This window comes from Leopardus geoffroyi, chromosome D1, assembly GCF_018350155.1.
Source record: "Leopardus geoffroyi isolate Oge1 chromosome D1, O.geoffroyi_Oge1_pat1.0, whole genome shotgun sequence".
Lineage (NCBI taxonomy): Eukaryota > Metazoa > Chordata > Mammalia > Carnivora > Felidae > Leopardus > Leopardus geoffroyi.
Window position 1 is genome coordinate 102,223,556 of NC_059329.1, and position 72,089 is coordinate 102,295,644.

Here is a 72,089-nt window from a genome sequence, read left to right on the forward strand (position 1 = left end):
AACAGGCAAAAGCCCTTCCCCATCCCCCGGACCTTAGGATTTAATCCCCAGCTCTCTCCCCTGGTTTCCCCGTTCTCTTCCTTGGCCGGTAGAACATGGATTCTTGGGTGTTCATGTTTTCTTTCTCAAGAACCCGTCTCCTTTCTCCTTTCTCCCTGTGAGAGCAAGCAGCAGTTGAGACCACTCGAGAGTCTGTGAGAAGAGGAGGCCACGCTGCCCCTGTAGAATTGGGTCCCTGGCAGGAGCAGGGCCAGCCAAACACCAGCTGACAGGGACCAGCTGGGTGCTGGGAGTGTCTGTGACTGAGGCAGTCCTTCCTGAATGTTGGCTTTCAGACAATGAGACTCGTCAAAGCCAAAGCACCAGTAGCTAATTGGGATGACTTTCAAACAAACTGTTGAAATGATAAAGAACTTGAGAACAGCTGTCCTGGGAAAATGGGTGTGTGTTTCATGCAGTCGCTCCATTCACACACAGCCAGGGTGTGCCCCAAGCCAAATGAACCCTTCTGGAAAGCAGATCGCAGGTGATAAGAGCAGCTACACTCACATGCACTTATATAATGTCAGTCCTCCAGGAGCTCAAAGCACTTTATAAACAGATAGGTAGGTAGATAGCAACTAATCACAGCAAGTCCACAGAAGAAGCGACTCCCCTGTACTCAGTCCTACATGCTGTGTGATTCTGCAGTTAATAAGAATGGTTTCACACTAGGGACACCCAGTTGGCTCAGTCAGTTAAGCATCCAACTCTAGATTTTGGCTCAGGTCATGATCTCACAGTTCCTAACTTCGAGCCCTGCTTCAGGCTGTGCTGCTGACAGTGCAGAGCCTGCTTGGGATTTTCTCTCTCTCTGCCTCCCTCTCTGTACCCCCCCCCCCATGTGCGCTCCCTCTCTCTCTCTCTCTCTCTCTCTCCCTCTCTCTCTGTCTTTCAAAATAAGTAAAATAAACTTTAAAAATAGATGATTTTCACCTTTTTCCTAAAAAGACAATGCTTTAGTTTTGAGGACATTACTATAGGATTGTGCATAAGATAGCCCTTTTGTGTTAATTTATGACATTGCAGAGCTGGAGAATGTTCTCTGATTGACTTAAACAGAGGCCAGTAGCCTGGAGAAGAGATTCCACGTGCTAAAAGGTGGTTCAGACAACCAAGCTGGTGAGAGTTTGAGGAAGAACATTCAACCTGCTTCTTCAGTCTGTAATTTATACTTTGGTATTTCCTTTCACTACTTCAGTTGCTGAACTGATACATCCTTGTCTCTTGTTCTTGCCTATTTACCTATCTTCCCACTTACTCTAAGAAAAGAACATTTCTGTAAAGGAGCCCTATCTGTCACTCACAAGTGTTCATCAAATACTTGCTATGGCTGAATAATGTGCTGACTCAGACAAAGAGAATAACACCAGTGGCTAACATTTATAGAGAATTTCATACATGCCAAGCATTGTCTTAAGCACTTTATATGAATTAGCACAAGTAATCTTCACAAAAGAAAATCTATGAGGTTTTCAGTGTTATTACCATAAGACCTATTTTACAAATGGGGAAACAGAGTCTTGGGAAAATTAAGGCATTGGTCCATGTTCACAGCACTAGAAACAATAGTCCTGGATTTTGAATCCTGGGGGAAGTCTAACACTACAAAGAAACTAAATGCTCAAGGGTTGAGGGTAGGGGAGGTGCATTCCCTTCCCTTGTTTTGATTTTAGCACCTCTCCGGGCAGAGAAAAGGAAGCATCATCTCCTTATCTCCAGGTTGTCTACCATGGCAACCAGAAAGTAATTAAATTCACTGCAAATCTTCAATGAATTGCGTAAAGGCAAGAAAGACCTCAAAAGAACTTGTACCAGCTTCTGACAAGTTCCAGGCTGAGAGGTGGGGGCCCTGGATTCTGAAGGGCCTACATTGGTCTAACCTGCCTGACCCAGGATGCCACCTTGAGTCTCCCAAGTAACTGAATGCTGACATTCAAGTCACAGTAACCCCTATTCTGACCTCCTATGGAGTAATGATATCAAAAAAGACTCATATTGTCTTGGGGTGCCCGGGTGGCTCAGTTGGTTAAGCATCTGACTTCACTCAGGTCATGATCTCACAGTTCATAGGTTCAAGACCCGTGTCCAGTTCTGTGCTGACAGCTGGGAGCCTGAAGCCTGCTTCTGATTCAGTGTCGGCCCCTCTCTGCCCTTTCTCTGCTTGTGCTCTCTCTTCTCTCTCTCTCAAAAATATACATAAACATTAAAAAATAAAATTAAAGAAAGACTCACATTGTTTTTAAAGATGCCAGAAAGGTCGGGAGACACAATGCCAGCCCACAGAAGCTCCACAGGCTGCATGGATAGATCTGTAAATACACGAATGAATGACCCTCCCCTGGTAAAAGATGCTAGTATTCCAAAAAAATTCATTGTGGGATTGACATCTCAAATGTTGAATCATATCCTTAAAGGATTATCTTCTTGTAATCAAAACAATCTTGAACATTCCCACCGATATGAGGTGTTTACCTCTTTTTCCACAAGGAAGACTTAGAATATGATGAGGAAGATAGTTACTGAGGAGCAATCCATCTGCTCTCTATGAGTCTGGGACAAGCCCCTCCAACTTTGGGGAAGATTTGGACACAGGCACATACACCCATATTCTGACAGACTTGCATCCGTTCTGAAAAGGAGTGTGTGCTGAGAACTGAGTGTGCTGAGGGCTTTTGTTTGGAAAAACCTCCATTACCAATACTTTCTGAGCCTTACAAACACCTTGCACATAAAGCGGGAGCAAAGCCATGCCAATTACTTTATTCAAAGAGATTCTGGTCCCAACTAGCAAAGGCTCGTGTGCTCTCCATCTGTGACAAGGCCAGCATAAGAAATCATTCTAAACTGTCCCCTGACCCACAAGATCCCTCTGGCGAGGACATGTGCATGCCAGTTGGCCAGCAATAGTCCTAGAGCTGTTTACGCAGAAACTGCTCAGAAAGCAATTGTTACACCTCCCTGTGAAATGAAGTAAGGACAGTTTCTCTCCCTTTCCATAGACTGAAAAACTTGAAGGGTTGCCAGAGTCCATCAGTTTCAACATCTCATGTTATAGATGAGGAAACAGTCCCAGTGAATGAGCAAGACTTGCAGTAGTTGGGGACCAAGCTGGGACTTGGTCACTGATGTCAGATGTACTTTCTTTCTCAACTCCATACCACTTCCTTCTTTCTTATCTACTCCCTTTATTTTTTGTCTCATTTCCTGCTCTCTCTTTGCTGCTCTCCTTCTCCCCCCGCTTTCTTCCACAGAATTGAGTAAAACAAAAATGGAGTCCACTGGGAACCAGTCCCTCCTGAAAGAAGGTAGAACGGAACTCCTAGCCTAAAAAGTCCCAGATGTCGGACCCTTTGTTTTGGAGGTGAAAAGGGAAGAATCAAGAAAGACTCACTTTCCCCAGTCTCAAACACCCCCAGTCTCTTCTCCTGGGCCTTAGTAATGATGTTCTTTTTAATGAAAACATTTTTTAAAAAACAAATAAAATGAAGTGAGGGCCAGACACAGGTAACTACATTCCAAAGCAAGAATAAAACATGTACAATAAAAATAATAACAGCAGCTTCATCTATTAAACATTTCCAGGTATCAGGCACTAAACTAGCTTCTTCCAATATATAATATAATTTAGTCCTCTTTACAAATTCATAAGTACACATTTGTTCACCCCATTTTGTAGAATAAAAAACCTGATGCACAGAGACAGTAAGAATCTTGTGTAACAATACTCAGCTTAGATATTTCTGAATCCAGTTTCTTGTTTCTAGTATTATAAAGTCTCCCACACTCCAAAACAAACAAGCACAAAAGCTTTAAAGGAATGAGTAGCTATCTTTATAGTCGACTTGATATCCAAGCAAGTACAGACAGGAAATGAATGATTACAGAGGCCCTGCTGGGCACTGTTTTCAATGCCAACACCAACGGGAGGATGTGAAATTCTTTGGTTATCTCCCCCAACACACACACACACACACACACACACACACACACACTTCCCACCAGTGTATTTGCATTGTGTAATATAGCAAAAGGACATTATCTCAAGCTTACATAAAGGGCCAGCCAACCCCCCGGACAAGCCCCATACCTGCCCTAGACAAATTTACAATCAGAATATTGTCTTCAAACTTCAATTTTATTGAAATTCTGCAGGTAACCTGAATGTATGTGTATAACCTACAAATATGAAATTTCTATGTCAGGTATATGAAACTTCCACACAGAAATCATGGAAACTACTGAGGGTTTCTGTAAATATCACAGTGTTTATGTTAACTTAATGAAATCCTGAGAATACTGCTTCTTTCATTTTACAGATGGGAAAAATAAAGCCCAGAGAAGTAAGGTGATTTGCATGACGCTCTATAGCTAATACACGATAGACAGAAATATGACCACAGGTTCATCTAGTTCCAAACTTCATGTTCTTTATTTTTTGATCGGGTCCTTATTTTTTTAAACAAAAACCTGCTTTCTCTGAACTATAAAGTAACATGTATTTATTTGTAGAAAATCTGGGAAAAAGTATTAAAAATAAAAATGAAAAAGTGTTTCAATATCACTATAATCTAAGCTAATGCCAACACTTTGACATTTTTATTTCCAATCACATACTATTCAGTAAACAGAATTTTGCTATTTTTTTACTTTTTATATTGTAAACATGAGTCCATGCAATTAAAAATTCTATAAAAACTAACTTTTAATATATATATAATATCAATATGTACATAGTTTATCAGCCTTCTTCCTTATTGCTGGTCATTTAGGCCATCTCTGATTTTAACCATTATAAAAAGTACAAAACAAAACCCTTAGTATATAAATCTGGGGCTGAATTACTGATGATTTACTTAGGACTGATTTCCAAGTATGAAAATGGACATTTTCTATTATTTCATGCTGCTGCTTTTTTTTAAAAATTAACACCCTCCCCACAACATCCACTACACTACCCCAAAATCTCTCCTCTGACTCATTTATAAACCACTGAGTCAAGTTATTGTTATATATGTCTAGACCCTAGGTTTGGAGAATGCAAGGGGGAAAAGTCAGATATCTGGAATCAGGAAGTCTGGATCCATGCACCAATTCACTTGTTACCAAAGTGATTCTGACATATTACCTGAGGCCTTCAGCCCATGTTTCCTCACCTGGAAAATGAGACTAGTTTTCTACCAGGTACTACTAATAGTACCTCCCTCAAAAGACTGATGTGAGGATTAAATCAGATAAAGCAACGGCTTTATCAGATTAAATCAGATGTGACAACGGCTTCGTAAATCATCATGCAATATGGCAAACATCTGTTGCTATTACCTTTAGACATGTGACAGATTTAGATGGCTTTCAAAGAATAAAGAGAAAAACTAGTTTCCCACTCATTGCTGTTTTTGATACATTTAAACCTTGCTTTCAAAAAATATTACTTAAAAAAATGAAAACCCTAGGGAGAAATAACAGCTGTCATACAGAATATCCCCCAAGTCCCCCAAGCATTCGTGTCATCCTGGAGATTTTGATATCTTTTGTTCACACGTGGAATTAACAAACCTAAATGTCTCTATCCACAGGCACGCCAGAGAGCTGGGGAACCCAACTCCATGGAGTGGCAGTGTAGGACAGCCCTGTGACTTGAGTCTTGCCCCGCGGCCCTGGGGCGGGCCACAACTTTCAGACCAACTGTGATTGGTCCAAGCTCTTTACCAGGGGACATTTAGTGATGAAAGAGGATGCTGCTAAGACATCAGCCTGCAGAGAGAAGGAAGGTGACCAAGCCTCTAGCAGGGCAGAGAAAATCAGGACAGACAGAGAAGTGTGAGGCTGGGGATGAGCTCACTGTCAGGACGGTGAAGAGATAACTAGGTTAAAAAGTTTTCTGTGCAGGCATCAGTAGTATATTACTGCAGTATTCTACTGAAGCAGAATAAGAAGGAAGGAAAAGTGTCATCTTATGGTCTAATCAGAGGCAAATATTAGAAATTTCAGGAGCCAACCCAGAAATCAGAGGGGTACAATGACGACGAAGCTTGAAGACAAGCATGCAGGTAATGGGAACCTTGTAGGAGAGGGCCAGCCATACCTGGGTGAGAAGTATCAAGCGAATGGGAAACCAGTAGCAAATGGGAGAGGTGAGATCTCTGTAAAGCAGGAGGCAAATGGAAAGTGTGGCGTGCCCAGAAAAAGTCTCAACATGTACAGCTGGCAGGAGATCCAGAAACACAATCAGAAGGCTGATCAGTGGCTGGTGATCAATCGCAAGGTCTACGATGTTACTGGCTGGGCCAACAAGCATCCAGGGGGGAGCCGAGTCCTCAACCACTATGCTGGAGAAGATGCCACGGTAAGGAACTCAAAGCTCTGCCTTCTCTCTTCCGACTGGTGGGTGGCTGGGACTTGGCTCTCTTTCCCAAAGCATTTTGAGTACGTGCTCAAACTCCACAATTGCTCATCTCCTCCCAAACCAATTTTTCAGGATTCCTATCCAGCAAGAACCTGAAACCAAATAAGCCTCAAGGACTAACTCCTATTTTGGGATGGGCTCAGATGTTGACAGTGGATACTGTTTGTGTATTTTGGATTTGTTTTCTCTTGGTGTTGTGTTTTGAATTGGAGTCACTGTTTGCTTCCTGGTTTAGTATAGTTGACACACAACATTTCATTAGTTCAAGTGTACAATATAGTGATTCAACAACTCTATACACCAGGATATACTCACCACAAGTGTGGCTACCATCTGTCACTGTCTTTTAAGAAGAAAGTTACAAATGCATCAGTAAAATTTGGGAAAAATCACGTCTGTGCCCATCTAGAAATTTCTCAGACTCTTATAAATGGGGTGTGTAAAAGGAAGACAGCAATTCACATGATAGGCATCAAAATGTTAATAACAATAACACAAACCTACAATTATGGATAGTGCTTTTCTAACCCAAGTCACAGGATCAGCTCAGATGATGTGTTGGCAAAGATGCAGGCCTTCAACCACCTTGGAAATAACTGATAAACTCACTCAGCTTGAGACAGCTGAGCTGATGAATCTTTAATTTTCTGATGATGTTTATCTCTAAGAAGTTAGGGAAAAAACATGATTCCACATCCAATTCTAGCCAACAAGGTGGAATTAATTAATAAAATAAAACCGTCAGGACTTTAGGATAAAATACCCATGCCACCTTGGGATTCATATCTTAAGAATGAAAATCCTGAGCGTGGCCAGCCATGTACCCTAGACTTTATGTAAGTAAATCCAAAAATGTTTGGAGAAAAGATTCTTGCAAAGGAAGATGGTTCAAGAAGAATGGGAGGCTCCAGAGGAGTTCTGACAAATGTAATACCCCATAGCTACTCAGAATTCAGGGAACCTGAGCTTGGCACCTGGATATATGAACGTGGGAAAGTTGTTAAAATGCTCGCAGCCTCTGCTTCATCATTTGTAAAATGGAAATGACCTTACCAATCTAACTGGTTTATGGTAAATGGGACTAATGCTTGTAAAGTGTTTAGCACAATGCCAAACACTTAATAAAGTTTCATTAAATTTTAACTATTATGATTTATCTCATTGGCATCCATAGCCTCAGAGGTGTGATTATTATTTCCTGTTTACCACCAGCTTAGAAATCTTGAGTATATTTGGTGTCATCTGATTGGGAACAGAGGAGCCCATGGTGGAGAAGCATCATTCTCTCTAGTGAAGGAGGGCAGGACATAAAGGACCTACAATCAGAGACTTACTCTACAACCTAAGACGTGTTTGCAGGTTGTGCCCTGAAAGGCAACTGTGGACTAAAGAAAGTATAATCTCTGTGAGCTGACCCTCAACGCATGGCTGCACTGGCCCAGACGAGAGAACCATTCTTTTATTTACATGGAAACTCTCCTCCAAGTTTCCACCCTCCTGATAAAAGGGTAATAATGATAGTCTTTCCCACAAGATCATTAATTTACTCATTCATTTAGTCATCCATTCTAAAACCCTTGTTAAAGGCCAAGCATAATGATTAAGAATACAGGGTTGGGAATGAAAAAGGCCTGGCTTGTATCTGAGCTCAACTACTTACTAAGAATGTCTTGAGGAGGTTGCTGAAGCTCTTGGAGCCCCGGCTCTTTAATCTCGAAAGTGGGAATAACAACACTTTCATCTTAGCCTTGTGAAAGTTAGTAGTACTTATGGTGTTTGGCACAGATTAGATACTGAAAAAATGGCAATGTTTTTGTTTTATTATTGCTTAGTTCTTCTGAGATGGGTTCTAGTTTTCTCCAAAGAAAAGATTCCATAAAACAAAATCAGTATATCTACTCCTGTTATTTCCCATCTGAGTTGTCTGATTTTCTTCAAACTATACGATTTAAAACTAATGGCACAGTGCTAATTATCACAGACTAGGCCCAGTCTTCTAATCTGATGAGAGTTTGCTGGGGAAAAGCCAGAAACAAACTGTAAATCCAAGAAGAATTGATTATATAGTTATCAATATGATAACATGATGGGCTGTTTTGCAATTATTAAATGAGGATGACAACGCATTTGAGGACAAGACATGCAAATGAAACAATATTTGGCCACAAGTTTCATGTAAGGCAACAGTATGTTCCAGGACCATGAAAGGAATAAACGCAATCTTGTGATGCATGTACATGAGCAGCATGTCCAGGACAAAGAAAGCAAGTTAAGTATCTTGTGTGCTGGTCAACCCATTTCTTATCTCCGGTCACCACACTCTAAGTAGGACACTGAGAAACTTGAGTTCTTTCTCGTGAGGATCAAAGGACAATATGAGAGGGAAATGATGAAAAAAACTTAGAGGAAAGGTAGAAAAGTCCATCTAGCTATTTGGAGGACTACCATGTGGAAGACAGGAGAGCTGTGTGCAATTCCAAAAGGATGGCATGGAGCCAATGGAGGTGAGGCTAGGGCAGAAGAAGAGAGGATGTGCACAGAGGTGGAGTGAAAATAGGATTCACGTCAGGAGTAAACACCCAGGCAAAACGGGCATCTCAGCTTAGCCGCTTTCTTTTTAGGACAATATTGGCATGTAGTAAGTGCTCAGTGTCAGTGACTCTCATAGCATGAGGAGGAGAGGACGAAGGGAGAGGAGGGGTAGAGAAAGAGAAAGGGGAAGGAGAGGAAGGGAGTTGAAGTCTGAGCCATGTCTTCCCCTTCTTCCTCTTTTTCCACTACACATAATGACACTTCTCTGGTCAGCATCCCTCCTCACCCCCAATCAGCCCAACAAAACCAACCAGGATTTCTAAGTATTAACGAAGGAAAGTAATAATAAGTAATAATAGTTGTATCTTCTCTAGGTTGTCAACATTTCTTAAATTATCTGGTTCTCACTGGAACAATGATTCAAGTAGAAAATAGGTGGAGAAGTAGAGAGAGAGAGGGGTACTGAGGTGCTAACAGGGGAAGATAGGTCATGAGGACATGCTTTCTTTCAGAAAGGCCAATCTGGCAGCCGAGTGAAAGCTGCACTGAAGAAGAGTCAGCCAAAATTGGAGGAAGCCCAGGGAATATGTTGAAGATCTGAACAAGGCATTGACCACAGGAATGGAAAAGAGGGGGTGGCTGCAAAGGATGTCTAAGAGACATAATTAATAAAATGTGATGAGTGACTGGTTGAGTAATCGTGGAGAAACAGTCTGTCTGACTTGTGCATATGTGACATAGTGAACTAGGTGACTATATCCATGACAGAATAGGGAAGCCAGGAGGATGAGCAGGTTTGGGAGGGAGAGCAGAGAGAGAGAGAACTGGGGCTGGAGCTCAGCAGAAAGTATCACAGAAAAAAATCTCGGTATAGGGAAGAGCTTTCAAATAATGAAAGTTCTCAAACAATGAAACTAGTTGCAGTGGAAAAATAACCCTTTGCTTATTCCTGTGGGTGAAGGGGAATCTGGGTGACTTTAAGTGAACATTCTCCATTCCAAAAAGGCTTTCTCCCAGATAAAGGGCAAAGACGGCATTCTCCTTACAAACTGACCTATTCACAATTCATGTACTACCCAAAATATGAGGGGACTTGTTCTAGCCTTTGCCTTGGAGTGCATGAGACCAGAGACGGGTAAGCATAAGAGAAATTACTCAAAGATGTGGTAATGCATATGTGGTTGGGTGTTGACTACTCTGGTGAGCTTTTGTGAGGTGAGTAAATCAAAATCCATGATCTAATTATCATGTTTTATAACTGTGTGTGTGGGGGGGGAAGGGGGTGGGTGTGGGTGTGTATAAACATTCGCCATTGGTGTTTTATTTCCTGAATTTGGGAAATTTCAACCCACCCCAGACGAACTAAATATAATATAAAAATGCAATCATTTATTGATTTATTTATTTGGTCTGATTTCCAAAGCCTAAGCTCTTAGCCACTAGGCTAGATCCTCAATAAGGTTTAACAGTGACTGAATAAATTAATGGAAGAATTAATAAACCCACTGGGCAGAGTGGGTGTCATTATTATCCATATTTAGAAAAAAACCGAGGTTTGAGAAATAAAGTAATTTGCCCAATATAAACCAGCTTACTCCTACTGCACTGTGCCTTAATGTGAACAGGAAAGGCACACTCCTTGGGTGGTTGTAGCACAAGATTTTCCAAATGGAATGATGGCTGGATTTTAGACCATACACACCCTCCTGGTTGGGTGCCTTTGTGAAGGGCATAACCTCTCAACAGTACTTACGTTGTAAAGGCAGGCTTTTGTAAAGGCAGGGAAAGTCAGAAGGACTTTCCATATTTTTCTCTTCCTGTAGGGATCATGCTTCTACAATAAAGCACATCTCCCCATCTCCCATTCAATAACAGCAGAAAGTTAGCAGGATTTCTAAGCTATTTGTAAAAGCAAAATAGTCACATCTTTCCTGTGTTGATATTTTTGGAAATAATCAGTTTTGGATGAGTGTTGGTACAAACTTATGAATAGATTGAGGAGCAGGATTATGGTTGAGAAGGTAATCAATCAAAAGACTGCCAGATGAAATGGGAGATGCTGGGTAGGGAAGAGAGGCTGGTTGTTAAGACCTATGTCCTCTAAACTCAACACATTTGAATGCTTCCAGCTTTTTCCTTGTTAGAGAAATCCTATACTCATCTCTTCATTCTTCCTTTCCCATATTCATCAGGCATTCACTGATAATATGCCATATTCCAGGCAGAGTGAGAGAGTAGGCATAATTTAATCAATAACACATGGCCTTAGTCTTCAAAAACTCTTAAATACCTAGGAACAAATTTATCCAAGAAGGTTAAAGACCCACATACTAGAAAATATAAGACATAAATGAGAGAAACTGAGGAAGATATAAATAAATGGAAAGATATTCTATGCTTATGGATTGGAAGAATTAATATTGCTAAAATGTCCATACTACCCTAAACAATCTACAGGTTCAATGCAATCCTTGTCAGAATTCCAATGGTATTTTTCATAGAAATAGAATAAACAATCCTAAAATGTGTACAGAACCATAAAAGACCCCAAACAGCCAAAGCAACAATTAGCAATCTTGAGAAAGAACAAACCTGGATTTCAGTACATGCTACAAAGCTACAGATGAATGGATAAAGAAAATGTGATACCTATGCACGCATGCACACACACACACACACACACACACACACACACACACATAAATACACACACACAAACACAGTGGAATACAATTCATCCATAAAAAAGAATGAAGTCTTGCCATTGGCCCCAACATGGATGGAACCATAAAGCATTATGCTAAGTGAAATATGTTAGAGAAAGACAAATGCCATATGATGTTATTTATAGGTGGAACCTAAAAAAGAAAACAAAAAACCAAGCTCATGGATACAGAAAATAGATTGGTGGCTACCAGAGGCAGGAGGTTTCTCCTGTGAAGAAGCTCAAAAGTACAAGCTTCGAGTTATACTAAAAAAAATCACGGGGATATAATGTACAGCATGATGACTATAGTTAGTAATACTGTATTGCATATTTGAAAATTGCTGAGAGATTAAATTTTAAAAGTTATCACAAGTGAAAAAAAATTGGGGATTATGTAAGGTGACAGATGTTAACCAGACTCATTGTGGTGATTATTTTGCAATGCACATGAATATCAAATCATTCTGTTGTACACCTGAAGCCAAGGTAATGTTATATGTCAATTATACTAAATTTTAAAAAGAAACACAAAAAGACCACCTGAGAAGGGGCAAGTACACAGCTTCATTAAAATATAATTTGAAAAGTTATAGAAGCTAGAGGAGCCCAGAGAAATCATAAATAACTTTACTGAGTTAGGGGAGACAATTTGTAATCTGAATCTTGAAGGATGAAAAGGAATTTTTATAGAAAGAAAATGGAGGAAGTCAGTCAAGACAAAGGAAACAGTATGTTCAAAGTTTCAGAACAATAGACAGGCATGGAATATTTATTGAATGGAGAGAGGTCAGGTCTGGTAAACAAGATGGTTCATGAAAGGTAATGGTGAAAGGTGAGCCTGGAGAGGTAGGTTGGAGCCAGAGGCAATGTGAGGGGATTAAAACCTAATGTGGGAAGATATTACTATCCGCCCAGCAGATACATGCTGATTTTAGCATCATCCCAATCTGGCATCACTTCTCTCTTAAGAGGCCTTTCAGAAAAGTAATTATACATGTTATGACTGGAATAAACCTTTACAGCTTCATGGCTGTAAAATCACATAGCCTTTAGTTCAAATCCCAGCTTACTATCTACCTAATTATTGTGGCATTTTGGACAAGATGTTCTCTCCTCTGAGACTTGGTATCTTTATCTTTACAGAAGAAGCAATGGAATCTCATAGATCCAAGGTGATGGTTATGAATTGGCCCATAGAGTCTCTTGTACACAGGATATACACAACAGATGTTAGAACTATACCCTCTTCCTTTCAGTTTACCCACTCTCCTTCCTTCAGCAGGAATATACTTGCCCAAGAGTGCTGATAACATAGCCTGTTTTTACAAGTCTTTCAAAAAAAAAAAAAAAAGGATTTCACAACTTCCACAATATCCAGACTCTATTAGGAAATGCTTTTACATCAAATATCTAAGACTACCCAAACTCCTTTGTTATGCTGCTCATCAGTACAATGAAAAGAGGTCCACATAGCAGGGCAATGCCTACTATGCTGGAAAATTCTGTTGGTCTTTAGTCTACGTGATTACAGCATTGCCTGCAAATCTTGCTGGGAATCAGAAAAAAACGATGAACCCAGAAGAACATTATCGTCAGCATACTGTTCCAGGACTCCGTATGACTGCTCAGAGTAAAACAAAATTTCAATGGCTTACCTTTCTTCTACACTCTTAACTTGATCCATGAGAATGTTTTCCATCCTAATCTGCTTTTAAACAAGTAGAATATGATTTGCCATTATGGATCATTCTGAAATACTTTAATTCCTTTCTTAATCACAGAAAGGCTCTCTTCCTGGTTTGGGAAACTAAGTTTTAGACCCACAGAATGTGATAGTTAAGAAAAACTTTTGAAATTATATAGTGCAGAACTTCCCAGGGTGGGTCAGAGGAAGTATGCAGAAACAGAATGAGCAGTAGAGACTGGACTGGTTCTAGCAAATACAAAATCCTTTTTCCATCATTGAATCTAGAGACCCTTAGGAGAAGTAAGTCTAAAGAGTTGATACTGCACCCTTTTAATTAATGTTATTCATTATATAAACACCTTCTTATAAAGTAGGCTTCTATGTAGTTCTTAGATGTATCCAAGGTTGCTTTATACTTTGAAGATGGAAGGTTCGTTATATTCACTAAAACAATTTATAGAGTTCATACCACATTAGGCTTTGGAGTATAGGAACAAAATCTCTGAGTTGTTATATTGAAGAGAATGTAGGTAGTAAGTTATTAGCACTTGAAGTATATATACAAGAAAGATGGCTAATATGTTGATTTGCTTAATCCCTACAATCACTTTATGAATTGGTTGGCTATTGCCATCACCCTTATGTTAGAGAAAATAGAAGCACAGACAAGTTCAAGAAACTTGTCCACAATTACACAGCTAGTAAGAGGAAACCAGAATTTAGGTACAGAAAGACCACTCCATGGTCCACTGTCTTAGTCAGTACTATGGAACAACAGCACTTTAGAGTCATGTGTGTGGCTTCCACATATTCAAGTTATGATCTTAGTTATATTTCCTCATTTTTGATCACTCCTGTTCTCAAAGCTGCAATAGAAGAAAGTCTAATATCTACCTCTTGGAGAATTCTCCTTCCCCAAAATCTGTTTAATTCTTTGGGAAGGAAGAGAATATCTCTTACTTTCAAATACAAGCAGGATATAGGAACCACCACTGTTTGTCACAGCCTGTTTGAGGTCCTACTTAACATGGACCTGAGATGGGGAAAAAGAGTTGGTCACCTCTATGTGCCTGGCTGTCACAACCCTTGCAGAGATTGGCCTAGCACTTTTTAGAAAGAATGATGAGACCCCTCCAGTGAACAACTTGTGAAGAGTGTGTACTTTAGACAACTCAGACCTCAAGGGCTGTGCTCCCTTTCTCTCCTGTGAATTAATCCTACACTATCAATGTCAACTTTAACCAGTTTTTTTTTAAAGAACTTAATTCAAATGTTTCATTCCTCTTGGCTTTGGCCAGGAACCAAGAGGGATATTTGATGGGAGATGTGCTTTTCACAGCTAGTCATGGTTGTTGCGTGCTTCTATGTGAGCAACTTTTACCACCCTGATGTTGGGCTTTGAAGATTCATCATGGCTCACTAACTCAAGCAAACTAATTCTTCTGGTGCTCAGTAAAGTAAACAGTGATCTCTCCCAATGCTCAGGAATATCCTGGCTGTGTTGGGCTTGCCTAATGAAGCACTGCCTCAGGTAGGTGGATCTCCAGCATGAAGCTTTCATAGAGTATCTCCAAGGGTAATTTTGATTGTTCAACTTGAAGCATCAACCTGGGGTTAGAAGAAATCCCCTGTAATAGAGTCTGCTGATTCCCAAGATGGGCACAGGATGAGGTAAGGAAGGGGACTATTCTGTAGATAAGCATGTGTCTCCTAAGCCTCTATCAATTCTCTGTGATTTACAGGATGTCTTCAGAGCCATGCACCTGGACCTTGACATTGTAAAATTGTACCTTAAGCCACTGCTCATTGGAGAGCTTGCCCCAGAAGAGCCCAGCCAGGAGAGACACAAAAGTGTGAGTGGGGTCTCAGGACCCTTGAACATATGGAGGGATGGGGACAAAGGCCAGTTGAGCGATTCCTGACATATCCAAGAATTGATCCTTTTTTGTGAGAAACTGACCATTATGCCTAGGTGAGCCTGTAATAGCATAAATGAGTAGTTTCTACATATTACAAAACAATGTCATCCTCCTAAGACATTCGGAACTCTTAAACCTCTGTGTAAGAAAGGAATGAATTGTTTGGTCCTACAGTACCCCAGAAGTTCTGTGTCTCTAAGTACCTCCTTTATGTCAGGCAACTACCAGATACAACTTTTGTCCAGTGACTGCTAACAATTGCTTGATGTCTGTGCCTATATTCACTGCTAAAGTAAGTTTGATGAAAGCAGTAGATATGTATGTATATTTTGCTTATCTCTGTGTCCTCAAGAACCTACCTGCACAGGATCAGACATGTAGTAGGGACTCCATAAATAGCTACCAAATGAAAGTTGTGAATATATCCTAACAGCAGCCCTTTTTACATTTGGTGAAATTATAGTCCAGGGAAAATAAGTTACTTTCTGAAAGTCCCATAGTTGGTGTATCAAGGAACCAGGATTCCAAGTCACTTCTTTCTGACCCCAAGGAAGGGTGCCACTCTTTCTTTCTCTACTACTTTGGCCACCTGAAATACCGTCTTCCAAAGGACAGGGTCTTTATAAGATTAGACATTCACTAGGATGATTTTACATAAGGCTTAAAAGGATTTTGACTAGTATTGAGCATTTCTTTTTTTTTTTTTTTTTTTTTTTTTTTTGCAGTCTGTTTTGTTAAAGCTGCTTACATTCTGTGTAATTCTTCTGAAATAATTTGTACCCAATATTGACCCATATATCACTGTGAGGAGAATAGAATTAGCATTATACTTCTGCTTCAGGAAATGAGGAAACAAACTCACTGAGGAACAGGCAGATTCTGAAGACGCATAACTCATTTTGTGTAGACCTCAGACAAACACTTAGGCTCACCCCTCAGGCCCGCATGCATCCCACACAGCTGTGTGTCAGGAAACCCAGCCCTGTATTTGGCAGCGAGGGCTCTGAGGCTGCACAACTTAGATTCACAGCCCAACTCTGCCACAGGTTGTATGGGTTCAGGCCACTTCCCAAACCTCTCCATGGCTCAATTTCTCTCTCTGTAAAAGAGCGACAACAGTTGCACCAACTTCCTAGAAGATATTGGGGAATTATGGAAAGAGTTAAAAGCGCTTCAAGAGCTTAGAACAGTGTCTGGAATGTAGTAAATGCTCAATAAATTTTAGATACTATCATCATGAACTCACTCGTGGCACCAGCAATTGACAAACCTCCATATATGTCCCCATCATTTAGGGCAGGAGACTCTAGGGTAAACAAAAGAAATTGATGCAAAGCTTAATTGTTTCTGCTAAAAATTTCTTGAAGGAAAAGAAAATCCACTAATGGTTGATAACTATAAGACAACCATTCATTATCTAAAAGAGTATTGGTTTCTGGGGGGTAAAGGTCTGCCGAAATTTTTCTTTAGTGCATCTATGTAGATACGATGTATGTGTGCAAAATAATACGTATATACTCAGATATATGTCTATAGACAATTAATATGAGCACAACACTTGTGTCAGAAAGCATAAGTTGAATTCCTGCCTCTATCACCTACTTGCTGATGATTTCAGACCAGTGCTCATCTGGGCTTGCTGACCCCTTACTCTGTACACTAGATGAGTTGGAAAATATGACCAGGTTGGCAAGCACTCTAGAGATGCCTCTTAAAGTTATCCACGGTCACCAAAATTCCAAAGTTGATGGAAGCTTGAGAGATGAACCCAGGAAACAGATCTTTTAAAAGTTGAATCAGTGAATTTTTTTTTTTTGCTTCTAGAATTATGTTCATATAATTTGCTTCTAGAATTATGTTCATAGCTATATATATATATATATATATATATATATATATATATATGTATGTACATGTATGTATATGTATATATATAAATTCTCTCCTTTCATGTATCTGAACAACCCTGCTCTCTTTCTTATGCTCTGGTCATTATGTCACCTGTCCTGGTTTCAAACCCATTCATTAGTCATTAAGCAAAGAGATATTTCTTTCCGGCCCTTGCACTGACTCTACAGTCTGACTGGCAAGCTTATAAACCAATACTAGCCTTGCTCATGCACCCACATGCACATATGCATGTTACATAAACACAGAACCAGGAAACCCCCACCCCCCACAACACATATCAGCAGACACACACTAATGCCACCAGAGATCCTGCCCTGTCTCTAGGGATCCATCAATCAGCTCACAAGAAAGTCATCCTTTGAGCTAATCCAAGTGAACAGCATTTTTTTGGTCCATTTTTATTTTATTTTTTTAAATATAATTTATTGTCAAGTTGGCTTCCATACAACACCCAGTGCTCATCCCAACAAGTGCCCTCCTCAATGCCCCTGCATTTTTCTGTGTTCATCATTTTAATGAAAGGGTCCTTTGCACATACTGAACTGCTGATGATGTAGAAAATTCTGTGTAAATTGTACCACTAACTACAGTAACACAGATCCATATAGACAACACAGTTCTCCAAAGCATTATTGGAGATCAATCAATCAATACCCGAAGCAATACTGATGGTTTGAAAGGCAACAGTTAGACACAATAAGCATCTTCACAGCCCCCCTGCCAAAAAAAACCCCACAAATTCTAAGCTCCAAAATAGTTTGAGGACAGTTTACAAACTACTACTCTTCTTTCTATTCTCCAGGGAAAAAAAAATGTTATCATAACTTTTCAAAAAAGTTTTGTTTGTTCATAGTTTTATGTTTTTAATTTTGCCCAATTAAATTTATTAATATAATTACATTTGTATTCATAAAATTAAGGTACTAATAAGGTAATATAATGGATTATTGTGTTCATCTGTGTTCCCTGAGGGAACTAATTCCTTCCTTGAACATTTATTTCTCAGTCCCAGTTGGTGGAAGATTTCCGAGAATTGCGGAGAACATTAGAGGCCATGAACATGTTCAAGGCCAACCCAGAGTTCTTCTTCCTTCACTTCGTCCAGGTCTTGATTTTAGAAACTCTGGCTTGGCTAATAGTGTGGCATTTTGGCAGTGGCTGGCCTGTGACAATATTCATCTCCTGCCTTCTCACAATTTCCCAGGTAAGCACATACCCTAAAACCAAGCAGTGGCTTTAGGGGATGATTCAGAATTGTTTCCTTCTCCCTTTAGACCTGCACCAGCTGCTGTCTGACACCTCCTAGCAAGCTGCTCATCAGTGTCTGACACCAGCAAGTTCCACACCTTGCCAGACCCCAGTCTCTTGTCTGTAAAATAAGGATAATTTTTATGGAAATATTCTCTACTAACCAAGTTAACGTGAAAACACCTAGCACAGTGACTGACACATAGGAAGTATTTAATTTATGACAGATGCTAGTCTTTGCCCAATTGTACCCATACCAGTTCAGTAACTGAAGTCATTTCCCAGCCATGTAACACTCACCTTTATCTTTTATTCATCTTTCAATCAACAAAGAGAGAGAGAGAGTCAAACCAAGAAACAAACTCTTAACTATAAAGAATGAACTGATGGCTACCAGAGGGGAGGGGGCGGGGGGATGGGTGAAATACGTGAGTGCACAAGGAGTGCACTTGTCATGATGAGCACCAGGGGTTGTATGGAAATGTTGAATCGCTATATTGTACACCTGGAGCTAATATTACATTGCATGTTAGCTAACTAGAAATTAAATAACACTTAAAGAATGTGTGGATTCCACCATAAATGCCAATCAACTACTGGGACATAGCAGAACATCTGATCAATCTTTGTTGAATGATGTGTGAATCTCTAAACATGGCTTTCTGTGAGTGCAACACTGCATTGCGGACATGAAGGAAAATGCACCTGGTTCCTGCTCTTGGGTAAAGAGTCTTTCAGTGGGAGAGATTCACGTTCAAACTTGTAAACATACAACATGACAGAATGACATTAATGCCAAGGACAGGAACAAACGTGCTGTTGAAGCAGAAAGAGGCATTTAATTCTCATTGGAATAAGTGCAGAAGGTTTTATGGAAAATTAAAGTCAATGTTAATTCCAGGATGTATGTTAATTTTTTTTTTGTAAAGTCAACTTGCTTTATTCCTTGAAAAGCAATTCTTTTGGAAACTGGAAAGGAAACATTTGTTTGGTACTTAGCATAAGCCAAGCACTTTGTAGGTATTTAAGTTGCCCAACAGTCCATGAGTAAAATGTTATTATCCCTACTTAGCAGGTGAAGAGCTGAGGTTTGGAGCTACTGAGTAATTTGCCAAGATCTGTGCAACACATACATGGTGAAGAATGATTTAGAATCCAAATCTTCCTGACTCCAAAGGCCATACCCTTTCTACTCTTCACTGGAAGATTTTGACAGTGACAAGGAAAATGTTCTATACTCACAGAACCCCATGCACAAAGGCACACTAGTGGGAAAGAACACAATGTGTAAGAAATAGAAAGTGAACTTGGCTTGGAGCCAGATAAGATCCCCCACCATTCTTCTCCTATGGGCTTTGAATCTATAAGTGAGCTCATTTATTAATTTCCTCTTGACTCCTCAACTTCTTTAACAACAATTTCATCTCTTCTAGTGTCAGAGTTCATATCTGCAACATGACTTGGGACACCTTTCCATATTTACGAAGTCCAAGTGGAACCACCTGATGCAAAAACTTATGATGAGTCATTGCAAGGTACAGGATGTTCATGGAGCATGATGGGATTCTCATGCTCCTAAGACAATGGTTACCACGTTTGTTTGTGCAGTCATATTAGTAAAAAATGTTTGTGCACAAATAGATTCACAAATATGCTAACAATGTAGATATTACATACATACTAATATGTAATATGACATTGTAATATATATGCTAAAATTAAGACTTTAATTTTTTATAAGGAAAGGTTTATTTTTATTTAGGAAGTTCCAACAGTTTTTCATACCTTAAAAAACTCGTTAGCCTGGGGTGCCTGGGTGGCACGGTCGGTTGAGCATCGGACTTCAGCTCAGGTAACGATCTCACGGTCCGTGAGTTCGAGCCCCATGTCGGGCTCTGGGCTGATGGCTCAGAGCCTGGAGCCTGCTTCCGATTTTGTGTCTCCCTCTCTCTCTGCCCCTCCCCCGTTCATGCTCTGTCTCTCTCTGTCTCAAAAATAAATAAAACGTTAAAAAAAAACTCTTTAGCCAATCCTTGGCATCCCATTAAAAAACCACCACACAGGAGGATTGTGCCTTTATAAATGAAGAGGTGCTCTGTAAAATCATGAATGGGAATGTTCTTAGAAGAAGTCTAAACATTTACTGCTGGGAAGCAACAGGAATTCAGCAAGCCTGATTAGTCTTGGAAGGATAAGGCTATGATGAAATAAAGGGAACGATGCAGAAGAGATAAAAGTGAAGAAAAAGAGAAAGAGTGGACAAGAAAGGTCAGATGGCACTGTTCAAGAGTCAAGGACTGTAAATCCCAAACTGGTGGAAAATGCAGTGGTGATGATGGCGGTTGGTCTTGCCTCCCCCTGCCCAAACTCCAGGAGGGCAGGTGCTTTGTTCTATGAGCCACTGCAGTGCAACACCTAGCAGAGTACCTGGCACACAGTAGGTCTTCAATAGCATTTGTTGAGTGGATGGATGGATAGATGGATGGATGAACCAAGGTAACAGTACAGGACTGCCAAGACCGGGTTTTAGCTCTGACTTCACAAGGCTTCCTGTTTGATCTTGACTGAGTCATATTCTATCTCTGACTCTCAGTGTTCTCATCTTTAATATTAGGAGTTAAACAGGATGTCTGTTTTTCTATGACATTCTAGGATTTAGTGACTATGTACTCTGGCCCGGATGGGGGAAAATGCCTCTGAGCCTTCCATTAAGCCAAATCTTGCATTCAAGGCAGCTCATTTTAGGAAAAACTCCTAAGCACTGACTCAGAGCCTACTTGTTTTGCCTTAACACAGTGGTTTTATATTGAACTGAAAGATACTTAAAATAAGTCTTATCAACCCTCTTTCCAGTTGGGCAAACTAAGCTTAAGTAGATTAAGTAACACAGAGTTGGATCTGGATTCATATTAGAATTAAGTCTGTTCCTCAAAATGGTTAGAATGATTAAAATTGTCATTTTATGTGATAAGTTTCATTTAACTCGAAAATTTCTATAGGTACACAGTTCTGCCCTCTTTCTACTCATGCTTGATTGACAAAGTGTTTCTGTATCCAGTCAGAAATGTTTACCACAGAATAAAAGCAAAAACAGTTTCTTATGTCCTGGTGAGAATTAAGGTAATTCCTTTTGAGGAAGTCAGAGGAAAAGAAAGACTCCTGTGTGTCTTGGAGGTAATTGACAGTTGACTTGATGCCAGTATAAGTAATATTTCAAGCTCCACCCTTGCTGGTCCTTTTAAAAAAAAAATCACTGCTTTCCCACTTGTCCAAATTGGTACACAGCTCTCTCTATATAAATTATGTTGCCAGAAACAATTTTGCACTAGTTGAAATGAATATAACCTTGATGAGTCATGAACGGAGTAAATAAATAGGAAATGCTCTAAAAGCAAATTGAGTATACTCTACCTTTTTGCAGATAAAACCAGTGATTTGTGAGCAAAATGAGTGTAGGCTTCAAACTACCTGTAGGAAGGAAAGGTGGACAGGAAGGAGGCAGCGAAGAAAATTGTAATATAAACAGCAACAACGTCACCTTCTACATACGTCACAATTTTAAATTTCAAAACTTGACTTACTATCATTTTACCCTTGCCCTGAGGGGTTTTGGGGCGGAGGTTTTTTTTTTGGAATTTTCACTCACTAGCTGTGCTAGTAATTGTGTATTCCTGATCTTTGCAGTGTTTGTGCAATAAAAGAGTGCTTCTGAAAGTATACCATGAAATTTCTGCGCATATTTTGGACTCTTGTGCAATGTTCAAATCAAAATGGGCTCCCTGTAGCATATTTTTCAATGCATTTTTCATGCACAGTTTGAAAACTATAAGAATCAAGAATCAAGGATTATACTAGGGACAAAGAGACAGAGTATTTGATATTAAGACCTGCCTTAAAAATCTGGCCTATCCTCTTTCCAGGACTACATCCTAAAATAATTTTGGGGGAGGGGTGTGAAGCATGTTATTTCCTTTAATATTTTTCTCATCCATTCCACAGATGAGGAAATTGCCCAAGACCATGCATACCCAGTAGCAGGGCTTTGAATTCAAGCCAAAAAAAAAAAAAAAAAAATGGCTTCAGGCCAAAGTTTGGATTTCTTAGAATGCACCAAGAAAGGACCTAACTTGGGAATGAGGAATGACCTAGGGTGGTTTCTGTATGGAATTGGGTGCAGGGGCAGCCTATCTGCACGTAGCTGATAATCTTCACTTCCAGCTGGATCACTCTATCCCTTGCCTCCAGTAATTGTGGCTTCCAGACCGAGGGGTAAGGGTAGAGCCAGCTGCTTTAGATCACAATTACTCCCATCACTGTTCTAAATTCCAGGACCTTGAGCTGTCAAGATCTTCTCCCTGACCTATCATGAATCAAAACTTGTCTCTCCTATTACCAACTTCCACAGATAGTCATTGCTTGCAAGAGTACAGTTAAAATGTTGGCTCTCAAAGGATTTAATTAACAATTATTGCAGTGTCCTTGTTTGTCTATTGCTCCCATAGGTTGTATGTTTCATAAGTATGGGAACCCCATTTTATCATGTCTAACTCTATATTCCAAATGCTTGTTTCAGTGTCTGACGCATGGGATGTACTTTAAAATAAATAATGAAAAGAGCAAATGCATAACTGTAAAAGTGAGTGGGTGGTATGCAGTCAGATGCAAGAAGAGCAGAGTGCAATGAGGACCCCATGGGGGAATAAAAATTGATGAGTACGAGTTCAGTTTGACATATCATGAGACATGCAAAGGAAATGTTTGGAAAGTGATTTTCCTTTCACGCATGAGGTTTAGCAGATAGATGTGGGATGGAGGAAGAGAGATTCCACTACAAGGATGGTAGGGAGTGTTAGAGGTGAAAAGAGACTATTGCTCCTGAGAGATGGGGTCACCAGGGGTTTGCTAAGAGAGGACTCTACAACAAGGACTATGGAAGGCAGTGCTAACACTTGCAGATTTTCAAACATGCCCATCCCCCTCAACCATGGATGTAATGTCCAGATCCGCATAGTCCAACAGAAATATAATGCAAGCCACATTAAAATGACATAAATCATTTTAAATTATCTAACAACAACATTTCAAAAGTTAACTTTATCACCATATATATATATATATATACGTTCAAAATTATTATCATTTCTACATGTAATCAATATAAAAAATGTTAATACGATATTTTACTCTCCTTTTTTCATCCCGAGTCTCAAAATCCAATATTACACACATACTGCTCATCTTAATTTGACTAGTTACACTTCAAGTGCTCAATAACCAGCATGTAGCTCGTAGCTATCATATTGGACTGTGAAAATGTAAAACATGTTTAGGCCAGTTATTGAGAGATGTCAAACATGCAATAAAAAACAAATACTCTTTATTCTTATGTAATAATTTATGCAATAGGGGAAAGGAGAGGAAATTGAACTTCTCAATATGCCAACATTTTACATACATCATCTCTTGTCTCCCCCAAACAACCCATGGAAGTAAATGTCATTATATCATATTTACTGCAGATGGAATACAGGCTCAAAGAGGGTGAAATTTACCCAAACCACAAAGCAGTATTTATACATCCAGGATATGAAACCATATTGATGTACTTCCAAATCCTTCCTCTATTAAAACTTTCACACTGTCATTGAGAGAAAGAAAATCACAAACAACCTAATTAGAGATGATTTGAGCACAGAGCCAATTGAATTATTTTTATTCTCATTTATCTTTATATGAGATCATGGAAGCCTGAACATGCCGTAATGTGAGCCAAGCCCCCTACAAGATAATTTCAGATCCATGATTCATTTAAATATTCATGAAAGCAGGATTCCTAGGACCATTTTACCCCAAGAGCTAATTGAAGTTTTAGAGATGAGTTTTCTTTATTTGTAAAATAAGAATTTTCTCTGTCCTACTTATCTTCAGAATTTTTAAAATGAGGATTCCCCCCCCAAAAAAAGGATGGAAAACATTTCATCTGAACAGGTTTTTGTGAATTTTATGAATTTTCCTGAATCCCATGATTATTTGATTGTAGGCTTTGAAAGGCTCTGTCCAATGGGCCATTCTGTGACCCAGCAGTCAGGGAACAAGTTCCAGAAGCTCAGATATCTTACTTTGACTTTGGAGATGCATGCAGAAAACTCTGAGAGTGAAGGACATCCCAGGAGAGAAATCTTGCAGCTAATGAACCCTCTCTTCTCCTCAGGGCCTGTCAACATCCTGGTGGAATCACCGACACTTCCAACATCATGTAAAAACAAACATCCACCCCAAAGACCCAGATATTGATATGGGTGCACTTTTCCTGCTTGGAGAATTGCAACCTGTCAAGGTATGTTTAGAACTCCTGAGCACTTAAGAAATGTTCCCAAAAGTGATTCCTGGAAATGTCTATGGTCTTGTCCCAGAAAGATGGAGCTGGGGGTTCCCACTTCAAGCACCTTCTCAGAGCATGTCTCCTTCTTTGAGTCCAGGATATACACATGAAATAACTGAATTTGAAGCTGTACAAACAGAAGGAAATGTGGAGCATGTGATTCTATGGTCTTAAATGACACACTGCCAACCTCCTATGGAAGGAAATATGGTAACTTGTATCACCCTGCTTGAGCAATCCTGGAGACAAACAGATCCCTGCCCAGTGGTCACCACTACAACAGAGTCAACATAAGTTGCTGTTAAGTAGTGAAACCAGATAACTGAAGCTGTCAATGACTCTCCAAAATTTAACGAAGATATGGAGACATTCATTCTCTCAGGGAAAAACATGTCAGTATATTCAATAAGCACTAAATCACAAGTATCTGAATAACTAGTTATCTCAACTAATTCTAGCTCAGTGAGAAGAGGCTGTACTAGTGTTTTTTAGTTTGTGTTCATTTGGTTCATTTATATATGAGCCACAGCTCAAGTGCTTTGTATGATACTTAGACATCTCACCTCTCATTTGGACTTGTTAAACAATAGAGAAAGGAGAGAAAAAATCAACTCTGGAATTTGTCAGTTGATTTTTTTAACCTCAACTTAAAATCATCATGTAGAGGACTATTACCAAATGTTTTGGGAGAAAGTCTTACTTCAAAGAAGGAGGTACAAGGGTAACTACAGAAAGGTCTCCCCCCTCTGGAGAAATGGTAGATCCTGAGAGTCAGGTGCTTAGAAAGAGGCTGCTATTTCCTAAAACAACTAAGGAGTTTTATTGAGAATGTAGTTCTGTCAGTTGCTGCCTGCACTTTGGGCTACATAAACCAAAAATTGTGCAACTTTTTAAAAATAAGTTTTCCCAGCTTCGGAAGACTGTACCTTCTCCTCCAGCTGAATTAGGAAACAAATCTCTTGACTAGACTTAAAAAAAAATCTCTGGCTGTGATCACAAATCAGTTGCTTTTGACAATGGCTCCACAAATAAGTTGGACTTCTCTGATGTTTGTGGACTCCTACGCTCATCAACAAAAGTGTGATACTTTGATTTCTCTAATCATCCCCACAGAGCAAGAAGGATTTGTCTTAACTGAATTTTATGAAGCAGGCTGCCCCTCCCCAGAAGTACCTCCTTAAGGCTATGTTCAGTATACATGCTGTCTCTTCACAAATGATGGAGGTCACCTCCTAAGTTTTATAGCTGCTCTTGGGACATGTCCCTAGACCTTAGGGTTCCGTGTAATAGAGTTTCAGAGCTACTGTCTGAGACATTGCTTGAAATTATTTAAACTCTAAAATTCAGTTGTTTACATTTTTAAAAAATAGTTCTGGTGAGCCCTGAACTTTTCCTTCCATCTCACTTTACTGCCAAATTTTCTACCATTTTGTTCAAACATTCTACTTTCCAGGTCCTGTGATCATGTTCTGGAAGACTTACAGCCCTCCTTTGGAATGAGACTCAAAAGCAGTCCTCCACCTAGGTGTGCCAGCTCCCAGGAATTTCCACCTGCTCTTTTCCCCATGTTTCCCACTACTTAAAAATCTGGAGGTTTGAGAGGAATTGCAAATAGCTCTTATTACATCATCAACATGCTACTTCTTTTTATCTATGACACTAAAAGAAGGAAAGATCAGCCCTACTATCCAAATATGAAAAGAAGTCTATATGCAGGAAGGGAGATATCAACAAAATGGAGGAGAGCAGAAATCAAACAATGCCCATAGTGTTGTGTCCAAGTGGACATACAGTAAAAATATAGAGCAGACATAAATCTTCATTTTCATTCATGCAACTAAACATTTATTGTATGTTTACTAGGAGATATAACCATTACCTCTATGCCCCTCCTCAGAGTATTTGCTGTCCTTATGCACTGAGCACAGACTAAATTAACTAAGGAGATTCCTAGAAAATTAATCAAATTCCCAGCATTAAGATTTTATGTAATATCATTACGCCTTAGAAATAGTCCATCACAGTGTGAGATCCATAATGAGAACACAAAGGAGGAAAGATGGGACAGACAAGAAGGACCATGTCTATATCTTTCATCATATTACCATTTGATAAATATCTGTTGAAAGAATGAATGGACGTGGAGACCAAACTTCAAGCAGAATTCTAAACACCATAGTTAAGAGAAGCTAGAAAAACTCATCAGAAATATTCCCTTTTGATCACCACTCCACTCCATAGAAGGACAAAAAATTTTCAAAATGGCTTCCATGGGAATTTTTTATTTTTTTTTCAATATATGAAATTTATTGTCAAATTGGTTTCCATACAACACCCAGTGCTCATCCCAAAAGGTGCCCTCCTCAATACCCATCACCCACCCTCCCCTCCCTCCCACCCCCCATCAACCCTCAGTTTATTCTCAGTTTTTAAGAGTCTCTTATGATTTGGCTCTCTCTCACTCTAACCTCTTTTTTTTTTCCTTCCCCTCCTCCATGGGTTTCTGTTAAGTTTCTCAGGATCCACATAAGAGTGAAAACATATGGTATCTGTCTTTCTCTGTATGGCTTATTTCACTTAGCATCACACTCTCCAGTTCCATCCACGTTGCTACAAAGGGCCATATTTCATTCTTTCTCATTGCCATGTAGTACTCCATTGTGTATATAAACCACAATTTCTTTATCCATTCATCAGTTGATGGACATTTAGGCTCTTTCCATAATTTGGCTATTGTTGAGAGTGCTGCTATAAACATTGGGGTACAAGTGCCCCTATGCATCAGTACTCCTGTATCCCTTGGGTAAATTCCTAGCGGTGCTATTGCTGGGTCATAGGGTAGGTCTATTTTTAATTTTCTGAGGAACCTCCACACTGCTTTCCAGAGTGGTTGCACCAATTTGCATTCCCACCAACAGTGCAAGAGGGTTCCCGTTTCTCCACATCCTCTCCAGCATCTATAGTCTCCTGATTTGTTCATTTTGGCCACTCTGACTGGCGTGAGGTGATATCTGAGTGTGGTTTTGATTTGTATTTCCCTGATAAGGAGCGACGTTGAGCATCTTTCAATGTGCCTGTTGGCTATCCGGATGTCTTCTTTAGAGAAGTGTCTATTCATGTTTTCTGCCCATTTCTTCACTGGGTTATTTGTTTTTCGGGTGTGGAGTTTGGTGAGCTCTTTATAGATTTTGGATACTAGCCCTTTGTCCGATATGTCATTTGCAAATATCTTTTCCCATTCCGTTGGTTGCCTTTTAGTTTTGTTGGTTGTTTCCTTTGCTGTGCAGAAGCTTTTTATCTTCATAAGGTCCCAGTAATTCATTTTTGCTTTTAATTCCCTTGCCTTTGGGGATGTGTCGAGTAAGAGATTGCTACGGCTGAGGTCAGAGAGGTCTTTTCCTGCTTTCTCCTCTAAGGTTTTGATGGTTTCCTGTCTCACATTCAGGTCCTTTATCCATTTTGAGTTTATTTTTGTGAATGGTGTGAGAAAGTGGTCTAGTTTCAACCTTCTGCATGTTGCTGTCCAGTTCTCCCAGCACGATTTGTTAAAGAGACTGTCTTTTTTCTATTGGATGTTCTTTCTTGCTTTGTCAAAGATTAGTTGGCCATATGTTTGTGGGTCTAGTTCTGGGGTTTCTATTCTATTCCATTGGTCTATGTGTCTGTTTTTGTGCCAATACCATGCAGTCTTGATGATGACAGCTTTGTAGTAGAGGCTAAAGTCTGGGATTGTGATGCCTCCTGCTTTGGTCTTCTTCAAAATTACTTTGGCTATTCGGGGCCTTTTGTGGTTCCATATGAATTTTAGAATTGCTTGTTCTAGTTTCGAGAAGAATGCTGGTGCAATTTTGATTGGGATTGCATTGAATGTGTAGATAGCTTTGGGTAGTATTGACATTTTCACAATATTTATTCTTCCAATCCATGAGCAGGGAATGTCTTTCCATTTCTTTAAATCTTCTTCAATTTCCTTCATAAGCTTTCTATAGTTTTCAGCATACAGATCTTTTACATCTTTGGTTAGATTTATTCCTAGGTATTTTATGCTTCTTGGTGCAATTGTGAATGGGATCAGTTTCTTTATTTGTCTTTCTGTTGCTTCATTGTTAGTGTATAAGAATGCAACTGATTTCTGTACATTGATTTTGTATCCTGTAACTTTGCTGAATTCGTGTATCAGTTCTAGCAGACTTTTGGTGGAGTCTATCAGATTTTCCATGTATAATATGACATCTGCAAAAAGCGAAAGCTTTACTTCATCTTTGCCAATTTTGATGCCTTTGATTTCCTTTTGTTGTCTGATTGCTGATGCTAGAACTTCCAACACTATGTTAAACAACAGCGGTGAGAGTGGGCATCCCTCCATGGGAATTTTTTAAAAATCGCAATCCCCGTAGTCAAATGTAAGAATTACCCACATTTAATTAAAGCAAAATGATGCTGCAATATTTCCTCTTATTCCAGTTCTGGTTCTTCTAGTGCCTCAGGTGTGACAGCCAAAAAATTCTGACCATATGGCTCTTTCCATAGAGATTTTAAACACACACACACACACACACACACACAGAGCAATGTTCTTGAGCATTAATGACCACAAGTATTGTCTCTTATTTTAGTTTTATGCTCTCTCCTTTCAGTTTGGCAAGATGAAAATCAAGTACATCGACTATGAAAAGCAGCACCTGTATTTCTACATGGGTGAGTCTCATTGGAGCCACTTTCCTTATCATCCCATGTCCCTGAAGCAAGCTGTTGTCAAGCCAGACGGCACAACAGCAATGCTCTCACAGAGAGACCAGCCCATGTCTTATTGTGACTTGGAAAAGCGTCATGTCATATTTCAGACTTCCTGGGGACAAACATCTGAAAAGGAAAAATTGGAAAGCAAATAGGCAGTTTAATTTTAATGTGCATCTCATGAGATGCTTCAGGAGGGATGGAAGTCAATCAAGGAGCCTTGCATCTGAGACTATCATAGAAAAACTAAACACCTGTCCAGAATAAAAGAATAGTGGTATTTGGATAAGGAGGAAAGAGAAATAGGAAAAGAATGTCAAAGCATTGACATTATGAAGCCATAAGATGTAGATACTTAGGAATAAAAGGCACCTGAAAGCTACTGTGTGAGAGAAAGATGGTCGCTCCAATAGCCCACATAAAGTTGCAGAAGATATTTTAGTGGACAGAGACATATATGTATGTGTGTATGTATGTACATATTTTGGTTTTTTAGGTAATTAAAACTGACCAAGCAGAAAAATTTATTGATACCCTAGTACAGTCTAAATTTAACATGATAATTTTTTTTACAGAAAGCCAATATTTGAACAATCAACGGTAAAGATGGTTTTTGTTTAGTTTTTTTAATATGAAATTTATTGTCCAATTCGTTTCTATACAACACCCAGTGCTCATCCCAACCAGTGCCCTCCTCAGTGCTCATCACCCACTTTCCCCTCCCTCCCACCCCCCATCAACCCTCAGTTTATTCTCAGTTTTTAAGAGTCTCTTATGTTTTGCCTCCCTCCCTCTCTATTTTTTTTCCCCTTCCCCTCCCCATGGTCTTCTTCTATTAAGTTTCTCAGGATCCACATAAGAGTGAAAACATATGGTATCTGTCTTTCTCTGTATGACTTATTTCACTTAGCATAACACTCTCCAGTTCCATCCACGTTGCTACAAAAGGCCAGATTTCATTCTTTCTTATTGCCACGTAGTATTCCATTGTATATATAAACCACAATTTCTTTATCCATTCGTCAGTTGATGGACATTTAGGCTCTTTCCACAATTTGGCTATTGTTGAAAGTGCTATAAACATTGGGGTACAAGTGCCCCTATGCATCAGCACTCCTGTATCCCTTGGGTAACTTCCTAGCAGTGCTATTGCTCAGTCATAGTGTAGATCTATTTTTAATTTTTTCAGGAATCTCCACACTGTTTTCCAGAGCAGTTGCACCAGTTTGCAATCCCACCAACAGTGAGAGGGTTCCCGTTTCTCCACATCCTCTCCAGCGTCTATAGTCTCCTGATTTGTTCATTTTAGCTACTCTGACTGGGGTGAGGTGATATCTGAGTGTGGTTTTGATTTGTATTTCCCTGATGAGGAGTGACGTTGAACATCTTTTCATGTGTAAAGATGTTTTAAAACACAAAGGAAACCTTCCATCAATCAAAATGTATTTTGTAAGATAAAGGGTTTTTAATTTCTAAACTGCTGTCATTTATACCAAAAAGCTTTCAAGAAGAGCATAACTGTTAAGACCTAGAACACTGTTCAGTTTCTACCTGGAGAGTACAGTGGTATTTCTAGTCAACTTCTGAATTTCAGTAAACCTGCAAATGTTTATACTCCCACTTTATAAACACAAGTCACTGGAAATCTTTAATGATAGTTGCACCCAATGTAGTGAAAATCATATGTATGTACGAATATATATAAATAGATCTGAATGTGGGTTCAAGCTGAAAGAAAATAGGGTAGCTACATAATTCTGACATTGATAAATAGCAATCTATCAATGGGTGGCTTAGTCAGTTAAGAATCCGACTTCAGCTCAGGTCATGATCTCACAGTTTGTGAGTTTGAGCCCCACATCCGGCTCTGTGCTGACAGCTCTGAGCCTGGAGCCTGCTTCTGTGTCTCCCTCTCTCTCTGTCCCTCCCCTGCTTGTGCTCTCTCTCTGTCTCTCTCTCTCTCTCTCTCACTCTCTCTCAAAAGTAAATAAATAAATTTAAAAAAAAGATTTAAAAAATATCATAAGCAAAAATGCTTTCCTCTTAACCAAAATCAAATTCACGACAGCTCAAAAAAAATGTTTTCATGGAACTCCAAAATATGCCCACCTAAAACGTATGATTACAGTTTGAGACATAAGACAAAATCAGAAGTTCCCAAACATTTCCTATAGATCAGTAGTTCCCAACCAGAAACAATACTGCCCTGTTGGGACAACACAGTGGAAGGGAAAGATGATACTGGCACCCAGGGAGCCAGTGGTTCTGTTAAACACCCTACAATGCACAAGACAGCTCCTAACAACAAGAAATTATCTGGCCCTGCACTTTCAACAATAGCCAAATTACAGAAAGAGCCCACATGTCCATCAACTGATGAATGGATAAAGAAGATGCGGTTTATATACACAATGGAGTACTACTTGGCAATGAGAAAGAATGAAATCTGGCCTTTTGTAGCAACGTGGATGGAACTGGAGAGTGTTATGCTAAGTGAAATAAGCCATACAGAGAAAGACAGATACCATATGTTTTCACTGTTATGTAGATCCTGAGAAACTTAACAGAAGACCATGGGGGAGGGGAAGGGGAAAAATTAGTTACAAACAGAGAGGGAAGGAGGCAAACCATAAGAGACAGGGAACAAACTGAGGGTTGATGGGGGGTGGGGGAGAGGGGAAATGGGTGATGGGCGCTGAGGAGGGCACTTGTTGGGAAGAGCACTGGGTGTTGTATGGAAACCATCTTGACAATAAATTGTATTTTAAAAATTACACTCCATTCACAAAGTAAAAATTACATTCCATTACACAAAGTAAATTAATTAATTAATTAACTTAATTAAATAAATATATTTAAAAAAAAGAAATTAGCCCCAAATGCCAACAGTTATGGGGTTGCAGTTTATCTGATTTGCTCAAATGTTGGGCACCAGTAGTCATTTGTAACATGCTTGACCAGGATGGCCTGTGGGCTTATTTTTGAGGTAAGGGGGTGAATTCCCACTGCTGTCCTTTCCACTGCTGGAATTCTGCAACCTCATTCTATGAAAGTCACCCTCTCTTTTTCTGCATGACCAAAAAGAGGAATGAAGACATCAGTGCCCCATTTTGAAAGGTAGCTGATCTCCAGGTTAACCAGCAGTGTGTTCACATAATAAAAGCTGTTGGAATTGCTTTTCTGACTTTCTACCCTGTCTGTAGTGCTGCAATATGCCCTTAGCTAATGAGGAATGAACGAATGCTGTGGATTCACTACACGAAGCCCACTTCACAAAACTCTCTGCCTTTTGGAGCTGTTTCATTATGTCTTTTTCCTTCAAATGCCAACTTAGCATCTCCGGTACAAGTAAATCATGCTCAAACTGTCAAAGAGAAACAGAACTGGAAATTTTTTAAAAGTGACAAGACAGATTATATTCAGGTTTCCATAGTAAGGGAAAAGGTTTCAGTATAAACTCAGCTCAATTCTGCTGAACCAAAAGGTGGGAGACCTTTTAAACACTGGGTGTGTTAAAGAAATTTCCAAGAGACCTTGGTGGGAGGGAGAGTTGGTCAGTGTGATGAAGCCATCTGTGTCTGCTGCCTGGTGCTTATGAAAGTTAGGTTCCCACCCCCCATATGGAGAGACTGAGACAGGCCCCATCCTGGATGATTTCATTCAAAGGAATGACTCCCAGGGGTGCCCAGGTGGCTCAGTCGGTTAAACGGCCAACTTTGGTCAGGTCATGATCTCGCAGTTTGTGAGTTTGTGATCACATCGGGCTCTGTGCTGACAGCTTAAAGCCTGGAGCCTGCTTTGGATTTGTGTCTCCCTCTCTCTCTGCCCCTCCCTCGTTCCCACTCTGTCCCTCTTTCTCTCAAAAATAAATAAGCATGAAAAAAAAATGAAAGGAATGACTCCCAGATCCTTTAGAAAGACATTTCTGGGTTGTCGAAGATCCGTCTCAAAGACAGAGAAAGAACTTTACAATTGTAAGTTTTCTAACAGAAATAGTCTAAGAAAAGGGAGATCTGAGGTCTCTAGTCAGTTTTGGCTTGAACAAACAGTAAATTCATTTGGCAACGTTGAACTTTCTCAGGCAAAACTGCCAGGAGGCCGGGGTTATTCCAGAGGCATGGACTTAAGCTGTTAGAAACTATGCTCATGTTTGTTCAAGCATCTTAGTGTGAGGGATAAACAAAATCATTTGTGCTAAGAATATGTAGAGTTTGAGAGTCCGGAGGCCAATGTTGGACATATTAGAGAAACAGGATGCAACTAAAGTCTGGTCAAGGACAGAGTTGTCAAAACTCAGAAGGACTCCAACACACTCCTTTGTGCTCTAGGCAACCTCCCTGGTCCTGGAGAAGAAGCAGGTAAATAACCATCTGGTCAGTAAGTGAGTACAGCTCCTGTGTTTCTTCCACCTTGACATATTGTGACAGGGCCCAATCCTAAGGATTGTGATGGACTGACAGATTCCATGGACCTTGAGAAAGCTTGAAAATTCACAGCAGAAGCTCTTCTGGGTTGCCTCCATAAGAATGACACAAATCTTCAAAGCTTCCACTTCCTTAGTGCCCTGAGAGCTTGAACCAAAACCTGGTTCAACCTCAGAGACCCAAAGAGCCCCGTGGAATCCAGGATGTGGTTGTGGATCTCCACTTTGTATCCCTTCTCAGGGGCAACATTCCAGGAGTAGCATGTTAAGGAGATAGACTCCTGCTTGTTTGCATTGGGATCACATTCTACTCATTTACTGTCCATCTTTTTTGTGTTCTTTTTCAGTTGGGCTCCCCCTCCTCATGCCTGTATATTTCAATCTGGAATCCATGAAAGTGATGTGCCTCCAAAGATATTGGGAGGTGAGTAACTTGATTTATCATCTGAAGCTAGATCTCGTAGAAAAGGGGGCATGAAAATGCTTGGCCCCTTCCAGATGCAGCTTCCTTGAATAATAAGGCATAAGATTTAGCCAATTCATGAAAGGGCCCTAGACCAGTGAAGGGGAAATGAAATTGTGTCCAGGGCATTTAACTGTCAATCACTTTTCTCTGCAGGACATTGCCTGGGTCAGCAGCTTTTACATCCGCCATTTCATCACATTTGGCCCTTTCTATGGAATCTTTGGAACCATATTACTCATATATTTGGTCAAGTAAGAAACAAGAATATTTCTTTTATTCCTGTAACCTAGATGATCCTCTTACCTCCCTTATCTGAGATATTTTTGATTAGCAGAAGATTGGGATACCATGCCCTACTCTGTAACTGAGACATTTCACAAAAATACTTTTTTTTTAAAGTTGAAATTTTTAAAGTTGAAATAGTTCAATAAGAAGAGTTCTTTGGAAAAAAGAACTTGCCCCGTCTTGTCCTTTTATTCCCATATACTTAATTCCAAGTTGCAGAATTCCATCTGATCCCCAATTCTTTAGATTATAATCTGACTGGATACCATAATCTTTGCCAAAAATAATGGAAAGACAAGAAGTTTTAATGTTATTTTATGGCTACAGATATTCTCCAAACCAAAATGCCCTCAACTAAATAGCTGTCTTCAACTTCCAATTTATTCCTCTCCCATTCTTTCACATTATGATTCTAAACCCTACATAATAGCAAGGATATTGACAGCTACTATGCAACATGCACGTTTATAAAGGATTTACCTGCATTATCTTACTTTGTTTACCTTACATTATTTATTACTTAATCCTTGCACCTCCCTGTAATGTAGGTAGCATCATCTTCATTAATCTCAGAGAGATTAAGTCATTTATCAAAGTTATAGAGCAAGTAAGGGCCAATGGCAGTGCCACACTAGAACTTGAGCCAAGTTCTATCTGATGGCAAAGCTGAGGCTATCACTTTGCATATGCTCTAGGTATATTTTGATCCTTGCACAAATGCTGCAACAAACATGGGGGTCACTGCTTCCAAAAGGCTGCAAGATTGGTTATGTGACCAAAAGTCTACTGTGTCATCTCTACATATAAAGGGCCTCCAAAGAGGAAAACAAATGACCACCATTTTATCGGAATCTTTGATTCCCTTCCATTTCCTCTGTTGCTCAGCCAGATCTTCCAGCAGTTGTGTCAGCCCAGTGTTGGGAACTGAAACACCCCAAGAAGTCATCACTTTCTCCTTTTATTCTCTGAAAGGTTTCTTGAAAGTCCCTGGATAACATATGTTACCCAGATGAGCCACATACCAATGAGAATGAGCAAAGAGGAGAACCGGGACTGGCTCAGTGCTCAGGTAATGGTGGAGTTTCTGGGGGAAGATCCTGCAGACTATACTGATTTAGAGTCTGGCTACCTCAGATAATAATAATTTATACTTACATAATGCTTGCTAGCAGGCAGGCACTGCCCCCTGCTTTGCATGTAACTACATAACACAGGTGCTATGATTATTACCATTTTACAGATGATAAAATTAAGGCATGAAGAAGTTGAGTAACTTGTATGACATCACAGTTAATAAGTGGTATAAATCAGGTTTTAAACCTAGGCAGTCTGATTTTAGAGCCTTTGCTCTAAAGGGTCAGTAAAGGGACTCCTGGGTGGCTCAGTCAGTTGAACACATGATTCTTGGTTTCGACTCAGTTCAAGATCTCATGGTTCATGAGATCAAGCCCCCATTGGACTTAAGGCTCTCTCTCTCCCTCTCTCTATGCCCCTCCCCTGCTCACTCTCTCTCTCTTTCCCCCTCCCAAAATTAATAAATAAATATTTTTTTATATTTAAGAATCAGTAAACTATAGTCCAAGAGCCAAATCCCGCCCACTGCTTGTTCTTGTAAATTAAATTTTATTGGAAACAGTCATGCTTTTATATTTACATATTATCTATGATTGCTTTCATGCTACAAAAGTAAAACTGAGTAACTATCAGAGAGAATCACATTATAAGAAATGTTTGCTGACCTGTCCCCTACAGAACACAACCTTTCAAGTGAATCTGAGCTCCTAGAATTACATTTAAGTTTACACCTAGAAGAACCCTGAAATTCACCCCATTTCATTGTATAGCTAGAAAGCCCCAGACAGAAGATATGGTATGTTCTCTGAACATGCTATTAAGGATTAGCAGAGTTATGATCAGTACAGAATACCCCTGCTTCCTAAGCCTTCCAGTGGCCATGCCATGATTAACTGGAAAATCCAGTCATTATACCACTTCTTTTTCCAAACTCATTCCCAAATTCAGTGGACCTTCCATTAGTGCATAGAGTATTAGTTCTCAAACTTTTTGGTCACAAACCACCTTATGCTCTTAAGAGTTATCGAGAACCTCAAAGAGCTTTTGTCTATGTAAGTTATATCCATTTATATTTACTATATTTGAAATTAAAACTGAGAATTTTAAAACACCTATTTATTAACTCTAAAATAACAAGAATAAAACCAATACATGTTAAACATCAGACTGATGATGCAATCCCATGTTTAGAAGCCTCTGGAAAAAAATCCAGTGTACAAGCATGAGAGATTGGAAATTAAAAAGGCAAATGCTCGGGGCGCCTGGGTGGCGCAGTCGGTTAAGCGTCCGACTTCAGCCAGGTCACGATCTCGCGGTCAGTGAGTTCGAGCCCCGCGTCAGGCTCTGGGCTGATGGCTCAGAACCTGGAGCCTGTTTCCGATTCTGTGTCTCCCTCTCTCTCTGCCCCTCCCCCATTCATGCTCTGTCTCTCTCTGTCCCAAAAATAAATAAACGTTGAAAAAAATTAATTAAAAAGGCAAATTCTGTCTTAGAAATAGTTTTGACTTTCAGATCCCCTGAAAGGATCTTAGAGAACCCTAAGGTGCTCCAAAATACACTTTGAGAAACATTGACATAAAACAACCACGAAAATAACATTCAAAATGGCAACAACCCCAAATGGAATTAAACATTAAAAAGGCATTGAATAGATTGCTGAGGAAGATGGTGGCGTAGGAGGACACTGGGCTCACCGCGTCCTGCTGATCACTTAGATTCCATCCACATCTGCTTAATTTACCCCGATAACCACCAGAAGACTAGCAGAACGGACTCTCCAGAGCCAAGCGTAGACGAGAGGCCCACAGAGGAGGGTAAGAAGGGCGGAGAGATGGTGAGCGCTACGCGGACTGGCAGGAGGGAGCCAGGGTGGGGGGCAGCCCACCAACTAAGCAGAGCCCCCGAGTATGGCTTGCAAAAGCAGAGGGGCTGGACAGAGTGTGTTCAGACAGCCAGTGGGACTTAACATCTGGAATGTTATAAGTTAACAGCTCTGCTCAGAGAGCGGAAAGCGGGAGAGAGAGTTGTTGAGCTCCGGAGGACAGAGCTCAGCTTGGTGGGGAACAAAGGCGCTGGGAAGTGCTGTCTCCCTCACCCATCCCCCAGCCAAAATCCCAAAGGGAACCAGTTCCCCTCACGGAAATTGCTTGCACCGCGCAAACATCCAACGCTGTGCTTCTCCAGATCCATCCCTCCAACAGGTCTGCCTCCCTCCTGGTGCCACAGAGCCCCTCCCACAGTGGACCACCAAAGGCAAAGCGAGCTGAGTCTGCCCCTCCCACCCCTGTGCACCTTGCAGATCCACCCCAGCTAATACGCCAGGTCCCATCGAAGCAGTACCACAAGCCTGACAGTGTGCAAGTAGCCCAGACAGAGGCCACACCACTCCATAGTGAGTCCTGCCCCTGGGAGAGGGGAAGATAAGGTACACACCAGTCTGACTGTGGCTCCAGCGGTGGGCTGGGGGCAGACATCAGGTCTGACTGCAGCCCTGCCCACCAACGCAAGTTACTCCAGACAGAACAGAGGAAGAGCTCTGCAGTTCCCTGCCACTCCAGGGACTATCCAAAATTATGAAATGGAAGAATTCTCCTCAAAAGAAACTCCAGGAAGGAGTGACAGCTAACGAACTGATCAAAAACAATTTCAGCAATATAGCAGAAAATGAATTTAAAATAATAGTCATAAAATTAATCGCTGGGCCTGAAAAAAGTATAGAGGACAGCAGAGAATCTATTACTACAGAGATCAAGGGACTAAGAAACAGTCAGAAGGAGCTAAAAAATGCGATAAATGAGCTGCAAAATAAAATAGAGGCGACCACAGATCAGATTGAAGAGGCAGAGGAGAGAATAGGTGAATTAGAAGATAAAATTACAGAAAAAGAAGAGGCTGAGAAAAAGAAAGAGAAAAAAATCCAGGAGTATGAGGGGAGACTTAGAGAACTAAGTGATGTAATTAAATGAAATAATGTACGCATAATTGGGATTCCAGAGGAGGAGAGAGAGGGAAAGGTGCTGAAGGTGTACTGGAAGAAATCATAGCTGAGAACTTCCCTGATCTGAGGAAGGAAAAAGGCATTGAAATCCAAGAGGCACAGAGAACTTCCTGCAGACGTAACTTGAATCAATCTTCTGCACGACATATCATAGTGAAACTGACAAAATACAAGGATAAAGAGAGAATTCTGAAAGCAGCTAGGGATAAACAGGCTCTAACATATAAAGGGAGACCAATAAGACTCGTGACGGATCTGTCCACTGAGACTTGGCAGGCCAGAAAGGAATGGCAGGAAATCTTCAATGTGATGAACAGAAAAAATATGCAGCCGAGAATCCTTTATCCAGCAAATCTGTCATTTAGAACAGAAGGAGAGAAAAAGGTCTTCCCAAACAAACAAAAACTGAAGGAATTCATCACCACTAAACCAGCCCTACAAGAGATCCTAAGGGGGACCCTGTGAGACAAAGTACCAAAGACATCATTGCAAGCATGAAACCTACAGACATCACAATGACTCTAAACCCATATCTTTCAATAATAACACTGAATGTAAATGGACTAAATGCTCCAACCAAAAGACATAGGGTATCAAAGTGGATAAAAAAACAAGACCCATCTATTTGCTGTCTACAAGAGACTCATTTTAGACCTGAGGACACCTTCAGATTGAAAGTGAGGGGATGGAGAACTATCTATCATGCTACTGGAAGTCAAAAGAAAGCTGGAGTAGCCATACTTATATCAGACAAACTAGACTTCAAATTAAAGGCTATAACAGGAGATGAAGAAGGGCATTATATAATAATTACAGGGTCTATCCACCAGGAAGAGCTGACAATTATAAATGTCTATGCGCCAAATATGGGAGCCCCCAAATATATAAAACAATTATTCACAAACATAAGCAACCTTATTGATAAGAATGTGGTAATTTCAGGGGACTTTAATACTCCACTTACAACATTGGATAGATCATCTAGACACAGGATCAATAAAGAAACGAGGACCTTGAATGATACACTGGATCAGACAGACTTGATAGATATATTTAGAACTCTGCATCCCAAAGCAACAGAATATACTTTCTTCTCGAGTGCACATGGAACATTCTCCAAGATAGATCACATACTGGGTCACAAAACAGCCCTTCATAAGTATACAAGAATTGAGATCATACCATGCATACTTTCAGACCACAATGCAATGAAGCTTGAAATCAACCACAAGAAAAAGTCTGGAAAACCTCCAAAAGCATGGAGGTTAAAGAACACCCTACTAAAGAATGAATGGGTCAACCAGGCAATTAGAGAAGAAATTTAAAAATATATGGAAACAAACGAAAATGAAAATACAACAATCCAAATGCTTTGGGATGCAGCGAAGGCAGTCCTGAGAGGAAAATACATTGCAATCCAGGCCTATCTCAAGAAACAAGAAAAATCCCAAATACAAAATCTAACAGCACACCTAAAGGAAATAGAAGCAGAACAGCAAAGACACCCCAAATCCAGAAGAAGAAGAGAAATAATAAAGATCAGAGCAGAAATAAACAATATAGAATCTAAAAAAAACTGTAGAGCAGATCATTGAAACCAAGAGTTGGTTTTTTGAAAAAATAAACAAAATTGATAAACCTCTAGCCAGGCTTCTCAAAAAGAAAAGGGAGATGACCCAAATAGATAAAATCATGAATGAAAATGGAATTATTACAACCAATCCCTCAGAAATACAAGCAACTATCAGGGAATACTATGAAAAATTATATGCCAACAAACTGGACGACCTGGAAGAAATAGACAAATTCCTAAACACCCACACACTTCCAAACTCAAACAGGAAGAAATAGAAAGCTTGAGCAGACCCATAACCAGCGAAGAAATTGAATCGGTTATCAAAAATCTCCCAACAAATAAGAGTCCAGGACCAGATGGCTTCCCTGGGGAATTCTGCCAGACATTTTTTTTTTTTTTTTAATTTTTTTTTTTTTTTCTCCAACGTTTTTATTTATTTTTTTGGGACAGAGAGAGACAGAGCATGAACGGGGGAGGGGCAGAGAGAGAGGGAGACACAGAATCGGAAACAGGCTCCAGGCTCTGAGCCATCAGCCCAGAGCCCCACGCGGGGCTCGAACTCACGGACCGCGAGATCGTGACCTGTCTGCCAGACATTTAAAGCAGAGATAATACCTATCCTTCTCAAGCTATTCCAAATAATAGAAAGGGAAGGAAAACTTCCAGACTCATTCTATGAAGTCAGCATTACTTTGATTCCTTAACCAGACAGAGACCCAGTGAAAAAAGAGACATCTGAATGGCCAACAGGCATATGAAAAGACGCTCAATGCCATGCCTCATCAGGGAAATACAAATCAAAACCACACTCAGATATCACCTCATGCCAGTCAGAGTGGCTAAAATGAACAAAACAGGAGACTATAGATGCTGGAGAGGATGTGGAGAAACGGGAACCCTCTTGCACTGTTGGTGGGAATGCAAACTGGTGCAGCCACTCTGGAAAACAGTGTGGAGGTTCCTCAAAAAATTAAAAATAGGGGCGCCTGGGTGGCGCAGTCGGTTAAGCGTCCGACTTCAGCCAGGTCACGATCTCGCGGTCCGTGAGTTCGAGCCCCACGTTGGGCTCTGGGCTGATGGCTCAGAGCCTGGAGCCTGTTTCCGATTCTGTGTCTCCCTCTCTCGCTGCCCCTCCCCCATTCATGCTCTGTCTCTCTCTGTCCCAAAAATAAATAAACGTTGAAAAAAAAATTTAAAAAAAATAAAAAATAAAAAAAACAATTAAAAATAGACCTACCCTGTGACCCAGCAGTAGCACTGCTAGGAATTTACCCAAGGGATACGGGAGTACTGATGCATAGGGGCACTTGTACCCCAATGTTTATAGCAGCACTCTCAACAAGAGCCAAATTGTGGAAAGAGCCTAAATGTCCATCAACTTACAAATGGATAAAGAAATTGTGGTTTATATACACAATGGAATACTACGTGGCAATGAGAAAGAATGAAATATGGCCTTTTGCAGCAACTTGGACGGAACTGGAGAGTGTTATGCTAAGTGAAATAAGTCATACAGAGAAGGACAGATTCCATGTTTTCACTCCTATGTGGGTCCTGAGAAACTTAACAGAAGACCATGGGGGAGAGGAAGAAAAAAAAATGGTTAGAGGCAGGGAGCCAAAACATAAGAGACTCCTAAAAACTGAGAACAAACTGAGGGTTTATGGGTGGTGGGGGGGGGGGTGATGGGTATTGAGGAGGGCACCTGTTGGGATGAGCACTGGATGTTGTATGGAAACCAATTTGACAATAAATTTCATAATAATAAAAAAAAAGGCACTGAATAAAATGATATTCATAAGGGTTCTTAATTTTGAAAGTCTGGAGAAGCCCATGAACTCCTTCTCAGGATAATGGTTTTAAGTTCATAAAATAAAATACCTTAGATTGTAAAGGAAACTGCTTAAACTGAAATGCACTTCTATGCTCAGAATCTGTGGCTGGAACAATTGAATGCCTCACTTCCCATTTAGAAGTCCTTCATATGTACTCTATGGAAATGGTATTCTAACCCCAACAATCTCTACCAAAATCCTATAATCCCACTTCCCATCTGCCAGAGCCCTCATTTATGACACTTTAGCCTTCTGTATCCAAGGGCTTATGGTGACTTAGCCCCTTCAAATCCTACATACTTCTTTATATCTGTTGCTTTGTATAAACTTCTAGCAAAATATCTTAGCACCTTTTTAAATTATAATTTCCTTGAGACATGGCACTGTGTATCTTTTATATCCCTCTTAGTTTCTTACACAAAATAGGAACTTGTTGAACAATTAGCTTATTAAGGGAATATACATCTTTTTTTTTTTTTTGAAAGAGAGAGAGGTCACAAGTGAGGGAGGGGCAGAAAGAGACAGAATCCCAGGAGGGGCAGAGGGAGAGAGAGAGAGGGAGAGAAAGAGAAGGAGAGAGAGGGGGAGAGAAAGAGAGAGAGAAGCGGGGGCCACTCAAGCGGAACTCATGCTCACCCGAAGTGGGGCTCAAGCTCACACAATGCGGGATTCCAACTCATGAACTGTGAGGGCATGATCTGAGCCAAAGCCAGATGCTTAACGACTGAACCACCTGGGCACCTGGGGAATAAATAAACATCTCCTTTGACACTTGGGCTTACTGACATCTAATGTAACCTTTTTCTTTGCAGGTCTTGACCACCTGTAATGTTGAACAGTCCATTTTCAATGACTGGTTCACTGGGCACCTGAACTTTCAGATCGAGCACCAGTAAGTGATGGAAACAGTTCATGATAAAAGGCAAAGGCTGTAACTTATAACAGTCCCCCACCCCCCTCCCCATACAGTCCAGAGCAAGCCTTAGACTCGGGATTTCTGATGGAAAAAATGAATCAGAATTCTCTCAATTCTATTAACATCAATGGTAAGGAAAGGAAGAAAGAAAGGAGGTGTAACAATTGTGAGTAAATGGAGGAAGATCTTGAAAAAATACCAAAGACTCAGTTTCTGGATTCCTAATGACTTAGGAATTCGTGATTGTTTTTTTTTTTTTTACATGTGGTTTGTTGGCAAAACCCAAGAAAAATCATGATATTTGTGTACCCGAGTTGTGTTAAAACTTAATTAAGATTTAATTTGAATATTAATCTGTATCTACATCTTTGGAGCTGAGGTTTAAAATAATCAACAATGAAATCCAGTTCCTACTGCAATTTCCAAGTGATATCTGGAAATACTTTTCCAATAGGCAGTTAGATAGGCACCAAAGAAAGAGGAAATGATAATACTTTGAAAGTCAATCTCTCCAGAATATTCAAGGAAGAGACTTTCCACATTCATTTCATCTAAGCCAAATCTATGATAGGCAGAGAAGGAAAAAGATCTTATACCTACTCATGGGATTTTCTTATCCTTTCTCTTGTTAGTCCTTTAAAATCTCCACAAAACAAGAAAGATTATTATTCATATTTCATCAAAGAGAAGGTTAAAACCCAAGAAGTTCATCTGGCTAATTAGCGAAAGCCTTGGATAAAACCCATCCCTCTTCTTACTTTTCTCCTAGAACTTTTCCCCATATGCCTTGATGAAAACTTACTAATATTCACCTATTCATTGTGCAGGAGATATATGTATATACAGAAAGAGACAGAGACAGAATTGGGGCTGGGGAAGTTATCTCCAGCTCTCCAGGTAATTCAAAATGGTAGAAAACCCCATACTTTCATTTCACCTGTCTCAGAATAAATATATTTTATAGAGCTAAGTCTCTTTGGTCTTCCCAAACATTAGCCACCCACAGGGCATGCAGAGGGTTAAGAGATAAGATTAGAATGCTTTGGCAAGAGTTTTTGAGCTTTCTAGAGAAGTATTGTACAATGTCTACATTGCTAATAGAGTTTTATCTAGTAATAGGGGAACAAAAACTTCTTTTGGTCTAAGTTTTATATCTCCTGTTTCTGTTTCCCTAGTCTGTTTCCCACAATGCCACGCCATAATTATCACAAGGTGGCACCCCTGGTGAGGTCACTGTGTGCGAAGCATGGATTACAGTATGTGAATAAGCCCATGTTGGAAGCATTTGGAGATATTGTCAGGTAATTACAGAGTCTCTCAGCTCACAGCTCTCATTTCCCTCTCACTGCTAGTCCCCAGACTATTCACTGGCTTGTGAATCACTTACCCAACAACTCTTTGTTAAGGGGCATCTGTATGTCCAGCATGGACATGAGACCCTTCAGGAAACATCAACAATGCAATGATAATAAATAATTCTTACCATTTACCTACTGCCTTCGAGATACTTCTTAGTGAAAATGTCTCACTACCCTACTAAATCTCAAGCTTCTTAAAACCAGGACTGTGTGTTGTCTCTGAATCCCCCACAGAACCTTGACATGGTTTAGAATTTATGTGTGGGGAGGGACTTTCAAATCATCTGGCCCAGAGTTGCAAACTTAGATGCCTACAGGGTCCAGGGACATAAGTGTGTGGGTTGGGGGGTAGGGGAACCGACCAAGAGCAGAGAAGCCTGCAGGAACTGAAAATCTGTGCTCATCGTGGTGCATTCACAGCCCCCTAGAGAACATTAACAGCCCATGATCTGGGTTTAATAAGTTTCTCTCTCTTTTAGAATTAGGGAAAAAATACCAGTGTCTTGAATGATGCCAACAAGATCAGATCTGGCCTGATCTGCCCCTGGATGGTTCTCCAGCTTCAGACTCTCCACCGCTCCCATCTTCCTTTTCTGTCCTCCAGAGACCTAACCTCTCTTCAGTTGCTACAGAACTTCTTGCCCCTTGCCATGTTCTGTCCTTTGCCCCTTGGCTTTTGCCTAGAATGTTCTTCCAGTCTGTCCCCTCCCCTTACATCACCTTGTCAATTTCCATCCCCTCCCCAAGACTCATAAATGCCTTTTCCTCATCTTGGTCTTCCCTTGACCCCAGGACTCAATCTGTCACCTGCTCTTGCAGCACCTACTTCTCTTCACTTTACCTTTATCACAATCATGATTAAATAACATGGTGGGTAATAAATTATTTAATAAATGTCTCCCCAGAGGGGAAAATGGGTGATGGGCATTGAGGAGGGCACTTGTTGGGATGAACCCTGGGTGTTAAATGTAAGCAATGAACCACAGGAAACTACCCCAAAAACCAAGAGCACATTTTACAGATTGTATGATAACAAACTTGACAATAAATTATAATAAAATATACATATACATATACAGAGACATATATATCTAGATATACATATACACGTGTGTATATGTATATCTAGATATATATGTCTCCCAAACCAAACCAGGAACTCCATGTAGGTCGGTCTCATGTCTCTCCTACTCACTGCTGTATCCCCAGAGCCTAGAAAAACATCTTTCACATTATAAAGCATGATGGTGGGTAGAAAACAGGATGAGTTGGTAGAGAGGTATATGCGTTATCTTATAGAGAGACTCAGAGAAGTTTTTTTTTAATGCTAGAGAAGAGGATAGTTAATAGTTTGGGACACAAAAGAGAATAAAATGAAGGAAAAACTCAACCTCCCCCCTAAAGAAAAGGTGAATTCATCTGCTAAAAATCAATGCAGTATATTTGACTCCCTCCACTGGACAACAGAAAAGACGTCTTTCAGATATAGCTGAAAATGAAAACATTGCCTTGAACCAAGCAAAAGTGCACATGTTCCATGGAGCAGCTCCTCTTACGTTAAAGTCTCACCTACTGATGATTTTGTTCACCTCTCCCACAGGGCCTTGAAGAAATCTGCAGCCCTCTGGATGGATGCTTACTATGAAACATGAAGCAGAGCATCAACCTTGACACACATGTAGCTGTGTCTCTGAAGGGGGTTAATCAATGTGCAAGAGTTCTTTCCTGCTTACCTGCTGGTGCCATAGGTATACCTGCGGTGCCAGGAGTGTGAATCCCAAGGGCACATGATAACCCCTTCCCTGAAGGTTTTCTCTTCAATTGCAAAGCAATGGAAACACAAGATGGTTAGGGTACCAAAAGGGAAATGGGAGCCAATTTTCTTTATTTCTTCTATAGAATCTTGAACTTAGTCCTACTAATAGACCTAATCAGATCATCTCCATCACTGGGGCATATGCAAGGGAACCAGGCAAAAGTCTTACTGAGAAACTGGGTATAAGAAGAAGTGGGACAAAAGAGAGACCTCTGATGGACACTGGGGAAAACAGCACGGTTGCCCTTAGAAGAGAATGGTGTATTTAAGAAATTTCTGCTGACCATACAAATTTTTGCTTATTCCTTACTTAAATGTGTGAGCCTCTTTTTTCTCTAAAAATTAAACATAATTAACATTAAAGTCTCCTTAAATGTTTCAATCTTCACTTTGGATTTTTCTTATTGTAATGGCATATGTGTAATTATGGTGTGTATGTATTTTTCTTCCAACTTATAAAATCTCTTAAGGAGCTCCCTACATCCAGGCCCAATATCCACTGACACAGGAGGTTAAGCTTCCGTATTTTAGCATTACTGGCCTTCTGCTAAGGCATAAACCGGTCCTGAGTATAAGACTGATTTGCCTAATTCCTACCCACAAGAGCGGAAATACTGTGCCTTGCTATTGAGTAACTCTGATGAAGGAAAGAGATTTGTTTTCTGTAATGTAGGCCCCAGGCTGTGTCAAGGCATTTTCCAAGCTTAGCACCGAGTTATGCATTTCTTAAGATAAGAGAGTTTCAATGCTAGAAGGATGAGTGGACACTCTCAAGACCATACTGATGTCTGGCTTTGGTGCTTTTGTTCATCTGTTCATGGGGTCATGTTGGAGCTCACCCTAGCTGTGAGGAGGGAAAGCAAACAGTATAAACTCCCATCTGCAGCTCCAGGCAAGTCAGTATTAGGGATTTATCCGTTGTCTGAAATGCTACCAGGAAGCATTTCATCCCCTTACTCCAAACCCTGCAAAATACTCTTTTTCTTTGTTCTTAATTAAATCCCCAGGTTCAGGAGCACAGATCCTGTGGCAGAAGTGAGTGTTATGACTTGAAAGAAGCCACTGGTGCTGAAGCAGAGGGAGCAGGGGCCAGAGAGGTACAAGATGGGGCAATGAAGGACAGTATGTGAAGTGACTCACAGGTCCAGGGGAGTTAACCATGTATGTCAAAGCCAGGAAAGCAAGAACTGGTTGGGGGAGGGAGGGGGAGGAGGAGCATTGAAATGGTAATAATATTGAACAGGGAAGTTAAGCAGAGGATAGAAAGGAAGAAAGGCTTTATTGGTTTTATGATTCTTTGTAATATAAGCCCTAATGGATATGGCCATAACCCATATTCCACCTACTGGTGGATCTATAAGTGATTTCTCCTGCCGGAAATCAGGGCTCCAAGTGGGTGTGGGGGACAGTGGTTGTTTTCTCTGCCTCGTCTGGTCCAACCCCCAGAGGTGCTCAAGTCCTGTTTCTCCTCCTGGTCACTAGAAATAGCAAGTCAACTTCTCCCTGGACAGACTCAGTAACTCAAAGGCATCCCTCTCTGTGTTGAGACCAGACCACTTGGCAGTTGCCTGAATGGAGTTGGTTACTGTGGGACTGAACACGTCTGGGAGATTTTGACACATTTTGTAGGGAAAACATGTGAAATTAGTTCAAGCAAGTTGCTAGGTAAGAATAAAAATTTATGCTGGGTAAACTTTAACCTGCTTAGGGGGTCCCAAGTCAGTATAGTAGTCATTTTCATGAACTATCTCAACTGATTTCTCTCCCTCACCCTGTGCTGACAGGTATTTGCACTTGGTGAGGAATGTGACTACACTTTATTACCTGTTCAACAAGCCTCTTGGAGGAGAACCAAGGCCTGTCACATTCACAGCTTCCCACAACACTGAGCACTGAGGGAGAATCTAGATGGTCAGTCCTCAGGGTATTTCATTTCTGTCCTCTCTGCTCTATAGCCGCTTGAATGAAGCCGGGCCAGACTTCTGCGTCTTTAAACTAAATGACTCCTGAGAATTGAATTACAGCCTTACCTGAAACCGTTCAATGGGTTTTCATGGCTCTTGGAATAAAGAGCCAACCCTCAGATGGCCAACAGACTTTGCCTGCATTGGCCCCTCCCCATACACCCTCCCCTACCTTGTACCAGACTGGCCCTTGTTCCCTCTGCTTCGGCCCCAGTGGCTTCTTCCAGTCATGATACCTGCTCTGCTACAGGGTCTTTGCCTCTAAGCCCAGTGTCTGAACCCCTCTGTCACCCTCCCTGCCCTCACTTCTTCTCTCCTGGTTACCTGCCACTCACCTGCTGATCTCAGGGCAGCCTCCACACTAAAGACCTATTGTAAGTCAAGGCCTATTGTTATACACTCTGTAACAATTACTACAGGTAAAAGTGTACATTCGTTTGTGTGATTCATTAATTTGTTTGTCTTCTACCCCAGCCTGCAATATCCATGAGAGTAGGAACTGCCTGATCTATTGGAGGCAGACAACAAAGATGTGTGGAAGGGAGGGAGGGAAGAAGACAGGGAGGGAGGGGAAGGAAACAAGTATATGAAGGTAATTCTTTCTAATTTGAGAGAAAGGAAAATTTTGTCATATATATGAAAATAATTTCTATATTCTAACTCTGAATTATCAAAATTATTTTCAAAACATAAGAACATCTACCAAGCAGTAAGTACTGAGCTACCCCCTTCATAGGCATTAGTCTTTTTAATCCTCATAATAACCCCTTGGGACAAGACCTATAATTAATATCACTTTACAGATGAAAAACTTGGGGCTTAGGCAGGACAAACAACTTGCCTGATGTCACAGATAGGAAATGCTGGAGTAGTTTCAGACCCAGCAATGTCTGACTCCATAGTCAACGCTCATTAATTTCCATGCCAAGGAATTCAAAGTAAGAGGGAATTAAGTGATATTAATAGACACGGGCAGTTGGCATTTCTGGAATAACTTCAATCACTTGCCAGGAGCTGATGGAATAGGCATTAAGGTAGTTATCTTTTTTTTTATAAATACACCCAGTATTTATTTTTTTAAGTTTATTTATTTTTGAAAGAGAGAGAGAGGGTGCAAGTGGTGGAGGGGCAGAGAGAGAGAGGGAGGGAGGGAGGGAGACACAGAATCCAAAGCAGGCTCCAGGCTCTGAGCTGTCAGCACAGCCTGATGCGGGGCTCAAACTCAGGAAATGCAAGATCATGACCTGAGCCGAAGTCAGACACTCAACCAATGGAGCCACCCAGGCTCCCCAACGTAGTTATCTTTTCACCAGCAGGGACAGGTGCCTAAGGGAAGGGAAGGCTGGAGAAGCATACGACAGGAACAGCACTAACTCGGAAAGGATTCCTCTTGACTCACTTCTACTCACCAGTCCTAAAAGAGTATCCTGCTCATAAAAAATTTCACTCGGGAGTGGTCAAGCTGAGTTGTAAGCTTTCAGAAATGAGAGACACTGCATCAGCTGTAGAGGAACAGGATGAAGAATGGATTTGAGATTTTGTGGTGATTTAACATGAATTCAGCCAAGGGAAAATTCATCTTCCCTGTGGCTGTCTTCATATGGTCTTCCCTGAAACCCTATTTCCTCAAAAGCACCATTCTTCTTGGTAAAATGAGGCAGTGAGAACTTGCACGCACTGTCAGTTGGGCATTAAGTAAGGGTGACTGGAAAAGAAGTCAGAACCCAGACCCTAATTTCAGCTCCTTAACACCCTACAGTGAAATTGGCCAGGTCATTTATACCCTCCTACCTCAATCTGTGTAACAGGTGTGCCTAGTATTAGCTGGCCCGTCCATATCATAGCGTGACTGGGACAAAGGAGTAAGGCGAACGGAATAGTTTCATAAGCTGAGAACACCCATTCTGATGCTTATTATTGCTATTATGTTATAATGAGGTTCCTCCAATCCCAGACCCACCAGAAGCAAGAGGGCCATAGAGTCAGTCACACAGAAACACAAGATGGACAGACACTTAATCATTTTTATAATGACAGTGGCACCTTTCACCAAGTGAGAAGCTTATGAGTCACAAGCGAGAAAATGATTTCTCCCGTTGCAGCAAGTAACACCCTTGAGGCACCTTCCACATCTGGCTGTATTAAATCCCCTGGAACCAGCAGAAATCTCCAGATCTCTTGCTCCAGAAGGGCAAGTAGAGAACCAGAGGTTCTACTTATACCAATTTATGGTTAATCGTGTGAGAGCACAATCCTCACGGTTGAAAATCATACCAAACATAAGTATACTGTTTGTTGCTTAATCAGGATGTTATTTAGGAATCTCTTGACTATTTCCATGCTAATCATCAACCTCAAAGATACAGAAAGCATAAAAGATTGAACTTAAACTTTTTTTTTTAATTTACATCCAATTTAGTTAGCATATAGTGCAATAATGATTTCAAGAGAAGAATCCAGTGATGCTTCCCCTACTTACAACACCTAGGGCTCATCCCAACAAGTGTCCTCCTTAGTCCCCCTTGCCATATAGCCCATCCCCCCACCTTAAACCCCTCCAGCAAGCCTCAGTTTGTTCTCTGTATTTAAGAGTCTTTTATGTTTTGTCACCCTGTTTTTATGTTATTCTTGCTTCCCTTCCCTTATGTTGACCTGCTTTGAATCTTAAATTCCACACGAGTGAACTCATATGATATTTGTCTTTTTCTAATTTCACTTAGCATAATACACTCTAGTTCCATTCATGTTGTTGCAAATGGCAAGATTTCATTCTTTTTGATTGCCAAGTAATATTCCATTGTATATGTATATCACCTCTTCTTTATCCATTCATCAGTCAATAGACATTTGGGCTCCTTCCATACTTTGGCTATTGTTGATAGTGCTGCTATAAGCATTGGGGTACATGTGCCCCTTAGAAACAGCACACCTGTATCCTTTGGATAAATACTTAGTAGTGCAATTGCTGGGTTGTAAGGTAGTTACAGGAGAATTAATTTATAACCTTGAAGTAGGAAAAGTCTTCTTTTGTTTAATGTTTATTTATTTTTGAGAGAGAGAGAGAGACAGAGTGCAAGCAGGGGAGGGGTAGCAAGAGAGGGAAACACAAAGTAGGCTCCAGGCTCTCTGATCTGTCAGCACACAGCTGACGCAGGGCTCAAACTCAAGAACTGTGAGATGACCTGAACTGAAGTCAGACACTTAACCGATTGAGCCATGCGGGTGCCCCTCTATTTTTAATTTTTTGAGGAAGCTCCATACTGTTTTCCAGAGTGGCTGCACCAGTTTGCATTCCCACGAGCAGCGCAAAAGTGTTCCACTTTCTCAGCATCCTTGCCAACATCTGTTGTTCCCTGAGTTGTTAACGTTAGCCATTCTGACAGGTGTGAGGTGGTATCTCATTGTGGTTTTGATCTGGTTCTGATGATGAGTGATGTTGAACATTTTTTTCATGTGTCTGTTAGTTTTCTGGATGTCTTCTTTGGACAAGTGTATATTCATGTCTTTTGCCCATGTCTTCACTAGATTATTTGTTCTGGGGGGGGGGTGTTGAGTTTGATAAGTTCTTTATAGTTTTTGGATACTAAACCTTTATCTGATATGTCATTTGAAAACATCTTCTCCCATTCCGTCAGTCGCCTTTTGGTTTTGTTGATTATTTCCTTCACTGTGCAAAAGCTCTTTATTTTAATGAGGTCGCAGTAGTTCATTTTTGCTTTTATTCCCTTGCCTCTGGAGATGTGTTAAGAAGTTGCTGCAGCCAAGGTCAAAGAGTTTTTTTTCTGCTTTCTCATCAATGATTTTGATGGATTCCTGTCTTACATTTAGGTCTTTCATCCATTTTGAGGGGTTTTTTTTGTGTGTATGGTATAAGAAAGTCATCTAGGTTAATTCTTCTGCATGTTGCTGTCCAGTTTTTCAAACACCATTTGCTGAAGAGACTGTCTTTATTCCATTGGATATTCTTTCTTGCTTTGTCAAAGATGAGTGGGCCATACATTTGTGGTCTATTTTGGGGTTCTCTATTCTCTTCCATTGACCTACTTGTCTGTTGTTGTGCCAGTACCATACTGTCCTGATTATTACAGGTTTGTAATACATCCTGAAGTCTGGAATTGTGATGCCTCCAGCTCTGGTTTTCTTTTTTAGGATTGCTTTGGCTATTCAGGGTCTTTTCTGGTTCCATAAAAATTTTAGGACTGTTTCTTCAAGCTCTGTGAGGAATGCTGGTGATATTTTGATAAGGATTGCAATGAATATGTAGAGTTGGTTTAGGTAGTATCGATATTTTAACAATATTTCTTCTTCCAATCCGTGAGCATGGAATATTTTTCCATTTTTTGTGTCTTATTTCATTTTTTTCATAAGCTTTCTATAGTTTTCAGTGTATAGATTTTTGACCTCGTTAGTTAGATTTATTCCTAGGTATTTTATGGGTTTTGGTGCAACTGCAAGTGGGATTGATTCCTTGATTTCTCTTTCTGTTGCTTCGTTATTGGTGTATAGAAAAGCAACCAATTTCTGTGCATTGATTTTGTATCCTGTGACTTTGCTGAATCCATGGATCAGTTCTAGCTGGTTTTTTTGGTGGAATCTTTGGGTTTTCCACATAGAGTATCATGTTCTCTGCAAGGAGTTAAAGATTGCCTTCCTCCTTGCTGATTTGGATGCCTTTTATTTCTTTGTGTTGTCTGATTGCTGAGGCTTGGACTTCCAAACACTATGTTGAATAACAGTGGTGAGAGTAGACATCCTTGTTGTGTTCCTGACCTTAGGGGGAAAGATCTCAGATTTTCCCCATTGAGGATGATATTACCAGAGGGTCTTCATATATGCCTTTTATGATCTTGAGGTATGGTCTTTCTTTCTTTAAGGTTTTTATTTTAAAAAGGATGCTGGGGGCGCCTGGGTGGCGCAGTCGGTTAAGCGTCCGACTTCAGCCAGGTCACGATCTCGCGGTCCGTGAGTTCCAGCCCCGCGTCGGGCTCTGGGCTGATGGCTCAGAGCCTGGAGCCTGTTTCCGATTCTGTGTCTCCCTCTCTCTCTGCCCCTCCCCCGTTCATGCTCTGTCTCTCTCTGTCCCAAAAATAAATAAACGTTGAAAAAAAAAAAAAAGATGCTGTACTTGGTCAAATGCTTTCTCTGCATCTATTGAGGATCATGTTCTTATTCTTTCATGTATTAATGTGCTGTATCACATTGATTTGCAGATATTGAACCAGCCTTGCATCCAGATTTAAATTCCACTTGATCATGGTGAATAGTTTTTTTAATATATTGTTGGGTCTGGTTGGCAAATATCTTGTTGAGGATTTTTGCATACATGTTCATCATGGAAATTGGTCTGTAGTTCTTTTTAGTGGGGTCTTTGTCTGGTTTTGGAATCAAAGTAATGCTGGCCTCATAGAATGAGTTTGGAAGTTTTCTTTCCATTTCTATTTTTTGGAACAGCTTTTGGAACAGCTTTAACTCTTCTATAAATGTTTGGTAGAATTGCCCTGGAAAGCCATCTAGCCCTGGACTCTTGTGTTTTGGGAGATTTTTGATTACTAATTCAATTTCTTTACTGGTTATGGGTCTGTTTAAATTTTCTATTTCTTCCTATTTCAGTTTTGGTAGTTTGTATGTTTCTAGAAATTTGTCCATTTCTTCCAGACTGCCCAATTTATTGGCATATAATTGCTCATAATATTCTTTTATTGTTTGTATTTCTGCAGTGTTGGTTGTGATCTATTTGTGATTTTATTTATTTGGGTCCTTTCCTTTTTCTTTTTGATCAAACTAGCTAGTGGTTTATCAATTTTGTTAATTCTTTCAAAGAACCAGCTCCCGGTTTCACTGATCTGCTCTATCGTTTATTTGCTTGTTTGTTTTCGATATCATTGATTTCTACTCCAATATTTATTTTTTCCTGTCTTCTGCTGGTTTTGGGTTTTATTTGCTGTTCTTTTTTCAGCTATTTAGATGTAAGTTTATGTTGTGTATCTGAGACCTTTCTTCTTTCTTTAGGCCTGAATTGCTACATATTTCCCTCTTGTGACTGCCTTTGCTGCATCACAGAGATTTGAGACTGTTATCATTTTCATTGGCTTCCATATACTTTTTAATTTCCCCTTTAATTTCTTGATTAACCCATTCATTATTTAGTAGGATGTTCTTTAATCTCCAAAAATTTGTGGTCTTTCCAAATTTTTTCTTGTGGTTGATTTCGAATTTCATAGCATTGTGGTCTGAAAATATGCACAGTATGATCTCAAACTTTTGTACTGTCAAAGGCTGATTTATGTCCAGTATGTGATCTATTCTGGAGAATGTTCCATGGGCACTTGAGAAGAATATGAATTCTTCTGCTTTAAGATGAAATGTTCTGAATATATCTGTTAAGTCCGTCTGGTCCAGGTGTCATTCAAAACCATTTTTTCCTTATTGATTTTCTGCTTAGATTATCTGTCCACTGTTGTAAGTGGGGTGTTAAAGTCCCCTACTATTATGGTATTATTATCAATGAGTTTCTGTATGTTTGTGATTAGCTTATTTTTATATTTGGGTGTTTCCACTCAAATTGGGGGCATAAATGTTTACAATTGTTAGGTGTTGGTGGCTAGACCCCTTAATTATGATATAATGCCCTTCTTCATCTCTTGTTACAGTCCTTATTTTAAAATCTAGTTTGTCTGACTATAAGTATGGCTACTCTGACTTTCTTTTGGCGACCATTAGCATGATAAATGGTTCTCCATCCCCTTACTTTCAACCTGAAGGTGGCTTTAGGTCTAAAATGGGTCTCTTATGTATCTTATTTTCTTATCCATTTTCATACCCTATGTCTTTTTATTGGAGCATTTAGTCCATTGACATTTATAGTGAGTACTGAAGACTATGAATTTATTGCTATTGTGTTGCCTGTAGAGTTGCAGTTTCTGGTGGTGTTCTCTTGTCCTCTCTCGTCTTTGTTGTTTTTGGTCTATTTTGTTTTGTTTCATCTTTTCTTCCTTCCTTCTTCCTCAGTCTCCCCTGCCCTTAAAATTTCTTGAGGGCTGGTTTAGTGGTCATGAACTCCTTTAGTTTTTGTTTGTCTGGGAAACTCTTCATCTCTCCTACTTTGAATGACAACCTTGCTGGATAAAAAATTCTTGGCTGCATATTTTTCTGATTCAGCATGTCGAATATATCCTGCCACTCCTTTCTGGCCTGTCAAGTTTCTGTGGATAGGTCTGCTGTAAACCTGTTCTGTCTTCCCTTGTAGGTTAAGGACATTTTTTTTCCCTTGATGCTTTCATAATTCTTTCCTTGTCTGTGTTTTTTGTGAATTTGACTATCATATGCCTTGGTGATGGTTAGTTTTGGTTGAATCTAATGGGGGCTCTTTGTACTTCTTGGATTCTGATGTCTGTGTCTTTCTCCAGATGAGGAAAGTTTTCCACTATGATTTGCTCATATAAACCTTCTTCCCTTTTTTCTCTCTTTTCATCTCCTGGAACTCTTATGATTCAGATGTTACCTTTTTAATAAGTCACTGAGTTCTCTAATTCTTGTATCATGCTCTTTTGCCTTAGTTTTCCTCTTTTTTTCTGCTTCATTATTCTCCACTATTTTGTCTTCTATAGCACTGATCCCCCACTCTGCTTTGTCCATCCTTGCCACCGTGGCATCCATTCAAGATTGCATCTCAGGTATAGCATTTTTAATTTTGTCCTGACTAGATTTTACTTATTTTATCTCCACAGAAAGGGACTCTATACCTTTTTTCAACCCCAACTAGTATTCTTATAATTGTGGTTCTAAATTCTAGTCCAAACATCTTGCTTATATCTGTGTTGATTAAGCCTCTGGCAGTCATTTCTTCGTGTTCTATCTTTTGGGGTGAATTCCTTCATTTGTCATTTTGGAGGAAGAAAAAGAATTAACAAAAGAAAATTAAAAACTAAACTTAAAAATTAAAAACTACACAAAAAAATCAAATAAAGGAAGCTATATCCTAAGTGCATTTTGGTTTGGTTGTTGAAAGAAACTTGATACAACAGAGGAAAAGGGAAACAAAAGAAAAAAGAAAAAAGTAAGAAAAAGTTTTAAAAATTAAAAAAAATGTATACAATAAAATAGAATAAAATGAAATGAAGAAACTGAAATAGAATTTTTAAAAAAATAAAAAAAGAATAAAAAACATAGTAAAAAGAATTTTTATAAACTATTTTTTTAAAAAAGGAAAACAGGGGTGCCTGGGTGGCGCAGTCGGTTAAGCGTCCGACTTCAGCCAGGTCACGATCTCGCGGTCAGTGAGTTCGAGCCCCGCGTCAGGCTCTGGGCTGATGGCTCAGAGCCTGGAGCCTGTTTCCGATTCTGTGTCTCCCTCTCTCTCTCTGCCCCTCCCCCGTTCATGCTCTGTCTCTCTCTGTCCAAAAAATAAATAAACGTTGAAAAAAAAATTTTTTTTTAAAAAAAAAGGAAAATAAAAATAATTCTTTTTCTTTCTGTATCCAAGAAAAAGAAAAGAGAAAAAGAGGAAAAAAACTTAAACAATAGTAAAAAAAAAAAAGAAAAAGAAAAAGAAATAGAGAAAAATGAATAGATGAACCAGCAAACAGAATGAAAATGGAATGAAGTTACATCCAGTTTCCCCTAGAAGTCAAACTATGAAGCGTTCTATAGTCCGTACACTAAGCAGGTGGAGAGATTTGTGGTCCTCCTCTAAGGCATGTGCTTGGAGGGCCCAGTTGGGTGGGGCTTGGTGTAATGGCTCCATTCTCCACTAGGTGGTACTGACTAGCCTACTGGGGTGGATCAGTGTGTTGCACATGCACAGGAGAGGTGAAAATGGCTCACACAGCATCCTGGTTTCTGGCACAGGAACTCTGCACTCTCACCAACTCCCAATCAAGCACCCTTCCTTTGTCTCAGGCTTCTGTCCATTCACTGCTTCTACATTGTCTGTGTCCATGCCATAAGCCTGCCAGGCAGTACCTTCCTCCCAAATTTTATCTCAGATGGGGCTATGTTTCCACACCCCTCACTTCTGAGAACCCTGTGGCTTGGACCCACTCCAACTCTCTCGGGGAGGGTCTCACTGAGCAATAACTGGGTGCCCACTTGCCCCAACAAACATTCATGTGATTGCGCTGTGGTAGAGGTTCAGAGATCATGGCCAGGTGCTGGCTTACCCCAGAAAAAGTTTGCAATCACACTGCAGCAAAGGTTCAGAGATTATGGAAAATCACAACACAGATCTGGGGCCAGGTTTCGCCACACTTTGGTGGCTCTGTTCCAATACCAGCAAACATGGCTGTTCTCTGGGGTCCACTGGGACTTGTACCTATGGGGAGGCTATCTGGCCTATACCAAATGCTTTCCAGGTGGGGGAACTGCTTCTCCCGTGTGTCCCAGGACCCCTCAGACCTCTCTGCCTGCTCCTAGGGATTCCCTCTTCCTCCCCACCAGAGCACTGCAAGGTATTGATCACCAGAATTTCCTACTCTGTACTCTCCTGTTTATAGAGTCCAAATGGTATTGAAAGCTTCTCCTTGATCCCTGTCAATGGTTTTGGGGAGATTTTGTTCAGTTCCTTGTGTTTCCACTCTTTCTCTTCAGCTACTTTTAGGGGAGTGCTTCTCCTGCACTCTTCCTATGTGACATACTATCCCCCGCCCCATCCTCTCTCCCCCAAAACAGCTTCCTACCCTCTGCAGCTTCTTTCTCCCCACTTCACCTCTCTGCACTGTGTACCTGATGAGTTCTGTGGTTCAAGTTATGCAGATTGTCGTGTTAAACCTCAGATCAATTTCCTAGGTGTGCAAAATGGTTTGGTGCTGATCTAACTGCATTTCAGGGAGTAGAGAAGCTGAGAACTTCCATGCTGCTGCGCCATCTTAGCCCCATCCTGAACTTAAACCCTCTTGATGGCAAGACTATATTTAGGTACTTTTTCTTTCCCAGCAGCATTTATGGAAATTGCAGATAGCATGTTGAGAGAATCTTACAGTGAACATCTGAGTAAGCTTCACCTAAATTCAACATTAGTATTTTAGAAAACATGTCTCATTTCATGCTTATCCATCTACCTATCTGTCCATTAATCTTCCTGATTTTTGTATTGCTTCAAAGTAAATTTCCAAGGGCTTACTTTTACTTTTTTTATTTAATTTCTTGAAAGAGAGAGAGAAAACACGGAGAGAGGCAGAAGGACAGAGATAGAATCTTAAGCAGGCTCCACACCCAGCACAAAGCCTAACATGAGGCTCGATCCCAGGACACTGACATCATGACCTGGGCTGAAATCAAGAGTCAGATGTTCAGTCAACCGAGCTACCCAGGTGCCCCTGCAGAAGCCTGCATTTAAAAATAAGCTTCAGATTATGCAACCACAAAAGCATATTTCTCTTCCTCAATAAAGAATTGGTGTAAATTTTGGAGAAGTTTCATCTTTAAAGGTATTTTAGAGGAATTTGCTATAAGGGAATATAACATAGTTAGCTTTCTGCAAAATTTTTAACTCAAAGTTAATATTCTATTCAAAGAATAGAGTTAGAGGTGTGTGAACTGCAAACTAGTGTCCCAGCTTTTTCTCTCACTTACACTTCATTTCTTCATGAGTCTAGTTTGCCTTGTCTTTTCTACAACATCCAAAAATAATTTCCTGTTGTTTGCACAAGTATGGTATTCTCTGGGACATTTTCCCAGACTTCACTCACCAGGTTAAGTCTCCCTTGCTTGATAAGCTCCTATGCCTGTGCACCTCACTGATACAACTTATTCCTTCCTGTTCACCCACTACACTGAAAACTCCATGGCAGCTGTCACTCATCATTTTATTACCAACCCACCCATTGTTTGGCATTGAGTGGGTGCTCAGTAAATATTTTAATGAATAATTAGTTAGTTAGAGCTATGGTAGATAAGCCTGGGAAGTTAAATTGAGTTCTCACTGAAAAAAAGTCTAAAATGTCAGGCTGGAAAATATATGCTTGGTTTAGTAGACTATGTGGGTCCACAGGGAATCTTTGAGCTGGAGAGTAGTATAATTGGAACTGAGCTCTGGAAGGACCCTTCTGGAACCACACAAAGGGAAGATTGGAAGATGAGTGGCACAGAGGAGGGGAGACCAGCAAGGTGACTAATTCAACAGCCTCAGTGGGAGATATTGAGAACCTGAATTCAGCTGGTGGTGTAAAAAATGAAATGGAAAGGAATAAATAAGATACATTGTAAAGTCTGGGTCCATGAAACATAGCCTATAATTAAGCATTAAGGTCATGTAAAGATGATCCAAAGTTTGCATTGTAGGTGACATTAGCCAAGGGGCGAAAAGTCGAAGATGGAGCAAAAGTGAAGTGTTGATTTTAAATATCTTGAGTTAATGATATTGGAGGAAAATCTAAGTGTGAATGGCTAGCAGGTAATTGTAGAAAAATGCCCTTTTAGACCTTGGAAGAGGCATAAGAGCAAAAGATACCAGCTTGGACAAAGTCTCAGAGAGATCATCAAGAAAAAGAGCAGAGGGGTAGACTTGATTTGACAGAGAAACTTATTGATGTTTTCAGTTAAGTTGGAGGAAGAAAAATGGGCCTGCAAATAAATAAATAAATAAATAAATAAATAAATAAATAAATAAAAGATGTACATTGAGTCCTTGCAGAAAATACAAGGGAATGTCAGAGGCAGAGGGTGGGAAAGAAGAAAGGTTAGGGGAGCAGCTAGAAAACAAGTCTAATACCCAGAGAAGGCATCAGAGGGGAAGCCCATTTCATTTCATGGAACTTTGTTTTGTTTGCAAAGTTGAGTTCGGCTCATCTCAAGAAACCAAATATCCGGGGCTCCTGGGTTGCACAGTCGGTTAAGCGTCTGACTTCAGCCAGGTCACGATCTCGCGGTCCATGAGTTCGAGCCCCGCGTCAGGCTCTGGGCTGATGGCTCAGAGCCTGGAGCCTGTTTCCGATTCTGTGTCTCCCTCTCTCTCTGCCCCTCCCCCGTTCATGCTCTGTCTCTCTCTGTCCCAAAAATAAATAAAGGTTGAAAAAAAAAATTTAAAAAAAAAAAAAAAAAAAGAAACCAAATATCCAAGCTGAAGAATGGGCCCTGAACATGTTCAACGGTATTCTAAAGGGAAGATTTTGCTGTTTCAGGTTTGTCAACATTTATAAAAATTAGACATAAGGATTTTATATTTGCATGAAACCCAAAGATTTTTCTGTAATGGCACAGACACAAAATTAAAATGTTCATCTAAAACACAAAGGTAAGTGGATAGGATGCACATTGCCCAAGAGAACCCACCTGGGAACGCTGTACCCTGGGCCCCATGCATCTGAACTGAGAGATGAGGGGATCAACATTTCAACAAATCAGGATGCCCATCACATGAGCTGGAAAGTTATGGTCTACACCACCTCAAGCGGCATTTCTGGATTTCATTGCTAGTCCTACAGACAGAAATAGGAAACAGCCCCTTTATCATTTATTAAAACATTGAGGACACTGCCATGTCAGTTGGTAAACAGCCACTACTCTCTACCTAACTCCTACCAACCCCCTCTCCTTGATGCCCCACCCCTTCTCCCAGGACACACACACCCCCATTTGGCCCAAAATGGAGGTGGGTGAGTGGGTGGATGGGTAGTAATTTTCCGGACCTTTTAAGCCCTCTCCAATGTCCTGAAAAATTTATTTGCAAAAGAGAAATTTCTTATCCAAAATAAAATGTAAACTCTAGGCTTCAGTTGATGAGCTTGACCATTTCAATGTGATCAACAAAATCTCCCAATCAAGAACAACCAAAGCCACAAAATGTTGCTGCCTAGTGACAAAAACAGTAAATGATCTTTCTGCTCAAGGCCAGCATTGCAAACATTCTTAGTAATCACTGCCCAGAATCCAACTGTCATACCGGTGTTTCCTGTTCAGTTATGAGGACAAAAAATACCTAAGTACCTGGAATTATTAAAGCCTATAATTTGGAACTCTGCTCAAGCAACTGGAAAAAGTTGCACAAGAGCAATTTGGGTCCCTTTCTCATGGGGACAAATACAAACACTGACTTACATTTAAAAATTAGGGTTCTGACATATGATTTATTGGGGGCATGATCAGGTAGATCTGAGGAAGGAGTGAGGCTTCCCTAAGCCATAGTGGGGGACTTCTGGCCAGAGGGGTACAGTCACCAGAGTCCCAAACTAGGGTTCTCTTAAAAGTTACGCAGCTACTGGGGCGCCTGGGTGGCTCAGTCGGTTAAGCGTCCGACTTCAGCTCAGGTCACGATCTTGCGGTCCGCGAGTTCGAGCCCCTCATCGGGCTCTGGGCTAATGGCTCAGAGACTGGAGCCTGCTTCCGATTCTGTGTCTCCCTCTCTCTCTGCCCCTCCCCCGTTCATGCTCTGTCTCTCTCTGTCTCAAAAATAAATAAACGTTAAAAAAAAAATTTTTTTTAAAAAGTTACACAGCTACTAACTAACCATGTGATTATGAGATTGCCCCTTCCTAGAGATTATATGATTTATTCATAAATGACTAATGTATTTGTAGTTTTAAAAATACAACGTATGTTAAAATGATCACAACCAGGACTGGCACCGGTCAGCTCTCAGGAGTCACTGCATTAGCTTCCTGACTGTTCTCCTTGCTTCCTCTTCTTTTTCTCCCATTAGCACCTTTGAACTTGATGTCCTACCTACCAGGAATCTCCCAGATGTTTGCATTAAAGGTACCTATTCATCATTCTGGTCACCTTCTATCCACTCCAATTTAGGCACAGAATCCATATGCCTTTCCACCCCCCCCCCACCACCACCACCATTGCCTAGATTCCCTAACCAGTAACTGTTTTCTTTCCTTCATAATCTTTACACCCTCTGAAATTATCTTATTTACTGGTCATCTCATCTCACTGGAAAATAAGTTTTAATACAGAAGGCTGGAAGAGTGCTTCCCAAAGCAACGAGTGAATTTATGTCTTTGTCATTTATAAAGTGGAAGGAGAATTGGAAAATGACACCGGGTCCTTGAGAGCAGATTTTTGACAGACTTGTCCACTGTTCTATCTCGCGCCCAGAGCTGGTGCTGGATAAATACTTTTCTTGAAGGACTGCTTTTTTCCTCTTGAAGCCACCCACCACATCACACAGTGGTCCTGCAGAGGGTGCGTGGTCGGGGTCTGGCTGGAATTTCCGAGGTCAAAGGCTCCAGCAGTATCCAGTGGAGTAATATTTGGAGAAGGATGTCTGATGCCCACTTCAGAGATAACTGAATCCAATCCAACACACAACTGTGGAGAGCCAGTACTGTAGTTACCAGGTGCTGCGGTCACATGGAATATGGGCATGCCATTGTTCTGCCCCCAAGGAGTTGACAATTTCATAAAGAAGACAAGACTAATATCAATTTAAAGGAAAGATAAAATTAAGACAGTCCAGAGCTGTTAGAAATAGTCGGGGCGAGGTGGGTAGTGGGGTGCCACTGGGAACCTATGCAGGAGCTGCCCCTGTCAGGATGCAAGGGGAAGAGTCAAGGGGGATAATGGGGAAGCGGGGAGATGTGGGGAAGGGGGACAGAGGACAAGAGCAGTGAGGAAAGTGGCTGGTGGGGTCTTTGAGTGGGGGAAGTGGCAGAATGGGCCTGGGGTGAGAGATGTGGGAGAAGAGCAGGGAGGCTGGCAGTGGGGGGAGGGGAGATGGAGTATCTGTGAGGAGGCAGACGGGTATGGGGGGAGGGCAGTGGGGCAAGGGACTGCCAGGCTCCAGAAAGCCCCGTGGGAGGTGCCTCAATAGAGAAAAGGAGTTGGAAAAGCTGGAGGCAAATGATTCAGGGGCAGCAGAATCGGCTTCCCTCCTGATTCTCATCTAGGATGCACGACCTTCCATTTGAGTTCACATTTGTCCCCCTCGGAGTGCTTATGTGGACGTGGCTGAGTTCTTGCTGGACAATGGCATCCCCGCCAACCCTGCTACCAGGCCCAGAACCTTCTGTGTCTGTGGATGAGCTGGAAGGAAAGGAGTCCCCACCATCCTCCGCACATGCACTTTGCCCCACATTATTGGGAGGCTCAGGCAATAATAATTATTACAATACCAGCTAACATTTATTTAGCACTTACTCTGTGTCAGTCATTTACACATACCCTCACCAATAAATTGATACTATTATCTTCATTTTATAGGAGGGGAAACGAAATCACAAAGAAGTTAAGCAACTTGCCCAAGGTCACACGGTTGGGGGTAGTGGAGGCAGAACTTGAACCCAGGAGTCTATCTTCGTAGCCAAGTGCGGCTTAGGCCCTGGCCCAAAGAAGGCATCCCCACTGCTCTGCCAGGACAAACGTCTTTGGGATTCCTCCTTCATCCTCATGTTCTTTTCTGTTTTACCTCTGGGAGGTGGTGTTTGTTCGTTTTCATGGTCCTTGGCTAAGAACCCACCAAAGGAGGCGTGGCCCCTGTTTTAGGGGGTTCTGCACCAACCTTTCTGCAGGCTCGGCCTATAGGCGGATGGCTCCTGAGAAGAATCCCAGGAGCTGGTATAGAAACCAGGGAACCTTCACCCAAGGGATTCTCATGCTCTACTTTTTATTCATTTACTTTTTATTTGAAAATTTTTCAAATGCAGAAGGGACTACCGTGATTACATTCAGCCTCCGTAATTCATTTTTTTATTTCTATTTTTAAAAGTTTTTAATGTTTATTTATATTTGAGAAAGAGAGAGAGAGAGAAAGTGAGCAGCATGGGTGGGGCAGAGAGAGACAGAGAATCTGAAGCAGGTGTGAGGGCTGAGCTGTCAGCACAGAGCCCGACCCATGAGATCATGACCTGAGCCAAAGTGGGATGCCCAAGAGACTGAGCCACCCAAGCGCCCCCTGCCTCCATACTTCTTAACTCATAACCAATCTTCTTTTCTGTGACCTCTTCCATTTCCCTCCCTCACCTGATTATTTTCAATCACTTCCTAGGTACTATATCATTTCATCCATAAATATTTCAATATGTATGTAAAACATAAAGTTTCTTTCTAAAAACATAACTGTCAATTTCATATCTGAAATCGACAAATCCATCAGCATTCAATTTGTAAAAAAAAAAATTTTTAACAGTAACAATAATTAATACTCTAAGAAGAATTAATCCTCTAAGAAGTCAGTGTGGTCTTCCGGAATAAAAAATTACTGGCAACAATGCCTACTGAGCTTTGGCCTCTGTGCCTTGCTTGGACTTCTCCTGTGCTGAATTAAACTAGGGAGGGAGATGGAAAGGTAGCTAGATTTCATCTGGCTCTGATATTCCAGTAGTTTTCATAACCAGAGGGATCATCATGTACCGCTAGGTCCCCACATGCCCTCAACATTTTTATTAATAATTTTCAACAGTATTTCCTACCTCTCTCTCCCCTACCAGAATGTAAACTTCCTGACAAGTAAGAAGTTACCAAGGGTTTCAAACTTCTCTTTTATTCATTGTGACATCCTCAGTGCTGAGAACTATGTGAGAATCAAGTCAGAGACTCAATAAATATCTGTTCAATGATTGAAAATTGAGCTCTTCCACCTTTTGTAACAAAACCCCTTAGTCATATAGAAATCGTGAGGCATCAATCATTTTGGAAATGTTTCAATTCAATAAAGTTGGTATCACTATAAACTCACCTTTCCCTGTTTGTAGAACTACTTAGATGGCCATGATGGTATTATTCGCCTAGGAAGTGTCCTTATCAAAAGGTGTTTTAGGGGATGCCTGGGTGGCTCAGTTGGTTAAGCCTCTGGCATCCACTCAGGTCACGATCTCGCAGTGCATGGGTTCGAGCCCTGTGTCAGGCTCTGTGCTGATAGCTCAGAACCTGGAGCCTGCTTCAGATTCCGTGTCTCCCTCTCTCTCTGCCACTCCCCCACTTGTGCTCTGTCTCTCCCACAAATACATAAAAGAATTTTTTTAAAAAAAGGTGTTTTGGGAATTGAGAATCAAAGCATAGTATCAGCTGACACAAAGGTGACTAAAATGAGTCAAAGCCAGGTGTCCCTCCAGGTAAGTCTCGCACCCTTTGTATAGCAGGATGGGGTGGTAATAAACAAGTAGGTGTTTCAAATGGAAAGGATCAGTGTGTCTTATGCTGCCTTAATAACAGAGTAGACTGTCAGAAAGGAAGAGATTTGGAAGCCAGCTACTTCTCTCTCAAAGCTCTCGGGCTCAGGGTGGAGTACCTGCTCCTGTCTGCAGGAGGCCAGGAAGGACTCAGCTGGCCTCACCTGCATGTACTCCAGCTGGCCTCCCCTCGGGTAGTTAAAGCAGCTCAGGGGTCAGCCTATAGGAGAGCTCTGCTTATTTGGTCTCTGTTTTCTTTTGCACCAACCTGCTGAACCACCCTGTGCACCTGCTGAGGATTGTTCCAGGGGATCATTTACTCTGTGACTCAGCTACGGACAGGTTCTAAGAAGGGGCTGAAGGAATCTGCCTCTGGATCCGTGTCTGCCTCTGGATCCCTGTTAGCCTTTCACCATTTTCAGATGGGACAAAGTCCCTCACAAAGCCTTTTGAAATCCATTTCATGTGTCAGTTATACTGAGGGTTGTTTTTGTGGGGTTTTGGCAATGTCTTATCTGCTTCAACTGCATTTTCCTTTAAACCTACTCCTTCTCCCTTCTCTTTCCCAGTTAGATGGCCCCACCATTCACACAATGGATCAGAACAACAATCTAGGAGTCAAGCTTGATTTCTATCTTTCTCTCACTCCCTACATTCAAACCAAAAGCAATTTCCTGTTAACTTTACCTCCTCAAAACAGTGCAATTAAGTATCATTGTCTCCCTATCCCTTATACTACCCTAGTTCAACCCACTATTACCTTTCAAATGAAAGACTATAAGAGCCTCATATATGGTCTTCCAACTTCCATTCTTGCCCTTTATAATCTAAGTCCAATCAACAACAAGAATAATCTCTCCAATGCAATGATATGTCTATGTCACTTCTCCCACTGACCCTATGATAACTCCTTATCATACTAACATTCAAACTCCTGAGGGCTCTCTGTGATAAGGCATCTGCCCGGGTCCCTGGCCCCAGGTGTAACGTGTCCCCCTTCAGTCCCTCCAGCCCGCTTTCTTGTCCTTGGAGCACACACACAGGCCAAGCTCATTCCAGTTCCACTGTGGGGACTGTGCACCATCTTTCCCCACAGGTGGCTCTGCTTTCTCACTAAGCCATCTCTAGAAGGAGGCCTCTCCTGACTGAGAGTCTACCTCCTATCAAGCACCATGACTTCATAGCACTTTATTTTCCTTACAGCATGTCTCCTTGTCGGAAATTATCTTGCTTATTAAAGGGTTTCTCTGTGTTTACTCTGCTCTCCACACACTGGGGTGCAACCTCCATGACAGTTGTATCCATATGCTGCTATTTCCTATGTGTCCCCCAGTCCCTGGAGCAGGGCCTACCATATGGTAGGTGTAATAATATCCATTGTACTGAAATAGAACAGTTCACATACAATCACTGAATTTATGTTTTTCCTCAAGAAGACAGGATTTCGCCATTTGGGTTCTTTTGAAACTTCGGTTCTGGCTCAGACTCGGTGACTGAGGTCTTAAAAATTGTGGGTTCAGGGGCGCCTGGGTGGCGCAGTCGGTTAAGCGTCCGACTTCAGCCAGGTCACGATCTCGCGGTCCGTGAGTTCGAGCCCCGCGTCGGGCTCTGGGCTGATGGCTCAGAGCCTGGAGCCTGTTTCCGATTCTGTGTCTCCCTCTCTCTCTGCCCCTCCCCCGTTCATGCTCTGTCTCTCTCTGTCCCAAAAATAAATAAACGTTGAAAAAAAAATTAAAAAAAAAAATTGTGGGTTCAAACTGACCTATTTGAATTCCATATTCACATTGTACTACCCTTGTGGTCATGGCTGACTCACTTCACATCTCTGAGATGCAGTTCCTTTGTCTATAAAATGCAGATAATAACAGTTCTTAAGCTATAAGGTTGTGTGCAGATTCAACAAGACAATGCATGTAAAACCTCTGAGCCCAAAGCCTCAAAGTGGCAAACACTAAATACACATTACTACTACTATCAGTGTTGGTTTTCAGCTTTCAGTAGTCACCAACATAAAGTAGAAGGGGTAGATTTCTCCATCAGAGATTATGCCTCTTTCATTCGCATCCATTCATTTATTTATTCCCTGGGTTATCCTTCTAGTACAGTCAGCATTTGGTCAATCAAAGTACGACTAGAACACAGTCTGCCACTCGGTGGGTAATCATACAACAGATTCAAATTTGTTGAGCGCTTCAATAAACATGGAAATAACTGAATGCATGATACTGTCCTTAAACCCATGAAACTTAAAGTCCAAAGTCCCCAAGAGGTTTAGTAACTTGCTCATATTCACCCAGTGAGTAATCGATACAGCCAGGATTTGGACCCAGGTCAACTGACTCAGAGTTCATGTTGTAAACCCCTCTGCTATCCAGCCTAATATCTCACACATCCTCCTGGAAAGAAGACCCAAGAGAGACAGCTACTTAATACCACATTATAACCATTGGAAGAACACCAAATACAAGAAGAGGAATTTATAACAAACTTTTGTGGTTCAGCCACAGTCCTGGCTACGACATCTGTGTCTGGGGGAGAAGGATTTCGACTCTGCAGAATGACTCATTGGGCATTTGCATTCAAAATAGAGTCCTCAAGAGCTCTCCAAAGAGATGGTCTAGAACTATAGGGTAGCACCTGTGAACTTTTCTTCTAATGATGCCATGGGGCTAATAAAATGAGGCATGGAGATGATCAAGTTAAAAGGGCATGTGAATGTCTTCACTGATGCTTCAGACAGAGCTTCAGTTGAGGATCTTGACTGTCTGTATAAGACCCCGGAGAGCTACTGAGGTAAATAACAATGATGACAGCCACAGCAATGAGAGGAAGGGGCACTCCAATTGGGAGGAGCCTTCTAGCAATGATAATCCTGATAACCCCCTTCAATGCAAAGCCCTTTGCTGATCAAAAGATATATGCATGAGCATTCCCTTCCTTGCTCTTCCAAAACTACGGAGGCAGCCACATCTGGCATCATTAATCCTATTTGACAGATGGAGAAACTGAGGTTTAGAGTAAGAGAAAGATCCAGAATGCAAAACCAGTTTTCCAGATCCAAGATCAGCCCCAGGTTGGAACAGATGATCCCCAAACTCATAGAATTAAACAAGATGTAAATTCCCTAAAGGATAGGAACTTGAAAAAAAGAAAATTGTTAATGGTCTCAACGGAGAAGTTCAGTTCTATACACTCAACTCAGTCCCCAGTGTCTGAGATTCTCATAGGAATACATAGATCTTAATCCCACAGCCCTCAAAAATAATTCCGCCATTTGTAGCAAAAGCAAAAACACCACCTTGCACAGCAAGTGTTTTTCTAAGGACACACACACCTGCTGTAGTGTCTGGAAGGAAAATCCAAGCCTAGAAATCGAAAAATACACCAGGAATTTTATCTCTGCTTCTTTGCAGACTCCAGAAAATCCTCCCCCATAAAATCAAAAGTTGAAACAGAGTAGCAGGATCTACTGATGGGGTGAGTTGGGAGCATTTTCAACATTCAGATCATAAAACACTTGAATACTGTCAGTGCTCAGTAAAAGTTTTATAACTAAACTAATCCATCTTGGTTACCAGTTAACACTTTGGAAATGGGAGAAATCATTACTTTATTTAAAAATATCTCTGAGTACAACAGTAGTTGCCAGGGACCAGATGGTAGGGGAAATGAGGAGATGTTAGTCAAAGGGTATGAACTTCCAGTTATAAAAGGAATAAGTTCCTGGGATGTGATGTACCTCACAGCTACTATATATAATTAACAATACTGTACTGTTAAAGTTGCTGTAAGAGTAGATTTTAAATATTCTCAATGTAACAACAACATGATAATTAGGTGAAGGATATGTTAACTAACCTTATGGCCGTGAACATTTTGCAATATACATGTGTATCAAATAAACACATTCACACCTTAAACTTACACAATGTTATATGTCATTTGTGTGTCAATAAAATTGGGGTGGGGGAGAGAATATCTACGAAAGAGGTACAGAAAAAGTCCACTGTAACTTAATGTAGAAATTACTCCTAATTAGAGTAATTTCTCCTTAATTGCATATAATGTGACTTCCTATTGCCTCTACTGTAGCTTGTGGGGCAACATCACCATGCATTTGTTCAAATACTTCCTCTGCTTGGAGTTGCCTTCCCTGGCCATACAGATCTCCACCTTATACCATCCCAAACACATTTCTAGAACCAATTTTAAAACCACTTATTTTAGGGATGGTTTCTATATCCTCTAATAAAATGAGATTATTTGCCAAACCAAAGTCAAACAGCATGCAGTTTGTATCTCCTTTTGGACACTATTAATTCTCATTTTTGTCACAGAGAACCAACATGAAAATTAAACTTGGCAACTGTAGATGTAACTTACTCACCACTTTAGACCCTAAGTCTCCGACCATTTCTTTCAACAACTGAGATGCTCAATTTTTTCCTTTGGACTGAATTGACCTCTTTTAACCCTTAAAACAATAATACCCTTGTTTTCCCAATGTCTTGTAAAGAGGTGTGGCTTTTATTTAAAAAAAACAAAATACTGGCAGCATTTTGACTTGCTTAGAGATAGTATGTCTGTAACCTGTACTTAAAACTCAATTAAAGGGGTATAAAATACATTAAAAAATATTTAATAATTACAAAAAGGCATATAGAATATACGACAAATATGTGTAATCACCAGATAGCTATGGATATAAAGTATCCAATACTTTATATTTATATTTATTTATAAATAAATATTTATATTTATATAAATATAAATAAATATATTTATATAAATATATATTTATATAAATATATTTATTTATATTTATATTTATATTTATATTTAAATTTATTGGGGTTTCCAATACTATGGAAGCCCCAGTATTATATCATATTATAATTAGTCAAGAAGCTATTTCCCTCAACATTATGATTTTAAAATTTGGGTAAAGAAATGTAGGCCTAGTGAATTAATTTTCAGTGATGGAAATATTCTATTATTTTTTGTGCCATTATTTATTTTATCATTAGTTGTCTGTTTTTTTAACACTTTTTCTATTATATCACATGGCCTGATCTACCTTTTTAAAATCCAATTTGACAATCATTGCATTTTATTTTTTTTTCAACGTTTATTTATTTTTTTTGGGACAGAGAGAGACAGAGCATGAACGGGGGAGGGGCAGAGAGAGAGGGAGACACAGAAGCGGAAACAGGCTCCAGGCTCCGAGCCATCAGCCCAGAGCCCGACGTGGGGCTCGAACTCACGGACCGCGAGATCGTGACCTGGCTGAAGTCGGACGCTTAACCGACTGAGCCACCCAGGCGCCCCAATCATTGCATTTTAATGATGCATTTATTCCATTTATATTTATTATCCTAATTCATTAGATTATTTATGCCTTCTCAGGTGATTTCTGTTTGTCATGATTTTTTTCTAGTATTTTTATCTCCTTTCTTATGTTTATTTAGATTGGTTGATTTTTAAATTCCTGCCAATCCCCCAAATTTTAAAAGAAAACCCAACTTTTATCTTTTACAATGTTTGAAAACATATATCTTTAAGTTCAAGTCAAAAGTACAAAAATTTTAGAGCACCTTAAGTCTAATTAACCCTCCAACCTAATACCTCAGTGTTAGCTGATATTTTCAGTTTCTTGACCACTTCCCAATGGAAAATATTATTAATATTTTATACTTCCTCTGTTTATTCCAATTTTCTCACCTATTTACTAATTTCTAAGTTCACTATGTCTTCTTGTTTCTGAGGCTTTTTTAAGGATCACATTAGTCTCTTCTGAACAACAGCCTTTAGAAGCATATATAGTGCTCAACTACTGATGGTAAACCCTCCATGTGTTTTTTGCATGAAAATATTTTATCCATTCTTTTCATTAACTTCTTCATTTAAATGTAAAACCTTCATAAAAGTTAAAATGATGGTGCAGTGAGCACTGTGATACACTGCACCTAGATTAACCAACGCTTTTTCTTTTCCTTTTGCTGGATCTCTACACAAATGGACAGATAAGAGATATTCAGCATGTACCTCCTGCAAACAAAGACAATCTCTGTGACAACCACCTGTTCCACTAAAGAACCTTGATACTGATGAAATTATATTATCGCATATATACTTACTATTCTAATTTCCCACTTGTCTCCATAATACCTTAAGTAGATGTTGTATTTTCAGATTCAGGGACCAATGAAGGATTATGTATTAAATTTAGTTTCAATGTCTTTCTAGCCTTATTAAATCTGGAATAGTTCCCTGGTTTTTTTTTTTTGTTTGTCTTTTATGAAATTGACATTTTTGAAGTGACTAAGCCAGTTGATTATAGAATTTCCCAACATCTGGACTTTTTCAAGTTGCTTCATAATGATTAGGTTCAATAAATCTTTGCCATTAAAACAACATAGGTGATGTTGTTGCTATTCCTTCTATTTGTACACATATATATGCATGTATGTATATATAAAATGAGGGGACTATATGGCATGTAAATATGGGAATTGCATGCTAAGGAGAGTTGTAGAAAGACACTCTGAAGTCTTCAAACATATGTGGGCCATGAACAGAAAATTTCTTTCATTAATGCTACCAATTGATCTCAGAAAATTTCTTTCATTAATGCTACCAATTGATCTCAGAAAATTTCTTTCATTAATGCTACCAATTTCAGGAGCTTGACCAGGATTGGAATGATGAATGTCTAAGGAAAACTACAGATGTTGAAAAGCTGCAAATCATATTTGAATATTG

At 40.4% G+C, this 72,089-nt stretch overlaps 1 protein-coding gene across 1 annotated transcript; it reads left to right on the plus strand.

Annotated features, from left to right (window-relative positions):
- The first annotated feature begins 5,775 nt into the window (after positions 1–5,775).
- Positions 5,776–46,703, plus strand: LOC123601692 (fatty acid desaturase 2-like protein FADS2B). Its single transcript, XM_045485240.1, has 12 exons — positions 5,776–6,385; positions 15,114–15,224; positions 18,208–18,405; positions 19,883–19,984; positions 24,661–24,786; positions 29,469–29,529; positions 34,339–34,415; positions 34,611–34,708; positions 35,715–35,811; positions 43,038–43,117; positions 44,317–44,442; positions 46,100–46,703. The coding sequence occupies exons 1-12, from the start codon at positions 6,059–6,061 to the stop codon at positions 46,149–46,151; spliced, it is 1,455 nt and encodes a 484-aa protein (XP_045341196.1). The 5' UTR covers positions 5,776–6,058; the 3' UTR covers positions 46,152–46,703.
- Positions 46,704–72,089: the final 25,386 nt, after the last annotated feature.

Coding starts and splice junctions, on each gene's coding strand:
- LOC123601692 (XM_045485240.1), top strand. CDS start 6,059: ATGACGACGAAGCTTGAAGACAAGCATGCAGGTAATGGGAACCTTGTA. Junction 19,985..24,660: donor TTATGATGAGTCATTGCAAG/GTACAGGATGTT, acceptor TCTTCTCCTCAG/GGCCTGTCAACATCCTGGTG. Junction 35,812..43,037: donor GGGACTGGCTCAGTGCTCAG/GTAATGGTGGAG, acceptor TTTTCTTTGCAG/GTCTTGACCACCTGTAATGT.